The sequence below is a fragment of the Hakea prostrata genome, chromosome 5, assembly GCF_041222555.1.
Source record: "Hakea prostrata isolate BN-2017 chromosome 5, UWA_Hpros_2, whole genome shotgun sequence".
Classification (NCBI taxonomy): Eukaryota; Viridiplantae; Streptophyta; class Magnoliopsida; order Proteales; family Proteaceae; genus Hakea; species Hakea prostrata.
The window spans coordinates 13671131-13727789 of record NC_142604.1 but is presented as its reverse complement, the minus strand read 5'-3'; the positions used below and the strand labels follow the sequence as shown (position 1 = coordinate 13727789).

The 56659-nt window shown below is 36.5% G+C and overlaps 4 protein-coding genes across 6 annotated transcripts; 3 read left to right on the top strand and 1 right to left on the bottom strand.

Moving 5' to 3' along the window:
• The first annotated feature begins 2053 nt into the window (after positions 1-2053).
• On the top strand, positions 2054-4264 carry LOC149015305 (putative methyltransferase TCM_000168). Its single transcript, XM_089155623.1, has 4 exons — positions 2054-2171; positions 2247-2642; positions 3564-3824; positions 3908-4264. Exons 1-4 carry the CDS (start codon positions 2061-2063, stop codon positions 4262-4264), a joined length of 1125 nt encoding a protein of 374 aa, XP_089011749.1. The 5' UTR covers positions 2054-2060.
• Positions 4265-4374: 110 nt separating this feature from the next.
• On the bottom strand, positions 4375-16652 carry LOC149015304 (synaptotagmin-2-like). 3 transcript variants are annotated; one of them, XM_089155619.1, is made up of 13 exons: positions 16366-16652; positions 16066-16283; positions 13292-13390; positions 13132-13182; positions 12913-13036; positions 8470-8588; positions 8138-8239; positions 7085-7159; positions 6065-6141; positions 5733-5979; positions 5285-5632; positions 4888-5013; positions 4375-4519 (listed from the first exon to the last, which is right to left on the bottom strand). In XM_089155619.1, the coding sequence occupies exons 2-13, from the start codon at positions 16174-16176 to the stop codon at positions 4391-4393; spliced, it is 1608 nt and encodes a 535-aa protein (XP_089011745.1). In that variant the 5' UTR covers positions 16177-16283; positions 16366-16652; the 3' UTR covers positions 4375-4390. The 3 variants fall into 3 exon arrangements, with proteins under 3 accessions (XP_089011745.1, XP_089011747.1, XP_089011746.1); XM_089155621.1 differs by having other exon boundaries at positions 16066-16183; XM_089155620.1 differs by having other exon boundaries at positions 16066-16652.
• Positions 16653-27779: 11127 nt separating this feature from the next.
• LOC149015303 (3-dehydroquinate synthase) lies at positions 27780-39041 on the top strand. The gene is made up of 8 exons (XM_089155080.1): positions 27780-28289; positions 28613-28763; positions 28845-29012; positions 29108-29334; positions 30483-30606; positions 38247-38309; positions 38399-38542; positions 38634-39041. The coding sequence occupies exons 1-8, from the start codon at positions 27925-27927 to the stop codon at positions 38763-38765; spliced, it is 1374 nt and encodes a 457-aa protein (XP_089011206.1). The 5' UTR covers positions 27780-27924; the 3' UTR covers positions 38766-39041.
• A 1784-nt stretch (positions 39042-40825) lies between these two features.
• On the top strand, positions 40826-46687 carry LOC149015302 (ABC transporter B family member 13-like). Its single transcript, XM_089155671.1, has 10 exons — positions 40826-41212; positions 41391-41445; positions 41564-41739; positions 41834-42034; positions 42347-42606; positions 42690-43000; positions 43096-43319; positions 43569-44361; positions 44696-44937; positions 45095-46687. Exons 1-10 carry the CDS (start codon positions 40934-40936, stop codon positions 46322-46324), a joined length of 3771 nt encoding a protein of 1256 aa, XP_089011797.1. The 5' UTR covers positions 40826-40933; the 3' UTR covers positions 46325-46687.
• The last annotated feature ends 9972 nt before the right edge of the window (positions 46688-56659 follow it).

The following is a 56659-nucleotide window of genomic DNA, read 5'->3' as shown; positions in this document are numbered from 1 at the left end:
GTAAGAAGTACATCCATTTTATCCTCAAATCCAGATTCTCTTTGGGGGTTGATATTTAATGCATTAAATAAATCTGAAAATCTAGATTAAAAAGAAAAAATAGATTTGTCTCTTCTCCTTGAATGTAAAAACTCGATAATTTTTATTAAATCATTGATGTATCATGTACAAATAAATGTTTATATAACAAATCCAAGACATGTTTGTTTATGTTGTATTGACGTCGAAAACTCAAAGTTGATAATTTCTTTGATAAGAAAAGAACTGATCAATCATATCCTTGTACAAGAAAGTCAAATGCATCATTCCATATATGTGACCACGAATAATTTTCACGTTATTATAAACAACACAATGTGGGTTTCAATTTAAAATGACAAATGCCAGAAGAAAAAAAACACTAGGAAAGCTCTTGTCCATACCTAAAGAGGGTATGGACAAAACTTAAAGAGAGTTAGAAGATAAGCAAATTATTTGATACTCATTTATACATTGCAAAAAAAAAAAAAAAAAAAAAAAAAAAAAAAAAACTCCAAAAGCCCTCTTGGCCTTTTCCATATCTAAAGAGGTATGGATAAAACCTAAAGAGAGTTAGAAAACAAGCAAACTATTTGATACTCATCTAGACATTTTTGCTCTTATTATACTAATTTTGAATACTCAAAAATGGTAATTTTTTCATAAGGAAAGAACAAATCAATCTTATCCTTATATAATAATGCTACTCCATATATATGGCCCTAAATTATCCTCACGTTTTTATAAATTTACACAATATGAATTTCAATTTAAAATAACACGTGACAAAAAAGAAAAGCCCTTTCCACGTAAAGGAAGAGTAAAAGGAGAGAAGCCAAAATTTGGAGCTCTGTGTGTGAACAAAACCCTAAAGAAGGTTTTTCTCCAGGAAAGTGTATATTGCAAATGGGGGATAGTTGATGCAATCATGAAAGAGACAAACCAAAGTGGCTAACACTTAGCGGAAAAAGGGGTAAAAGTAGGGAAGAGACCAAGCAAGAGAAACTAAAGTGAGTAAATCTTAACTTTTACCTGCAAATCTCTTAGAGATAGATGTTCTATATTCATTGATAAAGACCAACACAAGGATGGGATTTGAAAGATAAAGCTCCTTTATTATCCAAATCTAGCCAGTGACCCAATCTGATTATCTGGTTTAAATCTCCCATTCCCATGCATGCATGCTTCCTGGTCCACTTCATGCTTTGAGGGGTCCTTCCCCTTAAACCTCAACATCATTACTGTAATTACAGCCACACATTCTCACGATTTTGTGTTATCTGTATACTCTGAGAGTGTTAGGTGTATTATCTCTTTCTGTATATACATGTAACACTCTACTCCTTATACACAGAGCTAGCAAACCATTTTATCCAGAAGGAATATGTACATGGTGAGTGGAGAGGGAAGAAGAAGAGAATACTGGTTGGTTTTCTAGTATGTGTTTGGTAATGTTTTCATTCTAAAGAGTCAATTCTTGTGTAAAATTATTTTTACATGTTTATGTGCTGAGAGATTAGACTAAACTTGTTTTGAAAATATTTCGAATTCAGCTCAAAATATAGAAGTTTTATTTTTTGAGCTAAGGCACATGGTAATATAATGGAGTCATGCGAGTAGGGGAAGGAGTGGAGTTGGTCTTAAGAGAATTTCATCTTTGGGATCATTTTACCAATAACTTGTCCTCCCTATAGAACATTTCTTAACAGTCCCGTAAAGCCCATTCTTCGCACCACTTTTATCAATGATCGTTCTTGAAGAACAGAAGAACGAGGCATTTAACCAAATACCCACTACCCATACTTCTGTTCTCAAGTGTTATATTCACCGTGAGTACATAAATTGAAGGATAAATGATTCCCATAAGAGGAAATTAAGAGATACAAAGGATGTATATTCCAACCAAAAAAGGGATATACGTAAGAGATATACAATGAATTTAATATTCTCACAACATACAGCTAACAGATGGGAGCTTATAAAATACAACAGTGGAGCCACCAGAGCCAAAACAGATAAAGATAGAGATAAAGATGAACAACATGGAGGTTCAACATACGAATGGATGCACAAAGACCATGGAAGTGCAGCAGATTCTTCACATGAATGAAGGCACTGGAGAAACTAGCTATGCTGAGAACTCAGTCGCCCAGGTTTGCCACCTTCCCTCTTTGTCCTATCCATGAGCCAAAAATCTGTACTTACACTGACTGTTTTTGGCCTTTTAGGGTCAGATTATCTCCATGGCAAAGCCCATAATAGAAAAAGCCATCTTGGGTATTTACTTCACCAGCTTCCCTGAGGTGATTCAAATTGCAGACTTGGGTTGTTCATCAGGACCAAACACCCTACTAGTGGTCAAGGAGATCATGAGTGTCATTGATGAGAAATGCCATCAACTGGGTCGGTCAACACCGGAGTTTCATGTATTCCTAAATGATCTCCCTGGAAATGATTTCAACACAGTTTTCAGGTCACTGCCGGCGTTTTATGAAACTAGGAAAGGCAAAGCCTCGAGCCCATGTTTCATCGCAGGCGTTCCTGGTTCTTTCTATGGAAGGCTCTTCCCAAGCAAGAGCTTACATTTTGTGCATTCTTCTTCCAGTCTTCATTGGCTCTCTCAGGTTAGCTAATACACCATCTCACATGAGGTATGAGGAGCCACTACTCCTTCATCCTCTTGTACACATGACACATGATTTTGTTTCTCTAGAACAATAATTACATGTCCCAATAATTTTAGGATTTTGCTTCGATTTATTTGCTGAACTGTTAAGTATTAGTTTCGCTACCAACGACCATGTTGTATGCTTAACGGTTCAGCGCATTCTTTCAAACAGTTGTAGCCATTCTTTCACTGCCTGAGCTATATGGATGGAATCCAAGATTGGAGGATCCAAACATGGAATCCATCAGTGCAATTCAAAACTCCGAGCCTAATGGAAAACCAATAGAACCTGAAAAAGCATCGACTCGATGCCACAAGCTGTTTTGAGACCTTAACCTCATATTACAATTGTGGTCTATCGACCATTGCATCAAAGTTCAATCCTAGAAATTCAGCCAACTTGACGACCATTTTGCCGGAACCAACCCTAAAATCTAGCCAAACTCAGGTTCTTGCTCTTCATTAGGCCATAGTAGAAAGAAAGTGCATATTTTCCATTTTTGTCATGAATGCTTATACCACATTGCCATTAATGTTAAAAGGAAAATATCATGATGGCTTGGTTGATACTTTAAAGACCTTTGTGTAAACAAAGTCACACAGATCTACGATGAAATGACATCTGTGTCAGAAAATTCTCTCTCCATGCAAATAGAGCATCCAAAGTCTTATTTGACCTGTAATAAATCCCGAAATTTGATAAAACGACATGTGTCAGAAAATTCTCTCTCAATGTGAATAAAAGCATCCAAAGTCTTATTTGACCTGTAATAAATCCTGAAATTTGACTATCTGACATAAAAATTCCCAGACCATTCCACTACTAGTTATATAACTTGTTTGAAAACCACCTTGATAAGCCTAATGAAATCAACAGGTTCCTTTCGGACTAGATAGCTCCATAAACAATGGAAGGATATATATTTCCAAGACAAGCCCAGCTGCAGTAAAAGAGGCGTATCTGGAACAGTTCCAGAGGGATTTCTCGCTGTTTCTCAAGTCCAGGTCCCAAGAGTTAGTTCCAAATGGGCGTCTCGTTTTTACTCTTTTAGGAAGAACCACTGCAGACCCTTCCTCTGACGAGAGTTGTGTTCTATGGGATCTCCTTGCAGAGTCTCTTGGAGAATTGGTTTCAGAGGTTAAACACTCGCTCTCTCCCCCTCTCCCTTCTCTTTTTTCTTTGTGACATATTTACAAATACGTTCCGGATGTATGATGCAGGACCTTGTTGAAGAGGAGCATTTGGATTCGTTCAATGCACCCTTTTATGCACCTTCTTCAGAAGAGATTGTATCTGAGATTGTAAAAGATGGGTGTTTCAGCATTGACTGCCTTAAGGTAATTGCATTGGATTGGAGTGGGGGCGTCAGCAATGGAGATTACAACAGTGATAGACCATCATCCACCAGCCACTACCGTATGGCAAAGGCCATTAGAGCTGTTGCAGAATCCATGCTTCGAAATCATTTTGGACAAGAAGTGATGGATCCTTTATTTCAAAGATTTGGCGAGCTTATAGGGTCCACCGCTAGGAGGGTTCAGCATACCAGCTTCGTGGTGTCTTTGATTAAAAAATAGCCGTTAAAAACAAAAGGGTTTTTTATACATCTGAATATACTTATCTCTTTGTCTCAGTCCATGCATGGGACATTATAGTTTACAGGACCAAACTCAACAATGTCTGGGTCATCAGGAATAGCATCCTCAGGCAGTTCTCCATTGCAGTTCAATGTGGATTTTCCCATTCCTTGAATCAATGAGGTGATACTTCTGATTGATCCTTTTGTTGCTGACAACATCTCCTAGATCAATGTCAACATAGCCAAGAATTTCCTGATTGGAAAAGCAAAAAGTATCCCTTCAATCATTCTTAACAATAAGCAAAACAAAATGAAAATATAACTAAAGGTAAAGCTGCATTTCCAGAATACTATCTGCCCACTGTTATAATTCAAAAAATTGAAAATACTGGGTAAGAAATCGCTCAATAGGTAGAGCCTCATTTACAGGAGGAAGCAAGCAAATAACCCTCTAAACCCAAAACACTGAAATAGCATAAATGCATAGGTATCTTGCTTGTAAAAATTAAGATGTGACAGCAAACCCAGTGCCCAATGCTTCCTCACCAGAGAGAAAGAGGGGGGGGGGTGAACTCATGTTAAGAATTCAGATATATTAAGCATGAAATAAATTCTCTGTACCTTGGGATGAATTAAATTCCTCGATGACCTGCTGACTACTTCCACATGTAATTTATCATTTGGTGGTTTGTCCAGTGTATATGTGAACTCTTCTTCCCATCTCGGGTCTCTGCATTTCTTCAGACGCTGTTAACAGTAAAAGAATAAGAATATTCAGCTTGAACAATATAATTGCAACCATCAAAGTCTAAGTCATATTTCTTTGATGATCTTCTTTCATGTCTGAGAGGCAAAAGCTAGCTTAAGCACGACAAAGACTGAACTCACACACGTCATTTTCCAAAAGCAATTCAAAAGATATTAATTAAAGCCAATACCTAAGATAGAAATCATAGAATGAATAGGCAGCACCTGTGCTAGTACTACTACCATTGACACAAAGTCACGATATCATTACCTTAGTTTTCTTTTTCTCTCCCCCGAGAAGAATCTTTACATATGGATTCGTGTGGTGCTTTCCCTCAAGATCTTCAGCATCATTGACAATAACCACAAGCACGCCTCCACCAGCAGGTACTCCTTCAAGGGCCTTCTTTACTGTGTTGGACCCTTCAAAATCTTCGGGCATATCTTCTTTAAAAGGCTTATATGTAACTTCAACAACAAGCTGCCCTCGGGATTTCTCATTTTGGACATCATTAGGGTCCATATTTTTATGAAGATCAAGAGTCAAAACTTTTGGCTTACCAGGAGTAAGATCCTTTATAGGAGCAACATTCATACCCATCTTGTCATGTTTGCTAACCTAGGGAGGACATACACAGCTTTAGCAACCCCAGAAACAGGGGGCGGGGGGGGGGGGGGGGGAATACATAAAAAAATGCACAGACATGTGAATTATATACCTGCTCCCAATCGTAAACTTCCAATTCTAAAACTTGAGATTCTGGGTCTTTAACAACGAAATTAAACTCCTCATTCCATTCAGGATTCAAGTTTTTATGCTTCACTGTCGTCTTCTTTGATGGAAGCTTAGATTCGGAAAGCTTTAGTTTGACATATGGATCTGATGCTCCAAGAAGGTCTTTTTTTTTCAGATTCATAGCACGCACGACCTTAACATGGAGAATTCCAACAGGCTTCTGCAGAGCTCTGAAAATTTCATTAGGACAACACAGTGTCAAGGGCATAGCCGACTAAGGAATGACATCAGTTATAATTAAATGCAGAAATTTACTTTGCAGTATCCAAAATGGGTACTTCTAGCGTTTTTGGCCATAGATACATATTCGCAACCTGATCCTTGATTTGCTCCTGCAGGACACCCCATTCTAAGGGATTAAACAAGAAATCAATAAAATTTGATCTTTGTGTATGATATGGAGTGTTTTTAGCTTATGTTATACAAACTGCATGTTTCTATTAATTTGAATGAGATCAGTTGATCTGTTAGTAATCTCTTCAAAAGCCAACAGTCTAGAAAGTATACATATTAGAATGTCATTGATCATCATTGTTATGCACGGTAAACTCTCTAGAATGGATTGTTATCAACATTGATTTTTAATTCATTATTACCCCTGACCTGGAAGTTATCTAGAGAAGTGATTTTTGAGCCAGACCATCTAATAGTTTTATATTTATTGACAGCCACTTGTGTGAGACAGTACCAAAAAACCCGTTTTTAGCAGTAGTTAAGTATATAGAAGTCTTTGGCTTTGGCCTCACACGCAGCAAAACATCTATACAAAATATCCGCTGAGTACATGCAATGAGCCATTGACACTCAAGGACATCCAATCCACAAACAATCTGGTCTTATAAACAGCATTGGTTGGGTAAAGGTCATAACACTAGAGGAATATTACCTTAAGGCATATAGGGGAAGGTCATAAGCATCTACCCATTCATTATTCTTCACTGTGTGAGATGTACCAAACGATCAGGAAGATACATAAGTGGTGCAATTCCTAAGGGGGTGATGCTCCTAGAGTTGACGGCTAGCAGAAATTAAAATTTTGGCCAAAAAGAAAAAGATTAGAATGTTTCAGTAAGTCTAGTTTTCTTCTAAATATGTAAGCCTAGAGAAGTGAAGAAAGTGAAAGAAGTAAAATTAGCAGCTCACAAAAAGCATTCAATGTAAAAATATAAAAGAAAAGGAGATACCAGATATCTTTGCACCACCAGTAACAATTTAGATGGAAGGACTGTACTAGTAGAGCAGATGGATCATAATATAAAGCTTAAAGTAGCATACCTGGACAAATCTGTACAAGCCAGGAACTGACATCAAGTCTGCCCCAACTAACTTCAGTCCAAAATCAACATGGGGCTGCAATAAATGACAACTAATTAGACAGCATGGAGAAGCTTGATCAAATTAGCAGGCTAGGAGACCTCATTTAGTTGGTCAAATTGATAGATTCTGCTTATGCTTCTGCAGAAGAACCAGGAAAAAGTGATTACGTAAAACTCAAGCAGTCTAGCCTCCCTGGAAGAGGAAATTCTTAGCAAGTCCACTGCAGGATCATACTTTGGTCAAAAATTGGCCAAATTTATTTATTTTAGATTTTCTGAATTTCCGTATTATATCTGGAGGGGTACTTCATTACAATTTATTCGTTTGTGACAGGTCTTAAATTTGTCATAGGTTTGTTAATTTATTATGTCTTGAGTCCATTTTACATTGTATTAGTATCAGACAACACTAGTTACGTGTTTTTTTTCCTTCTTATTTACTACAAATTAAAAAGATGTTCATTACTTGCTGTCGTTCCTAAACCTTTGAAAGAACTTGAATAATCATTCAACAAACAAGATCTGGTAAGAGTCCAACTTTAGATTTCCTGCACTTTGATTTACTTCTAGCTTCAATTTAGTGCCACATAACAGACAGCAATCCCAAAAATTTGACAGTCCATCACTCAACCATTATTTCATCAATGTCCAGGTGTATGCAATTCCAAAATTAGGCAGCCACAAATGCTCTGACAAAAATTGGCTTTCACACTGTGGACCCTACAGACAATCTACCTTCCCTGAAATACTAAAAACTGGAAAGCCCCTAACCTCCATTGAAAATTTTCATCACAGCCTAATTTTCTATCTCTGAACTCCTATTGTTTTCACAGACCTAAGACTGATTCTTCCACCCATCCAACTATAAAACCCTATTCAGACCCAACAACCTCCAGATTTCTTCAATCCCTTAATCCAAGTTCTAATGCCCTATATCATGTTCTATCTTTCATAGTTATAAGGTCACAAGAAATAAATACTGGATATAAATCTGATTTATAATATGACAAACCTTCTCCATCAAAGAAAGAAAAATTTTGGAAAAACAAGGAAAGTTTGGAACCAATGGCTTCAGGGTGATGCGTGGTATAGCAAAGATTTGTACATCCACTGCCTGAAATTCCACGAGCAAAACAATTAATCAGTGCAAGCATAGAAAATGAAATCCTCTCATGAGGCAGTTTTAAATCATTCATAGCCTCTTCCGATTCCATCCAGCTCTTTATGCCAAATTTATCCTGAATCTTGTCATAAACATTTTTTTCATTGGCTTGTGCTTCATTTTTTTTTTTATTTCTTTTGGGGGGGGGGGGTTTGGGGGTGAGGCTTGAAGAGGAGACGCACCTGCACAGTTGCTTTCAATCCAAATGCTTCAACAGCAACAGTGACATTAGAATTACCAGCCCACTTTAGGAATGGCTCCAAAATTAATTCATTCTCATCAGTGTCATAGACCTTCATGCCTGAAAATGATTAGATCACAAAATAGAAATCTACCATCAACAAAATTCCAAACGTGAGCATGTTTGTATAGATAAATACAGATAAAGAAGAAAATAACTTGAAGCTACCATCTCATCAATTTCATAGACCACCATGCCTGAAAAAGATTACATCACCAAATGGATATCAATACCAAACAAAATTCCAATATATCGTCACTATCCCAAAAATGGAGTAACATTGAGAAGCCTTTCTTTTCTCCTTTATTCAGATAATTGAAAAGAATTTCATCTCCATGGGGTCATAGCTCCAGCTCAACTTCCTCATTTCCGGCAATGACCTTGTTGGAAGTATGACTGAAGTTTCCTATTTGGAATAGAATTCCCCTTTAAATCTCCTATTTTAGTTGTATTTTATTATCTTATATTTTCTATATCGGTTTCCTATTTGGTGTTAGATTGATTTTGTCACGCCCCCCCCCCCCCCGCGCTCGGGTGGGGCCCACATCAGACACCACAGGGCACGGACAGCCCCTTCGTAACACCTCTTTATAATCAATAAAACAAAATGCTAGACAAAACATTCTCAAAACAAACAACCGGGCGGACCCATAAACATATATAGACACGCTAAAGCCGATATTTACATTGACCTTCAACGTGTCTAGATCAATACATACAGCTCAAGAAAATATACATCACGTCCAATTATACAAACATCAAACGCGAAATGAATGAGATACACTTCAACTTAAAGGCATGGGAGGCAACACCGCCATCATGAAGAGACGCAACATTTACAATAATGAGCTGGGCCGAAGCAAAAAGACAACCAGAAGTAAGCGGGCAATCATTATGACGATTATCACATCAAAATCATATAACACAACACAAACCTTTCTTCTTCTTTCCATCATTCGCCCTTTCCTTTTCTTTCTTTTCCTTTCCTTTTTCATTAAACAGACCAAGGCACCGGAGAGAGCACCACGGCAACCACAAGGGCGGGCGGCCAACCACGCAGGGACGGCACCAAGGGCCCGGGACGCCAACCACACAAGTGGCATGGCTCTTGGCCAGGCCGGTGTTCTCCGGAGGCCAACAGGCAGATATCTTACTGCGCTCATGCCCTCCCATTTGGGTACATAAGTACCGGACCGAAGCATTACATTATTCCTTCTTTATTTTATTTCCTTTCTTTTCTTTTCACTTAGCTTGCTTCATACCCTCCAAGGACTTATGAAGGCCATGCCTCCCATTTGGGTACATAAGTACAGTCTGAAGCCTAACATTTATTTTTTACTCTTTCTAAAATTGTTTACCATGGATATTTCCATGAACATCAATCAGCATCATCGCTATCGAACACAACATGCAATTCAATCATGTAAATATGGAGCATGACAATCCAATCGATAATCATAAGACATCAACTCATCCGAACATAGTATGAATCATCATTTACAAGAGAGCAGATAATACATTAACAGCATAAACATCCAAATTCACGATGACGTAAGAATACTAAGCATTCCAAGTCAAGGTACAAATCATTAGGGCATCCAATCGGGCATTTGTTCAATACACAAACACACATATATATGTACTTTCCATATATTGCATCAATAAATAAATAAAATAGACTTATGTCATCAGTGACATTACATGTCTACTAAAAGGAATCACCCACAACATTAAGTGGTAATATTACAGGGGGTGACCTGGTTTATAACGCTTCCGATCCGATCGATCAAGGAATAGAACGAGGAGCAAGGGAATCCCTTTATATTATTTCTCTCTCATCTATTTCTCTCTCCCTTCTTCTCTCCTCACGGATTTCTCGATTCACCTCACTTCTCCCCTCTCCTCTAATGGTCCTCCATTTATCTCATTTCCTCCGAAACCTCTCTCTCCCACGACCGGGCCGGAAAAAAAAAAGGGGGGAGGGGGGGCGGGGCCAAGATGTGGGGATTAGATTGATTTCCTAATAAGTCTAAAATTAGTTTATCTATTTATTTTTCTTATTTAAGTTGGATTTACTCAGATTGTAACTATAAATACCCCATTGGGGCCTACGAATAAAATATACCTTCTGAGTAATAATTTATTCAAATTCCAACATTGGTATCAGAACCAGGTTGAGATTGTTGTTTTGAGAGTCGTTTAAGTTTCTAGTATAGTTCAATGAAGAAGATAAAATAGGGTTCTCATGAAGTTTTCAGATTTTATTCTTTTTTCCTAGATTTGTTTTATTGTGTTTTAGTGTTGTTTGGGTTAGATCCAATTAATTTTCTTATTGTTGGAAAACCTTTCTTCAAACTTTTGCAAAACTTGATCTCTATTACCTTTAGAATTTTGCCCCTTACCTTGGTGATCTTTCACTTTGAAGATCTAATATTGCTATAGATTTGACTCTTTTGACTTGCACAAAACCTAATCTCTGTTACCCTTAAAGATTTTCCCCTTACCTTGACAATTCCACTTTAGAGATCTAACCTTGCTGGAGATTTGGCATTTATCCTGTGCAAAACTTGATCTCTATTACCTTTGGATATTGTCTCTTACCTTGGCAAATTTTCCCTTTAGAAATTTAACATTACTGTAAATCTAAAGTTTAATTTTTCCTGCTATACCCTAGCAGTTGTTACCCCCTAAAACATATTTTCCCTAGATTTGAGCCAAAATTGGTCTTCTCGATATTTGAAGATTTTACTCTCTTTTTTAGATGTTTTTCCTTGGAGGCCTGAAGTTGCGGCAGAGATGAGGACGAAGCAAGTGAAAATTGACCGACATTTTATCAAAGAAAAATTGGAAAGCATTCATTAATTTGTGAAGTACGAAGATCAAGTTGCAGAAATTTACCTGGACAAATGTTTCATCTTATTTTGACCAAGTTGAGCATATGTGATATCCATGTCTCAATTGAGGGGAGTGTTGGAAGTATGACTAAGGTCTCCTAATTGGAATAGAATTCCCTTTAAATCTCCTATTTTAGTTATATTTTATTATCTTATATTTTCTATATTGGTTTTCTAATAAGTCTAAGATTAGTTTATCTACTTGAATTTTGTATTTCTTTTCCTACTCAGAGTGTAACTATAGATACCTTATTGGGGCCTACAAATAAAATATATCTTATGAATAATAATTTCTTCAAATTCCAGTAGACCTAGGGATTGATGGCGGTGCCCCCTTCCACCCCCTCTTCCCCTGCATTCCCACCTTCATGGCTAACCCCAAACCTTGTTTCTCACTTTCCCAACATTTAAAGATTTACATGGCATCAATATCAATATTTCTATTCAGTGTCCCACTTAAGAGTAACAAAAAATCATTCTAAATTTATTCTAAGTGTCTTGAAGAAACAAATTGTATTCCAGTGGTCCTAGAGGCTCAGATTTCACACAAGTTGGCCTACATAAGCAGTACCATATGACTTATGGGGGAAAAGCACCTTCGTTATTGAAGTACTATCAAGGTTGGAATGCACAAAATAGGACTCCCTCTTAACAAATAAAAGTAGATCATGAATTTTGACAAACTTTCACTACATTAATTGTGATGGTTCTGCTTTCTTTAAAAGTTGCAACAGCAAAAGTGGGAAGCCCTCAGCAGTTTAAGATTGAATATCGTTGGATAGCCTCTTCCTTCAAAGAACAGTCCCTGGCGAACTCTATTGGGTATCTAATGTTCAGTGCTTGTATCTTGTGGAACTGGATGGGTGCAATATGCGTAAATGGACTACCAAATTCAGATCTCCTGAACAGATTTGGAAAGCCATCTGCACTAACATTACCTCTAAAATTGCTCAGCTTCCACATAGAGCACATACCCCAAGGAAAATGCTCATTGTTGTGACTTGGGGTCTAGATAGAAATTTATTGGTCACCCTCGGCTCTAGTAGCCCGGCTCACTCCCCCCTCCTACTTGTTTCCCTTCGGGGCGTTTATAATATATTTTTTATTCACACAAAAAAAGGGGACTCCCATCTTAACAAATTAAAGTAGTCATGAAATTTGACAAACTTCGAACCACATCAATTTTAATGATTGTGCTTTCAATAGAAGTTGCAATAACAGTTCCTATTTTCTTGTTCATTGCCATTGCAATTAGAAAAATACATACTGCTTCAATTGTAATGATTGTATTTTCTTTAAAAGTTACAATAACAGTATCTATTTTCTAGTTCATTACCACAGTAATTGGCAAATACATGACAAAGCATGTATAGGCATAGAAGTGACAGAAATTAACGCACACTGAAATGAAACAAGATAAAAAGAAAATGGTTATCTAGCTCATAACTCCCATGACTAAATTCCATAGAACACCAACATATTCAACTAACCTTGAAAAGTTGGTGGTAACGACCCTAATGTGAGTGTTTGAATTTCAACTGACTTGATATTGTATTTTGGAATTTCCTCAGCAATGATGGGCTTGGCAATATTCTTTATAGTCTTGCAGATTGCCTAATTAAAAAAGGTAAAAATAATTAATAAATCAGAATGATGAAAGGAGAACAACCTAGAACTAAAAGCTGAAGCAGTAATAAAAATGCACTTGCCTTTTCCAAATAAGGCCACAAATGTTCTATGAACTGATTAAACCAGTCAACCTACAGAAAAAACAAATATGGTAAAAGAATTGGTTCAGAAACTATTATTGAAGATGAGAACAATTTAATAAAACTGAGTAATAAAGCAGCTAAAACAAAAATTACATACACGATCATAATCTGGATGTTTCACCCAAGGAGGTATCTCAGGAAGCAATTGCTGCAAAGTTTCTGAGTCTTGGTCTACCAATGGGCGAACTGTAGGGGGCTGATTAAGCAAAGATTCAAAATCAGTGCTTGTATATGCAAAACTTTATTCATATAAAAAAAAGGATAAAAATAAAAACCAGTGCTCCATCATCATCATTAACATTAAAGTTCACAACAATCATCAGACAGATCTTTTCTCTTCTTTGTCTTTCAGTCTAGAGGTGAAAGTATTCGCTTTAACATCAGTCAGTCCAAAAATGTTCACCAAGTTTCCCAAATCAATTGTCAAGCCCAAAACTATAAGAAATCTAACATCCCATATGGAACTTATAGCAGTTGTCCCTCTAATGTCAACAGCACCAAGGGTGGCTGCACTTTGGAAAACAGAGTTGAGAAAGAAAAATCATATCAGAAATCTAAGATCCCATAATGGAACATATGGCAGTTATCCCTCTAATTTCAACAGCACCATGGGAGGCTGGACTCTGGAGAAGAAATTTGAGAAAGAAAAATCATACAATATGCAAATACATGGGGAAAAGTTCTTGAACTTTTGGGAGATTCTAGTTCTCTAAAACATATTGAGTTTTAGACTCTCCAATCCCTAGGGACTTTCGAACAACAGGTTCTCCATCTAAAACTGCAACTCTGTATCAAGATATTTCCACATCATCAATACAATTGAGATTTTGCAAAAGCTCTCCCTTGCTATTCTAGCTAAAAATTCTATACCACGAGAAGCAGTGGATGCATATCCCATAAGCTTGTATATGATGCTTATGTATTTGCCAACTAACCCACACACACAGAGATGCAGTATCAGACCGGTTCAAAAGGTGACAGTCCAACCCCAAAAAGAAGCAGTCCAATGAAGTTTTGTCCAAGAAGATTTGGACTTTATTACGTATTTTACTTCAGTTTTAATTTTAGTCTCTTATTTGTTTCATTATTCCTACATGACAGTGTTTTAGACTTTGGTTTGGACAATTCCTTGAAGTAGCTCGCATTATGATACAATTCCAGGTTTAATAAAACAAAATGTGAGTTATTAGATAGAGAGTTTTTCTTCCCCTGTCTCTACTTCTCCCTTCTTCCTCTTCTATTCTCCTACTTCTCCTTCCCTGAAGCCCACCATTGTTGTCCTATATCAAGCCTGCATCACAGAGAGAGACAGAGTGGATGAAAGGTTGATACTTTAATATGGGAATTATATGGTCAGGCTTCCCTAAAAGAAGTGTCTCTCCTCTGACATATTTGGGGTGTTTTTTACACACACACATGGCTAGCTGATCAGACTTAGTTGTGTCATCTGGCGGTGTGGTAGGGGCATATGTATAATGAATTTTTGCTCAGGACCAAATATGGTTCCAGATAAATTTCGGCTGATGTTGGAAAAGTTTGTCCCAGAAGCCTAAGGCCAGCTGTCAACCATCAGTCAGGGACTATTCCAGCATCATATTCTATCTAGCAGCATTGGGGAACTTCACTTGGTGTCAGATATATGTTGTCCAACACAGTGCTGATGTTGGCTTTCCTCTTTGGATGTTGACTCTTGTCGGGTCCCAGCCGAATACGCCGTTTGATGTCAGGCTGGTTGCCATACTGCAAGGAGGGAGTATCCTTGATGTTCAGGCTGGTTCCGCCATTCTGAAATGGTGCCATCTAGTAGAGGGAAGGTATCCATGCTGTTCAGTGTGTTGCCCATGCCAGCCATTCTGAAATGGTGCCATCTAGTACTGTTTTGGTGCTTCTGAGAGCTAGTTTTCCTGAAGTCACACTCTTTCTCAAAGGTGCTTCCAAGAGTTCCAAGGGGTTTCTTTAACTCCATACATAACATTCTGAGAACCTTTCTTTTTGTCTCGCAACTCTCTTATTCTGTGCTCACTCATATGCAACACCAATCAATTTTCCTATGTTTTACCAATTATATCTTCAAGGTTTCTTCATCATTCCTAAGCACAGTTTTCTAGAACTTCATGAAGTGCAGCAGAACAGTGCACTACTGCTGACTGAAGCTGAGGGCCTCTTTTTATAATGGAGATAAATTTTCACATGTTCTGGTTGCACCATAAGGACCGTATGGGCATACACATACGGTTTTGAGGGCACCATCTAGTGACGTGACCTCAGCCCACATACATCAGTGACAGCATCAATTGTAGCAATTTACAGTTTTTGCTTGGAACAAAGTCTCAAGTTCTGTCATTAGTTCTATTTTTTACTAAGGGTTAAAAGATTTAGTGGTTGTGAACAACCCAAATCATTCCATGAATCCAGAAAAACCAAAATTTGTCAGAGCAACACACTACCCGATTACCCCAAAACCATCTTTCAGAACAACAGCCTCTTGTTTCTTTCTTCGAATCTACCAGAATTTTGTCATCCACAATTTTACAAATAATCCTCCAGGTCACTATGATCAGAACTACTGCCTTCGATGATCAAACCACAAATTTCTTACTTGTTTCCTTCTTTTTGAATTTTTAACCAGCATTTTGTCATCGATGATTTTACAAACCATCCTCCATACCACTATTTGTAGATGGTAAGGTTAACGCATCTATTAACATGCAAACATATATGCTATAGTTATAGTATGGAAAAGATTAAACAAACAAAGAATGGAACAATAAACAACAACAAATACAACTATAAATCAAATTGCAAATTCAGAACGGTGATACAAGAAAGAAAGAAAGAAGTCAAGACTCAATTGGAAGGCAAGAAACTGACCTTGACATCAGTTGGTTGGAAGTAGATAAACATAAAATAGCCAATTGTAATTCCAGAGGTGATTCCCACACCAAAGCCGAAAAGTCCAAATACAATACTAAAGAGACCCATCTCTTATCTGTTCCAGAGAAAATCCAATAAAGAAAGAATTAACAGAAACCCACTTTTCCTTCCCTGCAGATTGATTCGTTAAAACCCATTCCCAATACTCTCAAGTCCTGCTCAACATCAGCATTAGTCCAGCATTAGAAACCCCACAAAACCAATGGAAGTGGAGGTCAGGAAGAGAAGGAAACTAACCAGATGAGCATTCACTCTGCCCAATCTTCCCTTCAACGTCCAATGGGATTCCAGCGCTGTAAAGGGAAAACCAAATGCGTGAATCTGATGGTGTTGCTAACTCTCTGTGATGTCTGGTAAGCAGAATTCAGTTCATCAGAACAGAAAGATCCAAGGAGGACTGAAGATGAGTTGTTGTGTAGTAGATATGCAGCAGAAAATTTCGGCATTGTTTTGCCGTGAAGTCCTAGAAATGTATCAGAACTCAGAATCGTGTCTCGTGCGCGTCTTCTCCTTCTCTCTCTGTACACCTGTCTCATTCTTTGCTTGCCACTCTCTCAACGATATCTTGTATACTTAGGCGGTTCGTCTTCCATCCACGCACGTCAGCAAGTCATCATTGGTTCATAAAGGTCCAAATTTCTTTGACTTTTCCCGGTTCGGTGAGCGGACCGGTCGTGTTGGTCCTTACCAATTAAGAGTGTCAACGGTCTGGGTTGGATTGGGTCGGGCCAGTCATGAATCCTAATCCGATCTTAGAGCCTGAAATTGAAACCCAAACCCCTACCCAACCCTATCAAGGTTTAAGAATCACCAACCTTGACTCGATCCTGACAAGGCCCAGCCTGCCGCAATTAACCTGAGAGGTTCAGATTGGTCCTAATTAACCCTGACCCTAGTTTTTATTTTCTTAGAAAAAGAGACAACAGATGCCAGCTAGTACAATCAAACCCGCAACCTTTGTACTCTATTCCTGCTGGGAGGATTTCCCCAGACTTGTTTCTCTGAATGAATTTCTTTGTCAGTGTTTGGTAAAAAAAAACTCGCAACCTTCTATTTTAATAAATGTTGATTTTACCAACCGACCAACAATCTACTTCTTTTACTTTTGCCTTTTACTATAAATTTAAGTAATAAACATAACTTTAACCAACTTACAATCAGGGGCGGACCTATGAAGGGGCCGGAGGGGGGCCCCCCCCCGATTTTTTAAAATTTTATCCATATTCCCCTAATTCCTTTAATTTTTTTTTGTTTTTTCTCTTCTCACATGTGAAATGTCACTATTTGGCCCCCCCCCAATATTGTGAACAATTTTAAAAAGTAAAATGATGGGTATAAATGTCATTCCTAATAAAAAAACTAATCTATCAATCCCTATTTATTCTCCCCTCTCTTCTCTCTCATTTTTTATTCCTATTTATTCTCTTCTCTATAAACGTGGGTTAAAGGAAATTTTTGAAAAAATAAATCTTATTAGGTATTTAAAATTCAAAATGTTATTTCTAATTAAAAACTAACTCTTCAATCCCTATTTATTCTCTTATCTCCTCTCCTCTATCCTCTTTTTTTCCTATTTATTCTCTTCCCCTTCTATAAGCATGGCTTAAGAAAATTTGAAAAAAAATCTACTCCACAATTAAGTTTCTTTCCCTTTCTCAATTTGAAAAAATAAATCTTATTAGGTATTCATTGTTTCTTTTTTTTCTCTTTTCTTTTGTTATTCTTTTTAATTTGATTTTATGTTCTATGTTTATTTATTTCTTCTGCAATTTTTGTTATTTGATTTTGTATTGTGAATAAAATGTCTATACTTAGTAGGTAACTAACTACCATTGATTTGCATCTCTTACCTAAAAATTTTTTTGGTTTGCATTTAACTTTTTAGGGTTGAAGTCATGTGTATATTTTTTTATATTGTTGCTTTAATTTTACCTATATTTTGTCGAAAAAAAAAATATCATTATTAATAATTTATCATTTTTTTTTCAAATATGTGGGCCCCACAAAATATATGTGGGTCTATTCTTTAATTTAATAAAATAATTTAGCGGTGGGACTCCAAATAGGAAGGTTACTTGCTTTCATTCTTCGGCCCCCCCCCCACTATTGCATCCTGGGTCCGCCACTGCTTACAATAACATAGGGTTGGGTTGGGCTCAGCCGGGTAAACAGAATCTTTTTTTACACCTTTATTATTAATTAAGCCAATCCACTAGAGTTGTCAGTGAAATACTTTGATTAAATAGTTATCAAACTCAGTTTATATGGACCCCCTGAAGTTTGGTCTATGTCATTTTTAGTCCAAAAAATTAAGACTTTGCATATGCCTCTCCTGTGCTATAGAAAAAGTCAATTTAAGGACAAATTATCGTTTCTATGACCAATTTGCCCTTATTCTTTTTTTTTTTTTACAACTTTCATTTGGACCCCCGAGGTTTGGTTATATCATTTTTAGTCCAAAAAAGCTGAGATTTTACATTTGCCTCCCCTGTACTATAGAAAATGTCAATTTAAAGACAAATTATCACTTTTATGACCAATTTGCCTTTATTTTATTTTTTTAATTTAAATATTTACATATACATCCTACCTGTCATGAAACTTGTGACTCCCTCTTAGTCCAAAAATTATAGAAAAATCTTAAAATTTAAATAATTTTTAAAATATGACCAAAATACTTATATATGTTAAAATCACTTAAGTACCCCTTAGCTTAAACCCTATTTTTGTATTAAAATGGGAGTCACGAGTTTCATGGTAGGTAAAATGTATATGTAAAAAATTTAAATTAAAAAAAAAAAAAGGGCAAATTAGTCATAAAAGTGATAATTTGTCCTTAAATTGACCTATTCTATAGTACAAGGAAGGCAAATGCAATGTCTGATATTTTTTGGACTAAAAATGACATAAACCAAACCTTAGGGGGTCCAAATGAAGTTTGCTCATAACAAAAAAGAATAAGGGGGTCCTTAAATTGATTTTTTCTATAGCATATGAGAGGCATATGCAAAGTTTCAATTTTTTTAGACTAAAAATGACATAGACCAAACCTCAGGGGGTTCATATGAAAATTACCATTAATTAAATTAACATAAGGTGTGGTAAAGCCAGGTTAGGTAGGGGTAGAGTCAAGTTAGGTAGGGTCAAGCTGAGTTGGCCGGAGGGCTAAACCAAACCCTATATGAGCCTACCTAGGCTAGTTACTTGTAATCCAACCCCTCTTTGGGTTGAAAACTCAAGCTAGGCCGGAGCTAGTTTGGACTGATAATGTTTTACCGGCATCCCTACAACGACTCCCTCTTCTTTGGGATAGCGAAAGTAGTAAGTACACCATAAGATGATATTCCACCGAAAATTAAACAAATTATTACAAACTTAGAATAAATTACATAAAAACTTTTTAGAATTTATTATATTCCATTTATGTGCTCCATGTTTCAAATTATATATGAATTCCACCTTTCCTATTAAAATCAAGAGGTGGGTTAAGTGATATATTTTATTATTTTCTTAATTTCCAAACTATCCTACTTTACCATCAAGCTTGCTTTGACTTTTAAGGAGGAAGAAGAGAATAGGGAAGAAAATACAAGGGAAAGTAAAGAATAACCATAACTGAGTTTTAAATATTTTTGTTGTTTTTTTTTTTCTTTTTTTTCTCACTTATAAGAAAATTTAGCAAAAATAAATGTCTTTTTCGATCTTAAACATATGGAGAGACGGAGACGTTTATAAAATAATTAATTTTAATAGTTGTGGACATACTGAAGATGGAATGGATATATATGTAATTTATTTTATGGATTCTTGTTTTTTTCTTTTTGGTATGACCAAAGTCCGACATGTCGGCCCGTGTCGCCGTGTGGGACCCTAGCGACATGGCGACATGTCGCCAAAAGTCGATCGATTTTTGGCAGGGATTCGATGAAAAATCGAACCCCTGTTTCGAAGGGTATTTCAGATCATTTTGACCTGAAATTTGACGTGTAACCTAATTTGAGGTAAATAAACACATTGGGAGTGTTATTTTGACCTAAAACAGCACCTGACCTAAAGTTTATAGTTAGCACAAGTCCGGCTATATGCGGACAAAACTGGAAGTTTGGAAAATTCATATAAACTAATGTAAATATGCAAAGATAACACAAATACACAATTAGTAAAGATATGTACTAAAGTTTACAATTCATTATACAATTATGTTGAGTATGGCTCATGCTTTACATATTGTTGCCGACGGACTCGGGGGTCCGGGGAGGCCGCCCCAACGGGGGTGTGGGGGCAGCGCCCCCAGAGCTTTTAAAGGCCCTATGTCACTTTGGCAAAAAACGAACGAAAAACAAACGAAAGGCTATTATTTATGGCGAATGTGGCGATATATCGCCGATTTTTCGGGCCGACACAGGGTGACATATCGCCGACTTCTGGTATTATCGGTGTCGCTGGGGGGTGTCGTGTCGTCCCCTAGCGACATGATGAAATATCGCCCTGTGTCGGCGATACATGGGTATAACCTTATGGGTTGATTAAATGTAAAGTTGCACAATTCAAAGGCTTTTTTATATCAATTCTCATTGTCTATTCGTTTATTCAAAAGAAATGAATAAAATAATCTATTTCTGTTACAAATTGAAAAGCAGTTTGGTAACTTCTGTGAATAACAACAGTATGAAATAAAAAATAAATTTAATACGTCAACATAAAAAATAAAAAAAAAAATTAAGAATAAATAATTAAAGTTTAAGCGTAAAAAAAAAAAGAAACAACCAACGGGGGTTGGTCTAAGTGGTAAGCAGCTTGGTTCACTTAAGTAAGGTCCTAGTATCGAATCCTTGTGGATGCAAAAAATTCTCATTGGGAGACTCACCCACCACAGCTAGGTGTGCCCGCGATGCTGGTCGAACACCCGTTTATAAAAAAACCGGGTTGGCAAACAAAAAAATAAAAAATAAAAATAAAGAAACAATTAGGTTTTATAAAGAATATATATTTACTATTATACCCTAAATTTGATTTATATAAACTTATCAAGAATCCATAATAGTTAATGAAAATAGATTAAAAACAAAACCTTAAATCCAATAAAATTATTTTCCATTTTTCTTAAGCGACCAGCTGATTTGTTGATGCTTGGTCAATGGTCGGCTTGCACTGATATGACAATTTGGAGTGTAGTTGTTATGAATTTATGGTTTGAAATTTTCAAAAAGAAAACTTGAAATTCATTTGGTGTACAATTAATATATATTGACTTTTCTCTTTCTTGAAGACATTAAAGAGAAATTGTTTTGCTGATCTCATTTTAGAAAGTAGCTTTTCACGATTCGTTATCAATTGAATAGAATAAAGGAAGTGGACGTGGACTTCAATTAAAAGGAACTGGTGATTTTTTTTTTGGTGTGGTAAGAAGAACTAGTGAAACCTACTAAAGGGGAAAAGTTGCATTTCTTTTAATGGTTGAAGGAAAAATAAAATGCAAGGAACTATGCTCTTTTGAGGATTAGGCAAACTGTTACGTGTTAAATGGGACTCGCTCACATATATGGACACTAAATTCATCTATTTAGTATAGAATATGTCAAAAGACTTGATTCAATTGGTCCCATTAATTTCAAAGTTTTTTTAACATAAATAAAAGCCTTAATATTTGGTATCAAAACTTTAACGGTGCAAAAGTAATAATAAGAATAAACTTGTTTTTCTTTTGGTAATCAATTGTTTTATTCCAAGCGGGCGAGGGGAACATAAATTCACCAACCACACACAGTGGAAGACGGCCATTCTTTCGGGCTCGAAACCGAAAGGGCCTTCCTGGTTAGGAGATCTGCTATAACATTAGAACTCTTAGGAATAAAGGCAGGGATACAATGTATGAAATTATCTATTAAATAATGGATATCCTAAATCAAAGACTCTACCACTATTGGGGGTTGTATTTCACCTTCAAGGTACCTGATTATCTGCTTGCAACCGGTCTCATTAACTAGGATTGACTCGTATCCACTTGCAAGTGCCTCTGAGCCTGCTCTGAAAGCAATAATTTATCCTTCTTCAGAGGAGTTATATGTCACAGGTAATGAGGAGGCATTCAGGAGTTTTTCATTTGAACTCCAGTTTAAGTGAGGTATTAGGCAAAACGAACAATTCCAATGTGTTTTTTGGCATCAAACCACCAAATTTGGCCAAAAATGACTTAAAAATATCCCCCGAAATAGGGGGTCAAAATCTAGTTGAAACTAACCAATATTTTGTCCCGAAATTTCACACCTTGGCCCCCTAGTTCAATCTAGGGCCTAGTCCTGAGTCAGACTGACACATCTCAACTTAAGCCCAACCTTGGGTGTTTCAACCAAACCAAATGTACATCATACCACAAACCATACGCTTCACCCCTACTGAGATGAATGTGTAGACCTTGATCATTGTAAACATGCATGTAGACCTTGGCAATTCCACTCGGTCGACAACCGGTCTGCGGTATCTTTGTATTTATTTCTTTTCTTTCCTGTATTTGTAGTTTCTTTCAAGTTCATGAATGAAGCTCTTCAGTTTCGTACCAAAATAAAAAAAAAAGATCATTGTAAATCTATGCCAATCACTTCCATATCCAAGAAGTATCCAATTCATCAGGCAACGTTTCAGTTCCGGTTCAAAACAAAAACCGACACAATCCCGAATCTTCCAAAGAACAACCCGAAATTTAATTGTGTTAGACTTTCACGTGAGCATTTTCTTATAATAATCTTGCATGGCTTCTTCCAATGCGCAACTTTTCAAATGCATTAGTTTTTGCCGAAAAAGTTTTATTTTTTTAAATTTTACCGTATAAAAACTGAAAACGTGACAAAAAAATTGACACTTTCGGTGTGGGTCCCACTTGACAGAAACGTTTACAGTTTATATTACATCGAAATCTAAATCCAACGATTGATATTACATTGGCGGTTGCCGCCCAACTGTAAATGGTCCTCGAAATTCTAACAGTTCTAAGTAGTCGGCGCTGGTAGCTGTCGGCAAATTAGTAGAAACTACCAAACATTTTAAAAACTGAAGATCCTGCAACTAGTGTTTCAAAAAATTCCATAAATATTGAAATAATAAAAAAGATAGCCGTTAACTGGTCTATAAAGCTGATCTCGAAAAGCCAAGAGACTTGTGGGTTGCAGATGTACAGTGGTTTTCTGAACCTCTGTATCTCTAAACAGAGAAGATCAGGTTCTTCATAGATTTCCTTTATCTCTTTATAGGTTTGGATCTTTCTTCTTTTATCTTCTTTTTTAGATTCTGATATTTAAAGCTCATCATCACCTGTGATGGGCTTTAGATCTCAACAACTTCTTAATATGGAGGTTTCTGCCATGGCTTGTTCTTCAGATCAAACCATCTCTTCTTACAAACAAATCCGACGAAACCCTAATAGAAATATGCATACCACTGTTCCTCTGCCTTCAGAAAGTTTCTCACCTGAAAACCTTATCTTAAACCTCCATCGCAGAGGTCTCTTAATGGGACCTCCACCGTATCTGTCTTCTTCTCTTTCCTTTTCTCTGGGAAATCAATACCCACAACAGAAACCACCTCTGCTTCCACTTCCCACCAACAGGCCTTTGCCAAGAAACACAGGCATCTCATGTCCACCAACTAATAGGAAGACCAATAAAGTTAGAAACCAAGATCTTACAGTAGAGAAACCGAAGCCTTCTCCAGGTAAAACTTCGAAGAAGAAGGGTTCAAGATCGATGAAACAGGAAGTACCAAAACCCAGTGATCTTCCCAAGGAAGTGACCAGGGTTGAAAACCCATACGATAGTTTTGAGGAAAGAGATGAGATTTTAATGCCATCAATTTTCTACCTGTCTCCTCCGCCGAGTAGCTTGCCTTTACCTAAGTTCTCTCTCAGGCCAAAAATAAGCTGTAATGCCGGAGCCGGAGGGGTTGACGCCGGTGCTACTGATGATCTCCGGCGACTTTTGCGACTGCTGTGATGATTGGCTGATGGAGCAGTTACTTTGGTTGGGACTTCTCTGTACATATATATTTCAAATCAAGGGTTGTTGTTCGATGAAATGCTTGATAGAAAATGTGTTACCTTGTTTTTTAGAAGAGGTGCACTAGCAGGAAAGCGTGGCTAGGGTTGTCTTTTTAATTTTCTGGTTGCTGTGCCTCAGGTGCATGTCAATCTCTACACAAGGGGTTTGACCTTCTTTTATGTTTTTCAATGCCCCACTTGATCTGTAGTGTTAAAATAATGCTGATGTTATTGTTTACTCTATTTGAATTTTAAAGTTGTGTTTTCTGTGTGGTCGGTTTGATTTTAACAAAGCTAAAATTTCAGTATTGGATCATTTGATAGTGGTGATCACCTTCTCTGATTGCTGATTGGTAGAATGACTAGAATCACAATCTTTCTTGGTGAAATCTTTGCTACTTGCATTAGGAAGGAGACAAGAAACGCAGGCGCTGGACTCGAATATTGGAACTTATTGGGCTGGAAATCTTTCTTCCTGCTCTACCGTGTTCAGCAAATCGCAATGCTTTAAGCTAACATGTTGTTAGTTCTGCAACTTGACTCACTTAGCTCCTGAGTCGTTCTCTCTTCCTTAGAGTAAAATTATTCCTACTGCTACGAAAAGCCATGAAAGTGTGCTTTTTTGAATTTGCAGAGGGTGTGGACAGGATGTGGAGTTGCAGAGGAATGGGAGAGAGATAAAGAGGGGTGTAGAAGAGATGTGGTTATAGAGATTACAGCTTGATGTCAGGGAAACTCGCATATTCTTTTTCCTTTCAAGCTAAGCTAAAGTTCGATCTGTCTTTCGTGCTTGTTTCTTGTTTATATTCCACACTCCGGTTTGTTTTACCCTACGTGATTTTGCTCTTATGTATTCTAGAGTAACAAAAGAACAAAAACGCGTCTGTTCTGGTGTTCTCATGCTACCTGCTGTTAGCAACATAAAAATTCCAACCATTGAAGTAAGGGAAAAGCTTTATCAGGACTCACAAGTCATTCGGATCCACATCTTCTGTAATTCCTTTCCCTACAATTCCCTGTAATTCCCTCATTGGATTGTGCCATGTGGTATTTAAGTAATCCAATGGTTATCCAACAAACAAGAGTTTAAATAAAATTCAAATTTATGGGTGGGTTTAAATAAAATTCAAATTTAGTTTAAATTGGATAACCATTGGATTACTTAAACGCCACATAGCACAATCCAATGAGGGAATTGTAGGAATTGTAGGAAAAGGAATTACAGAGGATGTGAATCCACCTCATTCACATCCTCTGCAATTAGTTTGCTCGTAATTCCCTGCAATTACCCATTACCCATTATGCTTCTTTGTGATGGATTCACTTATATTAAATTCCTTCTCCTCTCCTATTGTAATTCCTTCACTAATCTTCTTTCTCCTGATAGAATTGTAATTCCCATTATTGGCATTTAAGTAATCCAATGGTTATCCAATTTAAACTAAATTTGTTATTTATTTAAACTCACCCATAAATTTGAATTTTATTTCAACTCTAGTTTGTTGGATAACTTTTGAATTACTTAAATGCCACATGGCACAATCTTATGAGAGAATTACAGCAATTTAAAATAGGTACAAGAAGGAATTAGCAAGAATGAAAATGGTTTGTGAATCCGTTATGAAATATTATACCTGGCTATATCATTTTTAATGGTTACGAATAAAACTTATATTAGAAAAAAAAAATACTTCATCCTCTCCTATATGTAAATCCTTCACTATCTTCTATCTTCTTTATCTCCTTTGGCCTAAGATGAAAAGATTCGTAATATGTAATTCCTTCATTATTTGCAATGTTAAGTCAATTTAATACTATGGATTTTAGTTTCTGTCATACTAGATAGAGTACGTGCAACAACTATTCATCATGGTCGCTGGTGTGTATTATTTAGATGTAGCATATGCGATGGCTATTTATAGCAGATAGTATATTTAATATGAAAACTGTAACGTAAGTGTCTTTTTACCATGATTTCTTACTTCCTTAGCAAAAGAAATCTTATATTTACAGTGTCTTTTTACCATGATTTCATATTTCCTTAGCAAAAGAATTGTTACATTTTTCTTTTTTTTCTTCTTCTAAATAAGTGTATTAATTGCTTATGGAGATGTTAGTGGAAAAATATCAATGCCAAGATGAACCGACGTGAGGAAAGACTAAAGAGGATGTTATTAAAAGCAGCCACAATGTCAACAGAGCAGTTCCCATCAAAATGGAGGTTTTATAACCCTACGACATCCATAATTGGAGTTTTTTTTTTGTTGGTAAAACGTAATTGGAGCTTTCAAATAAATAGAAATAGAAATAGAATATTTCATCTCATCTAATGGTTATGGTTAGTTATCAATGCAAGGTTGGTTTCATATCTATGGAGTCATAATTCATAAAATTAACTGTTTGGTTAACTGAACATGTAGATAAAATCTGTGGATTCATCTGTAATTTTTGTGAATATAAAAATGTTTAGTATTTTTATAGTAGATCACGTTTTTAGTATAAAAAGATGAATCTCTAGATTTCATGAATTCAGGAATTTTCACAACCAAATGAGTATAAATCTCGTATTCATGAATCCAGATATTTGAAATCTTTGGATTCATATAACCAAACAGGCCCTAAGGGTTGATGTCTTGATGATGTGAATTGTTAGGTGTTTCTAAAAATAAAATAAAAATAAAAAATTTGTTAGGTGGATTGGTTTCAACTCCGTAGTTGACTTTTGGTCCGATTCCACCTTATTTTCATTTTTGATCCAAAGTTGACATAGGATGATCCTATTTTCCCCCCTTTTTCCATAAACCATTCATTTACTCAAAAGGCAAAAAGCTCATGGAAGTGTAGAGACAATGACTGAAAAATTAAAAAAAGTGGGATTCATCACCAGTAACCTGTGACCTCCCAATAGTATGTGGTCGACAAGCAATCGGGAGCAGAGGAGACTGTAGAATGATTGAAAACCTCACTTCTCAATGGAGACGTCTTGGGTTCAACCCTTTTTGGTGGCATATGTAATAATGTAATACCACATAGACCACATCCCCAATTTTCCAATATAAAAAACGAATTATATACCCAAAAAAAAAAAAAAAAACCACCTGATCACCCCAAAAGGCAAAAAGCCTGGAATAAAGGTGGGGTGGAAAAACAAGGGGAAAATTCTTGAAAAAGTGTAAATTTCTTACCCTTAAATCCAAAAGGAGAGGGGCGGGGTGGGAAAGTGGGAAACAAGGTTCCTGAATCGGAACCTTGCTGTGGATCAACTTCCACACGCTATTTTAAAACCCCACATATTTGGTGGGATTTTGTGGGAAAGTTGGGAAAAGTAAAAAAGTGGGACCCACCTGATCACTTTTCCACAAAACCCTTTCCTTTCCTTTTCTTCTCCCTCACCCCACTACATGTGGGACCCACATGTTTTTTTTTCCCACCCCTTTTTTCCCACCCCACCTTTGCAAACAAACGCAGCCTTCATGATTCTGTTCAACCCATTCTTAAAAGCCATTGGGCCTAAGTTGCCCTTGGGCCTGTTTTGTAGTTGTTAGACAACAACTCATCATCTTTTGTTTTTAACGGCGAGCCCCACCAGAATTCTTGAACTACACATCCAACGGACTTCACGTTTTCAGTCTCAATCTTCACCTACCCTCCATTTCCACCAACCTTCTCTGCTATTATTTCCCCGAAATCTCTGTCTCCCTCCGGCATTGAGCTTCACCTCCGTGCACCAGAAGTTGAGAGTCTCTCTCTCCATCAACTTCTGCTTGATGGCTTCTTCTGCAACTCTTCCAACCATTCGCTTCTCCCGTAACCCTTTTTCTGACCTCTGTCTTTCTCCGACGGAGACAAGCAGTCCATTTCTCTGGTGCCGGAATCGCATTGTGACATCTCTTAGGCCTTCATTACACTCTTCTGGTTTGGTGGGGACTAATCGAACCGTGGATCATGTCTTGAAGTGCACTCGAATTAGATCCACTGTGTCGGCTACAGCTACTCCGGTTGAGGTAATGGAGCAATCACCGTCTAAAACCAACTCTAAGGTTTCGACGACCGTTAATGTCGATTTGGGGGACCGAAGCTATCCTATCTATATTGGTACCGGACTTCTTGATGAACCCGATCTTCTTCAGCGGTAATTTCATTATGTTTCATTTTCTCTATTGTTTTTATTTCGTGTTGAGTTTACTCGGTATTGATCGCGTCTTCTTTAAGTTATGCTTCTCATGGTTTCTCTTGCAATTAATCTATTCAAGTCTGTACGAATTGCGGATATTTATTGCTAGTATTATCTCAAGATACCCTGTGTCTATTTTACCTTTTATTCTGATCTAGATCATAGAAGTAACCCAGATATCGAAATTGATGATTTATGGCAAGTTCTCATCAAATAATGAAATGAGTTGCCTTCTGTGTGAACAGAGTTTTTGGGTTCAATATAATGTTGTATTTTCACAGGCATGTTCATGGGAAGAGAGTTCTCGTGGTCACTAACACTACAATTGCACCATTGTACCTTGATAAAGTTATTAATGCTTTGACTGCTGGAAATTCAAAGCTCTCTGTCGATAGTGTAATTCTACCAGATGGTGAGAATTACAAGGACATGGTAGGTTTTTAAATCTTGGATCTTGGTAATTCTTTTGTGCTATGATGAATTCTTATTAAATTGTATTTATATTATCTTTAGGATACTCTCATGAAGATTTTTGACAAGGCCATTGAGTCGCGATTGGATAGACGCTGTACATTTGTGGCCCTTGGAGGTGGTGTGATTGGTGATATGTGTGGTTTTGCTGCTGCTTCTTTTCTACGCGGTGTAAACTTCATTCAGATTCCAACCACTGTAATGGCACAGGTCAGCCAGAGGTCCTCTCGTCCTTTCTCTTTTCATCAAGCAATCTGTATCTACAGGTGGCAATCTGTGTTGATGTTTAAAATGCCCTTCTACAGGTAGACTCTTCAGTGGGTGGTAAAACTGGAATAAACCATCGGCTGGGGAAGAACTTGATTGGTGCTTTCTACCAGCCTCAGTGTGTGCTTGTAGATATAGACACATTAAGCACGTTACCTGAGAGGGAATTAGCTTCAGGGCTTGCTGAAGTTGTTAAATACGGGCTTATTAGGGATGCAGAATTTTTTGAATGGCAAGAGAAGAATATGGATGCATTATTAGCAAGGTACTAGACTCCCTTGTACTTGCTTATTCTTCCAAAATATCTAGGAATACATCTTTTTAGTAATTGTGGGATGCGGAATGCCTCTTGTAAAATTAAGTCAGATATACTTGTAGTCTCCTAATTTTACTATATTCAAATCCAATCTAGTAACCATGCATGTTGCTATTTAAGGATTCACATGTTCTTATCCCTAAAAGTGGATCCGTGGCTATCTGATTAATTTAATATTTTACAGTTTTTCATACTTAAAAATCATTTTGAATAGGAGTAATACACAATTATTAATTAGATCATGTGTTCATTCTGCATAGTTTAGTATCTCAATCTGGTTCATGTGGTATGCATGATTGATAACATTCGTGGTAATATATAACTACCCTTGTCTTCATAACTTATGAAATAAAGCTGATTTACTGTCTGGAGTAATTTGTTATATTAGCAAGGCTCAAAAGAAATTCAAAATAGGAAGCAGCTTCAATAGATTCTTGCACAAGTTGATGTTTCTGCAATGGTCAGTCACTAATACCCCAACTTTTAGGTGTAGGAAAAGAGGTTAAAGATTTTGAGATAGAATAAATTAGAAGTGGAAAATTTTGGTAAATCTGGAAAATCTTAATCTTTTGGATCTAAACATTAAAAGTAGAAGAATTTGGTAATGAATAAATATATTCTCTCTTTTACTTCACTCATTTGGATTGGAAATGTTTTTCCTTTATCCATATTTCTGAATTATATATTTTACTTGGAAAATTATTTTAAGGTTTTTGCCTGTTCGAAGTGTCAGCCCAAAAAAATGAGAATACATGTGTCTCTCTGAATAGTCTAGCTTCACAATAAAATCTCAGCAGGATATTCCCTCCTTTATAATGAATCTCACTATAGTTATCTATGTTGACATACTAGTTTTGATTCAATAAGTTGTCAAACATGTTTTGACAGCATGTGGTCAAAACCCTTAACTAGAAGCATTTAGTCAGACAATGTTCTCCTCACCTTTCAACTTCTAGTTGACTTCAGCAACACATCCCGCTCCCTTCATAAAATTTTTATTTTTATATTATTTTAATTTTCTTTTTAACTTTAACAAATTTTTTGGGTTTCCTTTGTATGCTGCCATTATTCACAACAGTAGTATGGTTTTGTTTCAGGGACCCTAGTGCATTGGCTTATGCTATCAAACGATCTTGTGAAAACAAGGCTGAAGTTGTAGCCTTGGATGAGAAGGAAGGGGGACTGAGGGCAACATTGAACTTGGGTCATACGTTTGGCCATGTGAGTTTCATGCTTCAATTAGTGATTATGTTTCTTTGGTTCCTTACTTTATTTTCACTTGCAAATAAGTTGGGATGTATGGCTTTTAAGAATCTCTTTTACATATCTGTTGGCTTGTAGGTAATATCTCCTTGCTTTTGTCTTTATGTTATACTATTACATATACACGTGCAGATGCACATGGGCTTTTTGCTCTTACTATAAATAGAATGATACAACATGCAGAATATTGGGAATATTTTATGAGCATGTATACGCTCTTGGCTCTATGTGTCAGTTAGATTATTGGGAAATGAGTGAAAAAAAATTAGAAATTTGCATCTCATCATTCTTCATAAACTGCATGATAAATTGGTATATAGGAGCATCAGTAACTAGAAGAACCATGGCCCTGTAGATTCCACTTTCGCTTCTATAGGTTGTGAGATCCCTTTGAAGCTTGATCTTTACCATAGGGCTCCCGAATCAAATACACAAATCCCATTTCCCAAATTGTTTTCTAAGTTCCTGTTTAATCCTTGAAGGCTGTTTCTTAGGGTTGGCGGTTGCCTACATAGAACCATATCAAAGCAATTGAATGAGAGATTGTAAAGTTTGTTGTCATAAAGCACAACAGAGTTTCAAAGTACCAAGTTTCACACCTTTACTCCGTAAACATATAAAATTGATCCACAACGATTAGATAACCCAAAAGATTATAAACAAAAAGAAGAAGATGAAGAGGGAGCTTCCATGGATTCTTCATTTGATGTCTTGGAGGGCTCCTTCTCATATTGACCTTTTTGATAGTTAAAACCTCCTGAAGATTACAAACCAGTGATGGTGATAAGAAGTTATCCCTCACAGAAGTCGGCATCAATTCAGGGACCTGAACTCCAAACCCAAAGAGAAATATGATGAAATCTTTTAAAATGTTAGAATGTGAGAGAAAGAAATGAAGACGAGAGATGATGGGTTTGGGAGGGTTAGAGAATAAGTAAAAGAACTTTAAAAAGCTTAAAACGAAAGATATTGAGTTCAAGTAATTATCTTCTTTTTCCTCCCTTTGGGCGACTTCTGATATTCAGAATAACAATTTCCTATGAACGGAGTGGTCTTTGTGACAAAAACTACTCCAGAATTTAATCGTTAACTGTAACCTGAAAGGAGTCTTCAAATTCAACTTTTAACTGCTTTAAAGGAAAAGCATGCTCGAACCATTCCACAAGAGAATTCTTCAAACAGCGAGTGAAAATTGAAGCCTCTGGAGAAGACGAAGTACACGTCTTTAAGGATTTCACAACAAAATAGTTGCACTCCAATACTCTTCAGATTTAAAAAGCCTGAAGAATTTAAGAACGAGGTTTACAGTATTGAAGCCAGTTTCCACAATCCAATTTTTTTTAGCCAACACCTTTTGATCAACAATTAAACATGAATAACGCAACTCATGAACTGTCGTAGGTGGCATCAAGCAAGAGAGATTAAAGGTCAATGGCTTTGAGAAAGTTTTGTTTGGGAAGTGGGGGTATAGTCTTGTTTGAGGGAGTGCGGCTCCTGGATGGTGGTTTCTTCCTGACGCTAATTGTGGTTTAGGGTGGTTTGAAAGGGTATTTACATTTCGGATAGGATATTTTGCACTTTGGAGAGGATATTTTGCTCTAGAAAAAGTAGATGTCAAAACTGAATTGTGTTTGCTGTTTTATTTAGTAGTATGATCTGATACGATGTGATTGTATAGGGTGAAAGGATGTGTTTCGTGGCTGGAGGTTATGTTGCTTGGGGAAAGGATATTTTGATCGGGTTCTTTTTGGGTGATTGTTTTGGAAGGGTCTGTTTCATGACCTGGGGGGGGGGGGGGGTATGTTGCTTCATGGGAATGGTATTTTGATCCAGTGAAAAATTTGCCATAACTGATTTGAGGTTTTACTTTTATGTAGTAGCCAGTAAACACTAACACGTGCAGATGCATGTGTGACTATAAGAGAGAGAAAGATGAGAGAGAAGAATGAACTTGGGAGAGTTTTGAAGAGAGAGATAAGAGATGGGAGTAGAATTCAAAAAGAATATTTGAGGAGCTAATTATGTGTTGAGATCAACAATACTCTCTTTTACTTATGAATTCCAAGTATGTTCCTCTACTTTAAGAATTTCTTTGATGCTTCATTTCAATTATACAATAATTAATAAGATAATTTAACATGGAGAAGAAATAGTACTTGCTTATACCCAACACTATTTCATCTTGTGACAAAACCATCCATCATTGATAAATTTGAATGTCTCGCACAAAGGAAATAATGAAATTAAGTACAATCCCCAATTTGCTTAGGGCCTATTTGGTTACATGAGTCTGGAGATTTCAAATATCTAGAGATTTCAAATCTATGAAGTCATAATTCATAAAATTAAGTGTTTGGTTAACCTAAATCGCTGGAATGAAATTTGTGAATTCATCTTGAAAAACTGTTTGGTTGACATGATTTTTGTGAATGCGCAAATGTTTAGCGCTTTTATAATAGGGGTGAAATCTCTGGATTTCATCTACAGATTTCATGTTTTTAGTGTAAAAAGATGAATCTCTAGATTTCATGAATCTAGGGATTTTCACAACCAAACGGGTATAAATCTCTCATTCATGAAACCAAATAGGCTCTTAGGGCTTTGTTCTCAAATTATTTCAATTTCATGTAAATCAACATTGGAGTCTTTGATCTTGTACTTTTGATGGTTTAAAATTTCTTGACTTTTTAAAGCAGTGATACTAAAAGATCTTGGAAAGCCATAAATAGGATGGAATCAATCAAGAAAGTAGCTATGAAAATATAATTTACTTCAAATATATCCAACAATACATTGAAGGAAGAGCTAGTTATCATACTAATTTCGTGAGAACTTTTAAGACCCAAATACCAAACACTATGTAAATATTCCCAAACAACTCCTGCATTCTCCAATGACAGGGTAAATTTTCTAATAGGATAGTTTTCAGGCCCGAAACAGAATTTTACAAAAGAAGTACTGAACAGAACTTTAAGACGTGACATTAGCCGATTCAGGACCATGGACCACCTCATGAACAAAAAGGTTCCCTAGACGGAAAATGTAAATAATTGAAGCATATGGAAGTTTCCAAAGTAAAATGCATCGATAGAAGAAGAAATAAGCATATTAGAAGTTGCAAATAGCGATATGAAATAAAGAGAAAGCCACAATCAAACTTTTAAGCAAGAACAAATAATTCAATCAGTGAGCATATATGGAAATAAATAATAAATAAACGAAAGAAAAAAAAACCTTTAAGCTGCCACAGCAAGAGCAAGGTATCTCCATTGAGTCTTGGTCCTCATCATGTCAAATTCTGCACTCCACAAATATCCCCAGAGATGACTCAGATTGAACTCCATATGATGGGAAGAAAATTTCTTGATTGTAACCATCAGTATTAAATCTTGATTATATACTGTGTATAGTTTCTCTAAATCGAAATTTTCTGTACTCATCTTCCTTTCCTGTCAAAATACAGTTTGTATCCAACTTGCGACTTGCAAGATAGGCAAAGCAACTGTATTAAGTTGAACCAGTATATGGTGACAGCAATAAGGGGGTAAAATCCAGCTTTTCATAGAGTGACCTCCAACCTGGCACAGTCAAATCAGCAAAGAAACCAATCTATTAAGGAATGTAATGTAGATATTACATGTGTTCATGAACTAACTACATGTTTTCATGAACCAACTCAGGTCTAGAATACAAACCATGCTTTGGAAGCTTGGCTGCTCTATGTATTTCAGCTGTCCGGGCTGCTCAAGCAGAAATACAAACAGCAACCTCTAGGCCCTGTGAAGAAGAAAACAAAAGTCACGTAGTAAATTCCAATACTCATCCAAAGTTTTTCTTCTTACAGTAGATTTGTTCAAATAAGGATATCTATACCAGATTGCTTCCTCAGTAAGAGATGACCAAAAAGGTTCTGATCGGTTCTTGTCCTCACCGAACCTAAGTTCTTGTTGGTCCATTCCGGATGTAGCAGCGCATTTGATGTGGGTAAATGCCGCAATAGATCACCAGTTACGTCTTCCCCAGTTCTGTTGCGAAACAAACTGGGTAGAGAAAGACTACCAAAAACACCTTGTGAATGTAATAAAATTCAGATTTCAGATTAAAAAGAGTTGTCTCAATCAGTGGTAAGAGACTTCCAGGTGTCCTAGTAGCAAAATTCCAGGCTTTCCTTCGGCTGTGCTTGCAGCCTGCCTCTACTTATGCTCATTTCCATCTCAGTCTATTACAAGGCTTGTGCTCCAGGTAAGTGGTAAGCCAGCAGCTTTTCCCCTCCCACCTTCCACTCACTTTAATTTTTTGTTTAATTCCAACCCATTTGATCACTTCTCTTCCTCCATTACTGCCTCTCATTCATATCTCATTCCCCCTCATTAAAATCCCCCCAAACTATACAGATCCATCATCCTGGGATCCACACAAACACTTAACCCAAATTCCTGTCACTGTTTCCAATCCATAACCTAATTCCTTGATGTTAGCGAGACCCCTTAAAACCTTATCTCTGATTCCAGAATACATGGGAATTAGTCCAGCATTCTGCTATTTATGAATTCTCAGAAACAGAGGTCTTAATCTAGGAAACCTGACCTGTTTTAGAACCCTGCTTTGACCCTAAACAGAAGGTCAAATTTAAATGCCAATTTTGTCAGCATTTCCTGTGCTGTTTCTCCTCCAAATGCCTGCCATTTTTTAGTAGTAGCTCTGGCTCATGCTAATTAGCAGAACTACGAAAATTAATGTCTTACCATATTTTAGTATTCTGGTATATTTTCTCAACTTCTTCTTTTTGTGTGTGTGTGTGGGGGGGGGGGGGGTTTCAGATTCGTTTGATCGTTAGTATCAGAACAAACACTTAGATTCCGTTGGACATTTTATACTTGACAACATTCGGTAGTACTGATACTTAGAAGAAGAACTTAATCTCTTATTTTTGTCCCCAGTTGGACGAAAATTAGTTTTACTATGCTGTATGCAAATTGCAAATTCAGTTTCTAGGTGCTTCACCAAGGAAAAAAAGTAGATAAAAAACAAGAAGCCGTGCAAAACAAGGAATTATAAGAAGAAATTCACACTCAATCTAAGTGTTTAGTTAACTTCTCAGTCATGCTTGGTAAAATCAAAGTAATTATAGTCATGAACTATAGAAGGCCAATTTGATCAAGGGAGAATGGTGTAGGGTACCAAAGTAAACATATGAAGTACTCATTAATCAATAAGACCCCCAAAAAGAAAAAGGAAAAAGAAAAAAAAAAAGAGAGTAATAAAACCAACCTCATTAAGTTCTTCAGGAGGGAGGACTGATTAAGCTTGGAAATGCCAACAGCGAGGTTGATTCCACAATGAGGGCCATTAAACCTGGTGAGGCTGTAGGGGACATTGAGGTTGGCCTTGGAGTGGGCACAAGGAGCTGGACCCTGGTGTGATAAATTCTGTGAGCCTGCGCAGGTTGGTAATGAGGAGGAGGAGGAGGATGTGGTGGTGGAGTACATCTCATCAAATCAGATCTGAGCCATGTGGCAACTCGGGCAGTTGAACTCAGTCAATCCTGCTGCCATTGCTAACACCAAGCAACATCCTGCACATCGCACTTTGTGGGTGCTATATGATGCAATGACAATAGCGGCGGTGCAGGCAATGGGAGTACCGAGGGTTGCCCCATTTTCCCCTTTTTGGGTCACCCTTGGTTCGTCTGTTCTTCCTTGAGTAGTTGAGTGAAACCAGAACAGATGAGAGAGTCACAGCAAAAGACCAAACAAGGGTTTGAACTTCGAAGAATAAGGAGCCCAAAAGTAGAAGAGGAATTTTTTTTAAAAAGAAACAGTTAAAAAAAATAAAATCAAACTTACCCTCCCTGAAACAAACTGGGGGTATTAGAACCCACACAGCAGTACTATTCCTTTTTGGCCGAATTGTTAGTTATGACTACCGAGATCCATGGAACCTAATATAACAACTGAAAAATGGTGAATGGTACAACCAGCGTAACTTCTCCTTCAGATGAACAAAAGGTGTAAACGAAAGAAATGAACAAAGAAGATGGTGGATGCCATGGTTGTGAAGGAAGAAGAAAGGTGTGGTCTGAACTCGTTGCCAAAATTGATAGATTGATAGAAATAGAAATAAAAATTGAGTCAGTGAACACAGGCTGTTGCCACCTTTTCTCTGAGAGTTGTGAGTTTCAAGGCAGAGATTTAAGCAGTCATTGTTATCTGGTCAGATTGATGGAAACAAGATGAACAGACGGTGAGACCACGATATGGATGTCCCTTGTATTAGGGTAAGTTACAACAATGGGATCACTGTCCAGTTCTTGCAGTCGAATGTGCTAGATGGAACTTGCAGGTAGACGAAAGAGCCCCACGGGATGCATTAGAGTTGTGTCTCCAATGGAATGTAGGTCGTTCATCACTCTTTATGTTAAGATTTTTTTGAAAGGATGCGTTCAGTTATACAAAATTAAGGTACCTTGTAGAATTTAGTAGCAGCTCTGAAACATGAGTAGCTGCAAAAAAAGACATCTTAGATGGTATGGACGTGTGCATCAGAATCATGTGATACTCCATTGAGGTTTGATTTGATTCAGACTGAAGGAACTAAAAGCGCAATTATAGACCAAAAATGACTTCAAATGAAGTGAAGATAAAAGACATTCATAGGTTAGGGTCATTGACAAGTGATTTCAGATGAGGAAACATGGAGCAAATGCCATCTAGTTTTAATATAGCTGAGTTAAATAAATTAATATGGTCCTTTGTAAGCTTGATAATGGGAGGTTATTTCACACTAGTCTAAATACTTCTGAAATGAATTTATGACTTCAAACAAGATTCAATAATACCCAAGGCATCCACTAAAAGAATGGTTCCTTCATAACGTGGCGCCAGAAAAGAAAGGTAAGATGTTTTACCTGTGAATTGGAATGATGCCACAAACTTGCTTTATACAGGAGATCAACTTTATCTATTCAATTACAAGGTCATGCTGTTGGTCGAAGGGAAACTTTAGTTGGATTTACGTAGATTGTGGGATACTTTCTGAATTAAGTGCCATTTCTTCCACCTCTCCCACCTAAAAATGGCAGTTCACTAAGAGAAACATCCCACATTATTGTGTTTGAAAACGTGATGGTCACTTTTCCTGTCGTGGTGTATTCTCAACTAATCTACGGGTCAATTTTATTTTGTCTTTTTAGTTTCTCTTGGTGGTTTATCGAATTTCACTTACTGGTCTAGTCATAATTCTTGCCTCAAAAGATCATAAGGTCATGGTATTCCCCCCCTGCCCCGCCCAGCCCCGCCGCAAAATAACTGTGCTCTAGAGGATGCACCATACAACAATAGCCGTGCAAGCTAGTTACCCTATAAGTGTGGCCTTCTTGTCTCTATCATGGGCACAAAGCCAGGGCCCAAAACCAAGCTTTAAGCCATATCTCTATCTATATTGATTGATTGACTGACAGTTCCATCCTTGCATCATCTGATTGATTGACTGAACTTACCAAAAAAAAAAAAAAGAATTGATTGACTGAGAGTTCCATCCTTGCATCATCTGCTTTTTCTGCTTAAATTTTTCTTATTTTATTGAATGCTTTTCTTCAGGCAATAGAAACCGGTTTTGGCTACGGACAGTGGCTCCATGGAGAAGCTGTTGCAGCTGGCACGGTAATACACTCACCCCTCACTGCTTTCTTACTTCAGTCTCAATTCTGTGTGAGTCATATTGAAGAAAGTAAGTGTTTTGCTGTTTCTAGGTCATGGCTGTGGACATGTCGTATCGCCTTGGCTGGATTGATGAATCGCTCAAAAAGCGTGTCTATAATATTTTGGAACAGGCAAAGCTACCCACTTCCCCTCCTGATGTTATGACTGTGGAGATGTTCAAATCTTACATGGCGGTAATATACACATGAGCAAGTTTTCCTTTCTTGTTGCTGAAACTTGTTTGGATATGATTTTTATTGCTCTTCTATTCTTTTGGCGCTGCAGGTTGATAAGAAAGTTGCCGATGGACTACTTAGACTTATCCTCCTGAAGGGTCCACTGGGTAACTGCACATTTACTGGAGATTATGATAGAAAGGCCCTAGATGACACTCTGCATGCATTTTGCAAGTCTTGAGATCATACCTGACGGTGATCAGCTCAACCATGTGTATTTTGTGCTTCAAGTCTTTGTTACGCAGGTTACTACTCCCCAGCACTCAAATTGGGATGGCTTCTGCGCTTGGCCTTTAACAAAACCATTGGAAGAAGCCTCTAATGAATTTTGGAATTTTATAGGCTACATTAATGTAGTACCTTCAAGATCCTACAGTAAATACATTCTGGTTGGTATGTAATATAACACGTTGTCGCATTTAATTAATAAATGTAAGTTATCGTTCTTCTTTTTGCCTGGCCTGACCATCATTACTTTTCCATTTGAGAATGTTGTGCTTGGTAGTTTATATTGCAAGTTTCCCTTTTTTTTTATACGAAAGAAAAAGATTAATATTACTTAGGGTGGCAAATACAAAGATTAGTAGTGTCTAATACAGTTAATTCCTTCTTGAGTTCTTGTGTTCATTGCAAGTTTCCTTGAAATGGAGAAACTGAAACTATATGTTGCCAGTGGCCTTGCACAGGAAAACCATTTTGTGTTGCATAGGTACACTTATTGAGGGCACATGACATGCATGGATTATAATTGATCGAAGACTTGATGACACAAGTACTAATAAATTTACGTTGTGTGCCTTCTCATTGGTTCCTTATCTTTTGCTTAGCCTTTAAAGCAGACCCAGGATGAGTCATTAAGGAGTTACAGTAACCCCTGACATCACACATGGAATGATGAAACAAGTCAAAATTTGCACATTACTGCAGCTACAACAACCAGTTTTTTTTTCTTTTTCTTAAATAATTTATCATATACTTAAATTGTCTAGTTGTTTTAATCTGAAGGATTTAGATGGTTAATGTTTTATGTTTCAGTAGGGAGGAAGTAGATCTACTGTAAACCTTGTATCAATTCATTAAATGTAGCTTTACACAGGATTCCATCATTACAATGTGATCAAGGAACCTATCCGGACTGAATTGGATTTGGATTGATGTAATGGGTTCAACATGTATTGCAGCTGCCCATGATGTGATGGTAATGCAGTTCTGGTGGAAATTCATCTCCAACAGAGATGGCTTCCAACCCCAACCCCAACCCCCCCCTTTAATTGTAGGGAATGAGGACCCTAATTCTTATAAAGCTCATGGTCCCAGCCAGAGAACCATCTCCTCATCATTTAATTATCAGCTGAACTCAGAATTTTCTAGAGGATCCTCGTACCAATTCGCTTTTTCTGCTTTTATTTCAGCCTCACTGTTTGGTGATCCATGTTAGTTGTAGACACAGGATGGAATGAAGTGAGCAGCAGTAAGAGGATTGGAGCTTTAAGACACCATTGGTTGTTGGTGCCTTGTGGGTATCCCAAACCCATAAATGAATCAACCATAATCACTTCGGTGAGTGGACCAAGTGGTTACAACTGATCAACAAATTGTATGGATACAGAAAGGCCTAATCAATGAGCTTCACCTTTAGTTATCTCATATAAATTTTGCTCAGATTTCGGTCTCAAACTGTAGTAGCTGTGGCCTTGCAACTTCCAACCTGTTGTTGATGTATTGATTGCTTTCCGTTTTAAGCTACTAAGGGACAGTAAAATTAAATTGAGAAGAAAGACAGAATACAGATGCTCACTTCTATCAATTAGAGGCTAGTATTTATTTCAAAGTAACCTGTGATCTTCTATATTTTCTCTTTTCACTCACTACACATGGTTCTTCTGAAGGAAGAAAAAAAATGCTACATATCACATATGGATGAGAAAAGATAACCTACCTATGGCTATACATACCAATTCATGTTTTTAATTGGTGGAGATCGAGATCAGTCTTTGATCTGGTGGATTTTCATGGATAACGATCAAATCAACACCTGTTTTAAAACTCTAGAAGAAAATTCCTCCAACTACTAACAGTACGTTGGATCCTAATCTTATCTGGCCATCTCCATTACCTCATGAAAGTATTTGAGAAGAAAAATATAAAAAGTGTTTTAAAAAGCCGGAAAGTTAGTTGGCGGATCATAACGTTTCATTAATTGGCGGGAAAAGACAGCCAGCCCATCAACGTTCCAACTCCACAAAACAATTCCCATTTCCATTTGCTTACTCACATCTTACACTACTCTCAGGGGTTCCTCTTCTCCTTCTTTCTCTCTCTGGAACTCCAACAAGCTACAGTGTAACAATGGAGGAAGTAGAGCTCTTCTCAGTGAGGTCTCCTGATGGGAATCTGCAGAAGAACTCAGACCCAAAATTGAGCTCTGAAGGCAAGGAGAAAGTTCCATTCTTGGGCCTCTTTGCTCTTGCTGATACCACCGACTGGCTTTTTATGTTCTTTGGCAGTGTCGGAGCTTGCATTCATGGCGCTGCACTTCCTCTCTTCTTCCTTCTCTTTGGTCGTCTCATCAACTCTTTGGGCTCCCTAAGAGCGAATCCTCATCGAATGTCTGCTGAGGTCTCAAAGGTACTCTCTTTCTCCAACTTTCCCTTGGCCCTTGTACCAGATTTCAATTGGGCTGCTATACGTTTTACCCTCAACCAACTTAGAATGATTCTTCATAATAAAATGTTCAATTTGAACACTTTTTTTTTTAATTTGGTTTTCAGAACTAAGTTTTTTAATCCTTTTCCTGTTATTGCAGCATGCTTTGGAGTTGGTTTATTTAGGATTTGTAGTGTTGGTTTCAGCATGGATGGGTAGGTCCCAACTCCTAATTTTAAGAAAATAAAAATCATGTTCTTGTTGGGTGCATCTGATCAGTTTCATTAAGCTTTGTTAGATTAAAATTGATAGTCTTGATGTTATGTATCTAAGGAGTTGCATTTTGGATGCAAACTGGGGAGAGGCAGGCAGCCCGTCTGAGATTGAAGTATCTTCAATCAGTCTTGAGAAAAGATATTAACTTTTTTGACACAGAAGCTAGGGATGCAAATATCATTTACCGCATCACAAGTGATGTAATACTGGTGCAGGATGCAATAGGTGATAAGGTACCTAAATGAACCAAACTGTTCTGTTTTGTGACATTATTCACTCCTGATGCAAACACTAAACTATGCCCTTTTTTCCATTTAAATGCTGCAGATATGCCATAGCATGCGCTACATGGCACAATTTGTTGTTGGCTTCATTCTAGGGTTTACATCAGTTTGGCAGATTTCTCTCCTTACCCTTGCTGTGGTCCCCTTAATAGCAGTTGCAGGTGGAGCATATACAATAATTATGTCTAGCATTTCAAAGAAAAGCGAGGAAGCTTATGCTAAAGCAGGGAAGGTTGCAGAAGAGGTAGTTCTCTATTCCTTCTAGGGGTTTTCAAGTATTTCTCTTGAGTGCTACTACCTCACCTCCATAGTTATACTTAGATAAAGTACATTATCAGGTCCACCCACCTGATAGAACAAATAGGAACATTCAACATACTACCCCTGTTTGCAGAGAGCAAAGAATAATAAAATTTAATCTTTGTATACACATTTAACCTCTGAAAACAACTTTTGTTGCTTAATGTGGTTCAGTTTTCTGTTCTGTGAAACTGAATGACACTAACTGTAAAACACTTGCAACAAAATGACATTAATTCCCTTTTGCATCTATCAGGTGATTTCACAGATCCGTACTGTGTACTCATTTGCGGGGGAGGATAAAGCAATTGAAACGTACTCCCGAGCACTACGCGATGCCCTCAAATTGGGGAACAAGAGTGGAATCGCAAAAGGAGTTGGTGTTGGATCTACGTATGGCCTGTTATTTTGTGCCTGGGCATTACTTCTCTGGTATTCTAGCATCCTTGTCAGGCACCGGGCAACCAATGGTGGTAAAGCATTTACAACAATTATCAATCTTATATTCAGTGGATTGTAAGCCCACTCTTAAGACAATACTTCATGTTTTATTACTCAAGAATTTCTTCCATTAACCAGATACTGCTTGTGCTTTATAGTGCTCTAGGCCAGGCTGCTCCAAACCTTGGTGCTATTGCTAAAGGACGGGCTGCTGCAAGCAATATAATGTCTATGATTAAAACAGATACCAGTTCTAAAGGTCTGGATGATGGGACAGTTTTGGCAAGAATATCCGGGCAAATTGATTTCTGTGAAGTCTCATTTTCCTATCCTTCACGATCCAACAAGGTCTTTGAAGCTATGAGCTTTTCCTTTAGTGCTGGGAAGACATTTGCAATAGTTGGTCAAAGTGGGTCGGGAAAGAGCACAATTATATCAATGATAGAACGATTCTATGACCCCACATCAGGTATCTAAAAATCAAATCTTTTCTCAACTTCCAACATATAGTCAACTACTAGAATCAAAAAGAATATGTGAATGAATGAGACCAACATTGTGTAGGGAAAATATTACTGGATGGGCATGACTTAAAGAGTCTCCAATTAAAGTGGCTACGGAAACAGATTGGACTGGTTAGTCAGGAACCCACACTATTTGCAACAACAATAGGTGGGAACATTCAATATGGTAGAGAGGAAGCAAACATGGAGCAGATCATAGAAGCTGCTAAGGCTGCAAATGCCCATTCTTTTATACAGGAATTACCAGATGGCTATCAGACGCAGGTTAGTGGACTAATACTACAAAATTTCATTCATCCGGTCTCTGCCAAAAACACCTTGATGTCATATTACATGTACATTTAGAATCAGTGGCTGAGTGGAACATGCTCTAATGTCTATTGGTTGACTAAACAAATTATACACTTGCTTTTAGGTTCTCTCCAAGAACTTGTCTTTTCAAGTTAACTTTATTAGCCTAAGCATTGAAGTCACTTCCTCAGAATGTATAGTCCTTTTTCCTAATTTAATTAGGTGGGAGAAGGAGGAATTCAGCTGTCTGGTGGACAGAAACAAAGAATTGCCATTGCAAGAGCAGTAGTAAGAAACCCAAAGATTCTACTTCTGGATGAAGCTACAAGTGCTCTTGATTCAGAATCAGAGTTCATTGTGCAGCAGGCACTGGATACGATCATGTCAGATCGTACAACAATTATTGTTGCACATAGGTTGTCCACAATCCGTGATGTTGATACCATTATTGTCCTGAAGAATGGAGAGGTTGTTGAAAGTGGTTCGCATTCAGAATTGATGTCGAAGGGTGATGGTGGAGAGTATGCCACTCTTGTGAGTCTGCAGACGTCAGAAAGCATCAAACATCCAAACCATGAAAGTTGTATTAAATCCCCTAAGACTTCAACATATTTAGAACCCAACATTCAGAATCATGATCAAAAGGTTAAATCAATTCACAGAGGAGATTGGAATACACAAAAGGATCCCTCAGGCCAACCCGTCCATGTTCCAACACCGTCACTTTGGAAGCTAGTTAGATTGAATGCTCCTGAGTGGCCATTTGCAATACTAGGTTCAATAGGAGCAATTATGGCTGGCATGGAAGCTCCACTGTTTGCTCTTGGTGTGACACATGTATTGAGCGTATTTTATTCTCATGATGACCTACAAATCAAGCACGAGGTTCAGCAAATTGCTCTCGTGTTTGTTGGTGTAGCTGTTCTTACAGTTCCTATATATCTGCTGCAACACTACTTCTACACTTTAATGGGAGAACAGTTAACTTCTCGTGTTCGGCTCTTAATGTTCACAGGTGCTTCATTACTCCAACAAACTTCAATTGCTTTTATGAGTATTTACTTCATTCGCTTTGTGAGATTTGACAAAATGAACTTACTTTCTGCATTAGAGTGCTTCACTCAATAAGTTGCTTGGGTGACTCAAACAAGTTCCCTTTTGTGTCTTTTTCACTAATGAGTTTTTGCTTTTTCCTTATCAATAACTAATCTGTAGGAAAGCTAATATTAATTTTGATAGACAAGTAAAATGGTTCATTGCCAAGAGGATTTGAAACCAATCCAATGCTGCTGCTTCAATATTCTGAATGTTGTGAATTGCTTTCATACTCACTTATTGTTTTTGAACAGCTATGCTTAAAAATGAGATTGGCTGGTTTGATTTGGATGAGAACAGTACTGGGTCCCTAGCCACAAACTTGGCAGCAGACGCAATGTTAGTAAGAGGTGCACTTGCTGACCGCCTCTCAACCATCATCCAGAATATTGCACTCACTGTGACAGCATTTACTATTGCATTTATATTCAGTTGGCGGATGGCATCTGTTGTTGTTGCTACCTTCCCTTTACTAATCGGGGCTTCCATAGCTGAGGTAGGCCTAGAAAAACCGAGTTGAGATGATCATTTGGTTTTGTATTGATGTGGTATAGAATATGTCTACAATCGTAGTGCTTGTGCAACTTGTGTAAAGCCATGTCAAACGTTGCTTACATTTTATGATCTTCTCCTTTTCTTGTTGGCATTTTCAGCAACTATTTCTAAAGGGGTTTGGAGGCAATTATGCACGTGCGTACTCTCAAGCATCCGCTGTGGCCAGTGAAGCAATCACAAACATCCGTACTGTGGCTGCACTTGGTGCTGAGGACAGGATCTTAGCCCGCTTCGCCAATGAACTAAACCGACCAAACAAGCAAGCACTTTTGCGTGGGCATATCTCGGGCCTAGGTTATGGTGTGTCCCAATTCTTTTCTTTCTGTTCATATGCACTCGGCCTTTGGTATGCATCGATTCTCATCCAACATAGAGACTCAAGTTTTGGAGATATCATCAAGTCCTTTATGGTGTTGACAGTCACTGCTTTATCAGTGGCAGAGACACTTGCTCTTACACCTGACATTGTAAAGGGATCACAGGCACTTGGGTCTGTCTTTAGCATACTGGAAAGAAGAACAGCCATAGACCCTGACAACCCATCATCAGAAGTGGTAATGAGAGTCAATGGTCATATAGAATTCAGGAATGTTAGCTTCAGATACCCCACAAGGCCTGACGTTGTCATCTTTGAGAACTTGAATTTGAAAGTGCTTGCGGGAAGCAGTCTTGCAATTGTGGGACAAAGTGGATCTGGGAAGAGCTCTGTCATTTCACTTATATTAAGGTTCTATGAGCCCATTTCGGGGGCAATTCTAATAGATGGGTGTGATATTAGGAACCTAAACTTGAGATCATTAAGGCTAAAGATTGGTTTAGTTCAACAGGAGCCAGCATTGTTCTCTACCACAATCTATGAGAACATCAAGTATGGAAATGATGATGCATCAGAAATTGACATAATGAAGGCAGCCAGAGCAGCAAATGCACATGGGTTCATAAGTAGAATGCCTGATGGTTACCAGACCCAGGTGGGGCAGCGGGGGATACAGCTATCGGGAGGACAGAAACAAAGAGTGGCAATTGCAAGGGCAATGCTAAAAGATCCTGCAATCCTCCTTTTGGATGAGGCCACTAGTGCATTGGATACAGCCTCAGAGAAGCTTGTTCAAGAGGCTCTTGATAATCTAATGAATGGCCGAACTACAATTGTGGTCGCGCACAGGTTGTCAACTATCCGTGATGCAAACAGTATTGCTGTACTTCAAAATGGGAGGGTGGTTGAATCTGGAAGTCACGAGGAGCTCATTGGTAGACCTGGTAGTATGTATAGGCAATTGATTAATCTTCAACAGGAATCCAGTGCTGGAGATCTTAGTTCACAGTAGTTTATGACAGAGAAAAGAAGAAAATAAAGATGTGCTGTGATGGGTAATGTATATAAGAAAAAGAAAGAGAAGATTACTCAAACACTTTTTCGCATGTCCAATTTGAAGATAGCTAGTCAATGTAATGTTACTTGATTACCAAGGTACATCTTGCAGAGTTTCCTATTACAAACAAACATTTGTTCTAATGCTGCATGTTAATTGAGAATGCATATTAGCAGTACAACACCTTTCCCCAAGAGTATATGCTTAAACAAGAGTGGATGAAAAGTATCCCCAATTTGTATTGTAATTTTCTTTTCCAGAGATCACTGCATTCTAATTTGTACTGAACCTTGCATGTATTGAATTAATTTTTTTCCAGCCATCCAGATCTTGAGCAGATCTGGCTTGTTGATTAGGCTAGAATATTGATGCTTCCATGGGTAAAACTTGCAAAATGAATCAATGGCAGCATTGATGAGGCAGGAAAGGATCTCACGTTTTGTTTAATATGATGTTGTGATTTTCAATTGTGGCCACTTTGCCGGTTTGCCCACTTAAAGACAGGAGAGCATGGGGATCTTTTCCAAAGTGGGAGTAGAGAGTATGACACACATGTTAGGCACCTTGGCAGCGTTTCAAGTACCCTTTTCCATTTCTTATGTCCTCTCTCTTTTTCGCATGTCTTTGTTTGGTTTTGCCTCCAAACTTTGCCGGGTATGCTAGGAGAGCTCCAACAGGGACGGGCTGGGTCGGGTTCTTTCAAAGCCAATCCTAGTCCTATATGCTCATAGCTAAACTCATTTTCTCCTTGACCTGGATTCAGGGCCTAAGATTCTTGTCCTTAAAACTGAATCTTGTTGGGCAAAGCCAAATGCAATCCCACCCTAATTGTCTTTGATTTGGATGGGCTAGGACTGTTGGCCTTGCCTAGCATATAAAATTTATCTCAACTCAGTTGAAAATAAAATGCCTAATCAAACAAAGAAACTTCCCAGAATCTAGACTCTTATTAATCATATATATGTTACTGTATAAAAGTACAAACTCTACTGGATTAGAAGGAATTCTCATGGTGGATAGAGAGTCTTGTTTAAGTTAAGTTTTCTGTTTGTTCCTTTGGGTTGTTTAGCCCCGTCTTTGTATCGAAGAAGAAAAAAAAATACAAACTCTACTGGTATACTCTTTTGTTGGACCAAAATACCCTCTCACTGAGGCAAAGATTCCTTATCGACCAAAGGCATGATGACACATATCCTTAGAACCAACAACTAACGCATCAACTCATACACTTGCCTCCCATGTACCCACTCCAAAACCCAATCAACACACAATAGGACGCTCTGGGCTCCGCTGAACAACGCATGCTCTGGTAGGCGCTGGACTATTGGGGTCCTCTTCTGGATTCATCAATTAATCTGAAACTCACAACTCAAAAGATCAAAATCAAATGGAGGGTTTTAATGTGTTTTATAGAGGTATCATCTAAACCTAGCAACCTCTAGCGATTTCTCTCCCATTCTCGGATGTGGAAAGTAAGGTTTTGAAATTAGCAGGACATTTAGTAGCTTGAATCCCCTCTTTACTTGGTTGTTGAAAGAGGTGAAAACAACTTTTCTCATCACTCCTACCATCGATGGATTCTCTGTCTTCTTCTTCTGCAACAATGGGACACTGCTTACTGATGCCCATTGCTTGGGATATCAGGGGCTGTGGTATGGGACATTGTTTATTGATGCCCCCCGCACTATCATGGTTGCCGGATGACATACCTAAGAGGTCTAGATTGCATGGCTAGGTACCCATACATGCTACTACCCTTTTGATAGGTGTATTGAAGCCGAATGACTCGTGAAACGGTGATGTGACTTTGACGCATTATACATCGTAGCTAGTCCGTGCATAGAGTCAGTGGTCCACTGTTGATCATGGATTAGTAGTGTTGCATATGTTAGGGTTGGGCTTATGGGCGTCCAAGGAGCGACTAGAAGTCGTGAGGAGACATGAGAGCATCCGCCCCAACAATGTTTGGATGACCATAGGGTTAGGGAATGGAGTCCAACAGAGGTAGTCAGTTCATGAGAATTCTCATTCATATGTAGAGAAGGATACTGAATCAAGTTGGTTGATGCCATAGGGGAAGTATTTGGACTACGTGTAGTACGTCATTGTATGAATTGCATTAGATTAGAAACCCCGACATGCGCCAGTACTCGTGTTAATGGTCGTGGTGAGAGAGTGTGGACCTAAACCCCAACCATGGTTGATTGACAATGACTGAACCCCTTGCTCGAGATCCCAATAGAGGTAACCAGTTCGTGAGGGATCAGAGTGACTAGACCTACCCAGAGGAGGGCTGATGTTATATCTTAAAGCATATCCACCGTATTAGAGACATTCATAGTTAGATTTTAGCTGCATCCATACACTTGCATATCATCCTTTATATATGTTGTTTATCTTGATATAATGTTGATATGTATATGAAATGTGTTTCCTTACTGAGTTCGTCAAAACTCATTCCTTTTATGATCTACCTTCACAACTTCTCTTATTTATCTACTCATTGTTGAATTAAAGGTGGTGAACAATTATTTACCTTAGAAAGTTGCATTTATAGGTAAATAATTGTTCACCATTACCTTAAATGCAACTTATTACCTTAAATGCATACATGATGATTTAAGGTGTGAGATGTCCAAGTGATCATTGCTGCTCTTTTTGAAAATAATTTAAATCTTTCAATCAAATTTAGCTCTTGTTCCAACAGGTTGCTAGACATAAAGGTGAACTCCCTAAAAGAGTTGGACAACTTGATTGCCAGGTATTTGTTTTGCACCAACTGTGAATATTTACTTCCTATTGGATATTTTTCTCCGACTCTATGAGTGATTCTGTCCTTTGGCTGTGTGCCATTTAAAGTTAGGGTACTTACAAGAGTTAACATAAGCTACTTGAAGTTGCAAAGAAGATTAAAAGGAAGAAATTTGTTATTGCATTATGATATCTAGAGTGAAAATTTATGATATCCCAATTTTTGGGTGATTACCTAGACATATTCTTCCAAGTGTGAATCATATTATATTTTATTGCATTCTCATTGTTTTCTATGCTAGCATTACCTGAAATGCAGAAATATCTTGGTTTATGTGTTAGGAGCATATTTAAAATATCAATCATAGGCTACATATGTCTTTAATTGTTGATTAAGGCAGTCTTAATCATTTTTTGGGTGCTACCTATGAATTCTCTTTCTTTTCTTTTGGTATCAATTCGAAGCTGAATTGTTTAGGCACAACAACAACAACATTGAACAGAGTTACAAAGTGAAATAGAGCAGAGAAAACATCTTTTCCATTATTAAATGGTGATGGTATACAAATTCTTGCAAGCAAACCCCTCCTATATCTTTTTCTTCTTTTTTATATTATCTGTTTTTCCTTTACAATCATGAACACCATTACTACTATCATAAGTTAAAATCTTCTAGTTTACATGGATAGCAAGTTCTTGTTTATTGTTCGATCGTTTTGGGTTTGGAAACTTCTCATCTCTTTGATGTATGATGACAGGCTTTGTTTCCAAATTTATGAGATTTTTTATTGATTTCTTTTTCAGATAAAAATAGTGAAACTCAGAAGAAAGCTCTCGATTGATTCTTGGGCAAATATTATGTATTATGACTAAGTACTTTCACCGATGGTGAAATTCAACTTTACTCAAACACAAATAAAATGTTGTTGATTACCAATAATAATAATAATAATAATAAGATGATGTTGAACATGATAAATTCATAATGAGAGAAAAAAGTTTGACTTTTATCATTTGGGTTTTTATTTTTGTAAAATATATGAGAATTTTTTCTTATTTTTCGATTTGGCTTCTAAATTTTACTTTTCTTTTTGTGTTTGGTTTTAACTTCAGCAATTTGCACTTTATTTCTTAATGTTTCTTCCTCTAACTTATTTGCTTTTGTTCTTCTTACTCTACTGTTGCATATACAAGTTCAAAAATATTAAGGAAACACAGGTTGCAAAACAACTTCAAGAAAGGAGATTGGTAGGCTCGGCTAAATCAACGTTGACCATCCTCTCAAGTTACATAGCAAATTGAATACAAAGTTTTGGTTAAATGTATAATTAAACCCAATAAATACACATTATGGAACGAACTTAAAAAAATATAAAACACCTTGAATTAGCTAAAAATAATAACGAAATCACTATGTATGCTAGAATATCAAAACATGAAATTGGAATTCTTGTTTCTTAGGTGGATTCATCTTCCTACTATTTGCCAATTATGAATTGATTATTTGATACGATAAATGCATATTGCTTGTAAAGTTCAAGTTTTTATTGTTTCCAATGCTTTCTACGACAGTATAAAAAAAATAATGATTATACATGATTATGCATAAGGCAAAGAAGAGAATGCCCATCACTAAACCAGTGCTCTCTAACTCTCAGGTTTAATAAGTTTAGAAAGGTAATACTCATCCTTAACAATAACAGATAAAATAAAAATAGACTTGTTTAAAAGGCTAAAATTCTCTTTAAAATGTTAGTTATATTTAGAAATTTAAAATATTAATTAATAGGTTTACATGCAATTTAATAAATTTACTTTTGAAGCTTGTAATATTTTTTTTCTAGTTAAAAAAGCTTCTAAAATTTCTTGCTTTATACATATTCTTCATTTTCTATCTTTTTAATTTAAATCTAATATTAACAAATGATAGGATTGCTATCATTAGGGGTGTGTCACTTGCTTGTATTTCTTATTTGCTATTTTGTGCAATACTTTTATAAGTAAAACATTTGATACAAGGACCTCCTAGGTTTCAAAGCTGGAAGTTGTCATACATTAAAAGGAGTTTTGTTAAGAATGAACACTACAACAAATAAAATAAAAAACAAAGACATATCTAAATAAATACTTAATCATGTGATGATATGAATGAAATAACAATTTATGAGTTATTTGGATGAAGCAATACCATTAAGAATAAAACATCTATTATTATAGATATCAATAAATGACTTGAAGTTTAAAAGAAAAAAGCATTTGAAGTTTTTTTTTTGGTAATCAAAAAGCATTTGAAGTTAGGTTGTATAACATTGACTTTTCATCATTTTTTATTTTTATTTTTATATTCTTAAACAAACTATTTTTTTCTCCTGTATAGCTACACATACATTTGCACATGCAAGTTTTACTAGTTTCAAAATAAAAATCTAAGAGAAATTACAAATTTTCAAGTTATTATTATTGAATATAATGTTATAATGTCTAACTAAATGTTTAGTAGAAAAGAAAAATGAAGTTCCATAATCTAGCATGTTGTTAAATTAAATATATCAATAATGTCTTAATTACATGCACAACGAAAATAATCGCATAATATAACTTATTCAATTTGAATTATCTGATATGTAAAAAGATAAAGAAAGAATAAAACTTTTAAATTACTTTTTTTTTTTTTTTTTGTACGAAAATGGGATCACAGGGATCCAAAAAACAAACAAAACATTATAACGACTTAGTCAGAGCATCTGACTTTAAAATTGCCTCTAAGTCTTGGGCTGCTCTTGGAAATTAACCAAAGTAACGCCTATTGCAAGCTTCATTTTTTAGGCCCAATCTGCTCCAATTTGCTGCTCCATTATCTACTCTTCATACATAGGAAAATCCAACATGGCCCCTTGAAGCCACTAGTTCCTGAATAGAAGTTACTAAGAATTGATATTTCCCTAGATCCATTGCTTGATATTCAAGCATAAAAACTGCCTTTTGAGAATCCGTCTCCATTTGAACCGGCCATGCTCCTTTGTCAAGAGCAAATCTTAATCCTTCCTTAATCACTAGCAATTTTGCTTCCAGAACCTCACGCATTCTCTTTTTCTTTGCAAAGCCAGCTTGAAATTTGCCATCTTGATCACAAATAATAGCCCTTAACTGGGTAATATTATTCCGAGTACTCACCGACGCATCATTATTGCACTTGAACCATCCTCTACGAGGACACATCTAACCCCTAAATTGCTATTACATCATCTACCACCGCATGGGGTTGGATCCTGATCAACTGTGACGGTTCTCACCGATGACATATTGGAGGGTATGGTGCTATGGCTCGAAATTGCAGAGGTGATGTTAATTTTGCTTGTTCTGGTGGCTGTACTAATGTCGTTGTTTTTCATGCTGAGATGCTTGCAATTCAGTGTGGCTTGCAATTTGCACGGCAATATTGTTGTAATAAGGTTTTAGTGCATTCAGACTCTCAAGTGGCAATTAGGACTTTACTGAGTACCTACCGCCCACATTGGGGGATATTACACATTGTTGAGAACATTCTTCACTTGAGATCTTTGTCTCAGGATTGTATTTTGGTGCATGGAGTTAGGGAGATTAATAGATGCGCGGATTATTTAGCCGGATTGGCAACGGTGGACTAAGAAATTATGTTAGATCCTCTCTCTTTGCCTGCTCAGTTCTCTCAATATTTTGTTGAAGAGCGGCAAGGTCGTAGGTTCTTTAGAACCTAATCCTGTTTTTTTGTATGTATTCTATTTATTTCTATTAATGTAAAGTCTCATTTTCTCCAAAAAAAAGAAAAGAAAAGAAAAGAAAATAATCTTAAGCACCCTGAAAATAAAATGCAGAAAAATATAAAATAATCAAAATCCAACTTTAGTGATCATGTTCGGAAACAAACTGCCTTTCTATTTAGGAATTTCAATTTCTTAAATTAAAGTAAGACTAAACCCAAACATATATTTTCATTCTAAGAAGAAAACATATTTTATTTCTCAGAATCCATGGGTAGCCATATTTTGCACTATAATTTTTATCCGTAAATTACAAAGAAAAAGGAAGTAAGTACTTTTTTGAACTATTACATATAACATAGGAACGGAGAACCCAATGACTTAATCATTACACATCAAAGGGTGTTATTTTTTATTTTTTATTTTCATTGCCACTGTTTTTTAGTCAATGTTTGACTCTAATGTCTTTAACCTTATAAAAAATGAAGATAAAAGGGTTTTGGTGATGCCATCATGCAGTAGGTTGTCCTGGATTCTTGAAATCATGATCTCCAATATTGTCTTAGTCATTGGGGCATCTTACTCTGAGCCAAAAATTAATTAAAAAAAAAAAATTCATTTGGAGTTATGTCAAATGGTCTTTCTAAAATTCTTTTGCGGTTATCCTAAACGGTGTTTTTGCTGGAGCAATATTGAATAAATAGAATTGTATGATGGTCTTCTTTCATATGGTTTGATGGGTGACATCAATTGGATCCCCATCTATAATTTGTTCATCAATTATCTGGATATTTTTAGTGTCACAATTGTTCACTCTATCCCTTTAAAATAAAGATATTTTCCTACCTTGGAGGCATCTCTATTCGTGCAAGTCGTGTGGAGTCTTCCTCGATTTTGGTAGTGCTTGTAATTATCCAAAAAGAACATTTATGTCATCATATTGTAAAGAAAAAAAGAAAACCATAAATTTAAATATTTCCTTTCCTTTCCTTTGGACGACCTTTATTATTTCTAACTCATCTTTACTTTAGGAAATGTATTCTCTTTCTTTTCTTTTGGTATCAATTCGAAGCTGAATTGTTCAAGCACAACAACATCGAACAGAGTTACAAAGTGAAATAGAGTAAAGAAAACATTTTTTCCATTATTAAATGGTGATGGTATACAAAATCATGTAAGCAAATCCCTCCTATATCTTTTTCTTCTCTTTTATATTATTTGTTTTTCCTTTACAATCATGAACACCATTACTACTATCATGAGTTAAAATCTTCAAGTTTACATGGATAACAAGTTCTTGTTGATTGTTCGTTCGTTTTGGGTTTGGAACTTCTCATTGGTGTATGATGACAGATTTTGTTTTCAAATTTATGAGATTTTTTATTGATTTATCTTTCAGATAAAAATGGTGAAACTCAGAAGAAAGCTCTCGATTGATTCTTGGGCAAATATTCTGTATTATGACTAAGAACTTTCACCAATGGTGAAATTCAACTTTGCTCAAACACAAATAAAATGTTGTTGATTACCAATAATAATAATAATAATAATAATAATAATAATATGATGTTGAACATGATAAATTCATAATGAGAGAAAAAAGTTTGACTTTTATCATTTGGGTTTTTATTTTTGTAGAATATATGAGAATTTTTTCTTCTTTTTTCGGTCTGGCTTCTACATTTTACTTTTCTTTTTGTGTTTGGTTTTAACTTTAGCAATTTGCGCTTGATTTCTTAATATTTATTCCTTTAACTTATTTGTTTATATTCTTCTTACTCTACTGTTGCATATACAAGTTCAAAAATATTAAGGAAACACAGCTTGCAAAACAACTTCAATAAAGGAGATTGGTAGGCTCGGTTAAATCAACGTTGACCATCCTCTCAAGTTACAGAGCAAATTGAATACAAAGTTTTGGTTAAATGTATAATTAAACCCAATAAAGATACACTATGGAACGAACTTAAAAAATATAAAACACCTTGAATTAGCTAAAAATAATAACGAAATCACTATGTATGCTAGAATATCAAAACATGAAATTGGAATTCTTGTTTCTTAGTTGGATTCATCTTCCTACTATTTGCCAATTATGAATTGATTATTTGATACGATAAATGCATATTACTTGTAAAGTTCAAGTTTTTATTGTTTCCAATATTAATGATTTATAAACATGCCTCATCAATTTGATGCATCAAGTATTCAATTGAGAATTAATTTCCCCCAAATGCAAAAGATGACTATGCTTTCTAAAAAATATAATAATGATGATTACACATGATTATGCATAAGGCAAACAAGAGAATGCCCGTCACTAAACCAGTGTTCTCTAACTCTCGGGTTTAATAAGTTTAGGAAGGTAATACTCATCATTGACAATAATAGTTAAAAGAAAAATAGGCTTGTTTAAAAGTTTAGGACCAAATTCTCTTTAAAAGCTTAATTGAATTTAGAAATTTAAAATATTAATTAATATATTAACATGCAATTTAATAAATTTACTTTTGAAGCTTGTAATATTTTTTTCCTAGTTAAAAAAGCTTATAGAATTTCTTCCTTTATCTAAAGAACGAACAATACAAAAAATAAAATAAAAAACAAAAATATATCTAAAGAAATACTTAATCATGTGATGATAGGAATGAAATAACAATTTTGATAGGAATGAAATAACAATTTTAAAATTATTTGGATGAAGCAATACCATTCCCAAACATCTATTGCTATAGATATCAATTCATGTTTACCCCCAAAAAAAAAAAAAAAATCAACTAATGACTTTGAAGTTTAAAAGAAAAAAACATTTGAAGTTAAGTTGTACAACATTGATCTTTCATCAATTTTTTTCTTTTGATTTTTATATTTCTTAAACAAACTCTTTTTCCCCGCCTTGTATAGGTGTGTATATTTGCACGTGCAAATTTTACTATTTCAAAATAAAAATCTAAGAGAAAATACAAATTTCCAAGTTATTATTATTGAACATGATATTATAATGTCTTAACTATAAATGTCTAATAGGAACAAAGAAAGAAAAAAAAGGAAGTTCCGTAATCCAGCTTCTTGTTAAATCTAAATTGTTTGCTATAAAAAATAAAATAAAATAAACAAAATAACTTCCAAGGTGCAATTAGTATCTATGTCCTATTAAATATGGTATCAATAATATCTCAATTACATGCACAACGAAAGCAATCGCATAATCTAACATGTTCAATTTGAATTATCTGATATGTAAAAAAGATAAAGAAGAATAAAACTTCTAAATTGCTATTATATCTACTGTAAAAGAGAAAAGAAAATAATCTTAGCCACCCTGAAAATAAAATGCAAAAAAATATAAAATTTTCAAAACCCCAAATTATTGCTGCCTTGATTACAAAATTAAGGCAAAAATCACAAACAAAGTCAAGGTTGAGTCGCAATTTAACAAGAAAAACACAAATCTTAAGCCCAACCTTGGCCATAATTTAGTGCCAGAATATAGATAGGCAGGCCAAGGCTCAGAGCCACCAGGGTCAAATTTTCACCCTTGTATTACAGGTTTCATCTCTCTTCTGTATTTTCAACTTTGTTGTTTCAGCCAACATCCAAACTCTACTTAGCATGGTCCAACTTTAATGATCATGCTCGGAAACAAACTGCCTTTCTATTTAGGAATTTCAATTCCTTAAATTAAAGTAAGACTAAACCCAAACATATATTTTCATTTTAAGAAGAGAACATATTTTATTTCTCAGATAATCCATGGGTAGCCATATTTCGCACTATAATTTTTTTCCCGTAAATTACA

Excerpts from the sequence above, each read along its gene's own strand:
- LOC149015304 (XM_089155620.1), bottom strand. The coding sequence starts at position 16,176 with ATGGGTCTCTTTAGTATTGTATTTGGACTTTTCGGCTTTGGTGTGGGA. Across the intron at positions 13,391-16,065 it reads TCCAACCAACTGATGTCAAG|CCCCCTACAGTTCGCCCATT; the intron begins GTCAGTTTCTTG and ends TTGCTTAATCAG. Across the intron at positions 8,240-8,469 it reads GATTGAAAGCAACTGTGCAG|GCAGTGGATGTACAAATCTT; the intron begins GTGCGTCTCCTC and ends GTGGAATTTCAG.
- LOC149015305 (XM_089155623.1), top strand. The coding sequence starts at position 2,061 with ATGGAGGTTCAACATACGAATGGATGCACAAAGACCATGGAAGTGCAG. Across the intron at positions 2,172-2,246 it reads CTGAGAACTCAGTCGCCCAG|GGTCAGATTATCTCCATGGC; the intron begins GTTTGCCACCTT and ends TTGGCCTTTTAG. Across the intron at positions 2,643-3,563 it reads GTCTTCATTGGCTCTCTCAG|GTTCCTTTCGGACTAGATAG; the intron begins GTTAGCTAATAC and ends TGAAATCAACAG.
- LOC149015302 (XM_089155671.1), top strand. The coding sequence starts at position 40,934 with ATGGAGGAAGTAGAGCTCTTCTCAGTGAGGTCTCCTGATGGGAATCTG. Across the intron at positions 42,035-42,346 it reads CAGGGAAGGTTGCAGAAGAG|GTGATTTCACAGATCCGTAC; the intron begins GTAGTTCTCTAT and ends TGCATCTATCAG. Across the intron at positions 43,320-43,568 it reads CAGATGGCTATCAGACGCAG|GTGGGAGAAGGAGGAATTCA; the intron begins GTTAGTGGACTA and ends TAATTTAATTAG.
- LOC149015303 (XM_089155080.1), top strand. The coding sequence starts at position 27,925 with ATGGCTTCTTCTGCAACTCTTCCAACCATTCGCTTCTCCCGTAACCCT. Across the intron at positions 30,607-38,246 it reads TGGGTCATACGTTTGGCCAT|GCAATAGAAACCGGTTTTGG; the intron begins GTGAGTTTCATG and ends GCTTTTCTTCAG. Across the intron at positions 38,310-38,398 it reads AAGCTGTTGCAGCTGGCACG|GTCATGGCTGTGGACATGTC; the intron begins GTAATACACTCA and ends TGCTGTTTCTAG.